Genomic DNA, 72,089 nt, shown 5'->3' on the forward strand with positions numbered 1-72,089 from the left:
CAAGAAAAGTACAAACAAAATTATCATTAACACTGGCACAAAAATATTTAACAAAATACCAGCTAATTAAATCCAACAATACTTAAAAAATTATACCATATTTAAAGTATGGCTTCTCCCAGGAATGTAAGATTTAATACACATGAGAAATCAATACATATAATTTACAAAGAAATCGATATGTATAATTCAATACATATAATTCAAGAAAATGAAGAAGAAATTTGATCACTCTGTAGAAGCAAAGAAAACATATGCCAAAATTCCATGTCCATTTACGATAAGAAAAAAAAACCCTTTTAACAAACTTTGCAAAGAAGATATCTTCCTCAAACTGACAGAGTCTCTACCATGGAACCTATAGCTAAAACCACTTTATGATGAACACAAACACTTCGCTCCTAAAAGACTGAACAAGTAAGAGTGTCATATTTACTACTTCTGCTCAACATTGTAATGGAGATCCAGATGAATGCAATAAGACAAAAAAAAGCATGCAGATTAGGAATAAATAACATTGTATTTATTTATATGTGGCATAATCAGAATTATGTATGCCAAAAATCCTATGAAATGTACAAAAAAATTACCAGAACTAATAAGTGAGTTTAGCATAGTTATGGTCACGGTATACCAGCTTCACATATAAAAGTCAATTGTATCTCTCTATAAAAGTAATGATTAATGAAAAAAGTAAAATACAGTGTTTGCAGTAGCATCAAAAATCAAGAAATATTTAGGAATAATTTAAATAAAATACTAAACAGATAACTGCAAACATTGCTAAGACAAATTAAAGCAAACTTATCTAAATAAATGAGATATGTTGTGTGCATTTGATTGGAAGGTGTATTATTGAGATGTCCGTTATCTCCAAACCGATATTTAGATTTGAAATAATTCCATTGAATATCCAGCAGGGTTTTTTGAGAAATTTGGCAAACTGATTATCAAACGTATATGGAGAACTCAAAGAACCAAAGTCAAAAATATTTAGAAACAAAAGTATGCATTTATATCACTTACACTAGCTGATCTCAAGATATACTATAAAGATTCAGTAGTCAAGATAGGGTTATATTGTCACAATGATACACATAAGATCAATGGAACAAAACAGAAGCCAGAAATATACCTTCATACATATGGTCAAGTGATATTTGACAAAGTGTCATGGTAATTCCATGGGGACATGATACTTTTCATCAAATGGTAGAACAACCAGGTATCTATATGGCAAAAAATGAACCTTGACAATTACCTCTGACCATACACAAAGCATCTCAAAATAGTATTTTATATTTGCAAATACTAGCCTTTATTCTATTAAAGGCAGATATTCATTGTTCCAGTGAAGATCGTTCTGCTTCTTAGTGAACAGTGAATTTCCTATACCCAGAGACAAATAGACCAGAAAACAATTTTAAAAAGCCAACATGACATTACAGAGATTACACTAAAATTGCAACTGCAAGTTTGTGGGAAATTGTACTGTTCAAGCAGAAAATCATAGTTTGGGGCATTATGTCTACTGATTAAGACAAAGTCTAAAAATGTTTCATGAAACTATGCATAATAAGTTAATCCTAATGTATCTTTTACTCAGTTACACTCTATTGTCACTGGTGCCTTTTATTTAAATTAATAAACTTTATTTTTTAAAACAATTTTAGATTTACAGAAAAATTGAGCAGTCAGTACAAAGATCTCCCATATAGTCCCCTCCCTCCAGTAATTCCCCCACATTAACATGTTATATTAATATATTTGTTACAATTAATAAACCAATATTGGTAAATCATTTTTAACTAAAGTGCAGTATTACTATGGGTTTGACATATGTATATCATCAGTCATCTATCATTACAGTATCAGAAGGAACAATTTTACCAGTCATACTGGATTAGAAGAATAATAATAGGTTCACCACTTTAAAAATCCCCTGTGCTTTTCTTACTCGCCCCTCTCTCTTTTAACTACCATCCCCCTACCCACAACCACTGATCTTTCCAGTCTCTATAGCTTTGCCTTTTCCAAAATACTATAGTAGAAATCATATAGTACATAACCTGACTTCTTTTACATAACAACATACATTTAAGATTTCTCCTTGTCGTTTTTGTTCTTTGACAGCTCATTTTTTCTATCACTAAATAATATTCCATTGCATGGGTATACCATAGTCTGTTTATCCATTCACCTATTGAAGGACATCTTGATTGTTTTCAGATTTTTATTCTTATAAATTAATCTGCTCTAAGAAATCATGTGTAGATTTTTGTATGGTTATGTTTTCAACTCAATTGGGTAAACACCTTGGAAAATGGTTGCTGGAACATATTACAAAACCATGTTTAGCTGTGTAAGAAACTGCTAAAAGGAATTCCAAAAGGACCATTTTACATTCCCACTGGCCATTGCTCAAGCATTTGTGAGTGCCCTTGCTGCATGACACCCATAGTAGCATTTTGTATTACTGGTTTTGGGGATTTTAGTCAATAGGTATGTAATAATATCTTATTGTTTGATGTTGCAATTATATAACGTCCTATGATGCCGAACATCTTTTCATATGTTTCTTTACCATGTAGATGTTTTTCTGGGGGAGGTGTTTGCTCAGATCCTTTGTCCATTTTTTAATTGGGTCATTTATTTTCTTTTTGTTTCAAGAGGTTTTCGGTACATTTTATATACAGCTTCTTAATCAGACATATGTTGAAAATACTTTCTCCCAGTCTGATTTGTTTTTCACAATCCTAACAGTGTCTTTTTAGAGAAGTTTTTAATTTCAATGGAGTCCAACTTACCAATTTTTTTCTTTACTAAATGGTACTTTTGGTGTTGTATCAAAAAAGACATCACCAAACCCATCATCTAGATTTTCTCCTGTGGCATCTTCTAGAAGTGTCGTTGTTTTGTGTTTTGCATTTTTTGTCTGTGATTCATTTGGACTTAATTTTTGTGAAATATATGATGTCTGTGTCTAGATATTTTGCATATAAATATCCAGTTGTTCCACACCATTTGTGAAAATGACTCTCCTTTCTCCAGTGAAATGCCTTTTCTCTTTTGTCAAAGATCCATTGATTATATTTGTATTGGTCTATCTGGGGGCTCTCTATTCCATTAATCTACTTGTCTTTTCTTTTGCCAATATGTTGACTTGTCGACTGCAGCTTTATATAAGTTTTGAAGTTGGATGGCGTTTGTCTTCCGACTTTGTTTTTCTCTTTAATACAGTGTTGACTATTCTGGCTATTTTCCCTTTCAATATAAACCTTAGAATTAGTTTGTCAATATACACAAAAAAACTGGCTGGGATTTTAACTTAGATTGTGTTGAATCTGTAGACGAACTTGGGAAGAACGGAAATCTTGATAATACTTAGTCTATCCATGAAAATAAAATTTCTCAATTTATTTAGATCTTCTTGGATGTCCTTCATCAGAACTTTATAGTTTTCCTCATGCAGATCCTGTGAATATTTTGTTGCAGTTATGCTTAATATTTTATATTTTGCTTATTAATGCAAATAGCTTTTTTTAATTTTAATTATGGATACATAATTGTTGTACATATTTATAGGAAACATATGATGTTGTCACACAGGCATACAATGTGTAATAATCAAATCAGAGTAATTGGAATATCCATCACTTCAAGCCTTTATCATTTCCTCGTATTGGAACATTTCAATTCCACTCTTTTAGTTACTTTAAGATATACAATAAATTATTGTTAACTACAGCCATCCTATTATGCTACCAAATACTATAACATTCTAATCGTTTTTGAATGAAATTCCAATTGTTTCTGGTTGGTATATAGGAAAATGATTGACTTCTGAATATTACTCTTATATCTTGCCACTTTTCTATAACTTTTTTTCATTCTAGGATTTCTTCCTAGGGCTTCTACTGCAATGTTGAATTGAAATCCTTCAAACAGTCATCACCTTGGCTTGTTTTTGATCTCAGAGGAAAAGCATTCAGTCTTTCACCATTTGGTGTGATGTTAGATGTGCATTGTTCATATATGGTCTTCATTATGTTGAAATAGTTTTATTTTATTCTTATTTTAGGGTTTCTTATCATGAAAGGGGGTTGAATTTTGCAAAATGCCTTTCTTCATTAATCAAGATGATTATCTGTATTTTGTCCCTTCATTCTCTTTATGTGATGTAATAAATTGATTAATTTGTATATGTTAAACCATTCTAACATTCCATGAATAAATCCCACTTAGTTGTGGTATATAATTTCTTTAATGGACTGTGTAATTCAGTTTGCTACTTTTTTTTTTTTAAGGGTTTTTGGATCAATACTCATAAGGGATACTGGTCTATAGTTTTTTGCAGTGTCCTTTTCTGACTTTGGCATCAAGACAACGATGGCCTCACAGAATGAATGAGTTAGGAAATGTTCTCTCCTTTTCATTTTTTTAAAGGATTTTAGGATGGATTGACATTAATTCTTATTTAAATGTTTGGTAGAATACATTAGTGAGGGTATCTGGTTATGGGCTTTTTTTGGGGGGTAAGTTTTAGAACACTGATTTAATCTTACTACTACATTTATAAATATAGGTCTATTCAGATTTTCTATTGCCCCATGAGTCAGTGTAGGTTGTATGTTCTTCAGAATGTGTCTATTTTCATCTAGGCTATCCAATTTGTTGATATACTCTTATAGTAATATAAGAGAGTAAAGTATGCATTACTATATATACATATATATGTACATATACATATACATACATACATATATGTGTATGTATGTGTATATATGAGAGAGAGAAAGTAATATAGCTCTCTCCTGGGGTAATCTTTAATCTTTTTTTAAAATTTCTGTAAAATTGGTAGTGATGTCACAACTTCAGTTTCTGAATTTAGTAATTTGAGTCCTCTCAGCTTTTTTTTCTACTCAGCCTGAGTTTGTCAATTTTGGTGATTTTTTCAAAGAATCAATTCTTATTTTCATTGATTTTCTTTATTATTGCATATTCTCTATGTCATTCATTTCTTTTCTAAGCTATATTTCCTTCTGTCTCCTAGCTTTGGGTTTAATTTTTTAAATAGTTTCTAGAAGCATAAAGTCAGATTGTTAATTTCAGGTGTTTTTTTCTCTTTTAATATAATATAATGTATAGCTATAAATTTTTCTCTAAGCATTTCAGTGCTACACGCCATATGTATTGGTATATTGTATTCACATCTTCATTTGACCAAAGATATTTTTGAATTTCTCTTAGGATTTCTTATGTGACCAATTGGTTATTGAAGACTATGTTGTTCAATTTCCACATATTTGTGTATTTTCCAATAGGCCTACTGCTGTTAATTTATAGTTTTATTTCCTGTGGTCAAAAAGAGACAGTTTGTATGATTCAATCTTTTAAAATGTATTAAGACTTGGGTTTTGGCCTAAAAAATGGTCTCTCCTGGAGAACAATCCATGTGCGTTTGGAGAAATACAATATATCCTGTTATAACTCGGCAAAGCATTCCTTATATTCTATTAAATCTTATTGGTATATAATGTAAGTTAAGTCTTTTACTGCTTTATTGATACTCTGTCTTGTTCTATTCATTATTGAACATGTGATATTGATGTTTCCTACTCTTATTGTAGATCTATCTATTTCTTTCTTCATTTCAGTCAACATTTGCTTCATGTATCTATGACCTCATATTTAGTGCATATACAATAGTCCCTTCTTATCTGCAGAAAATAAGTTTCAAGACTCCCAGTGGATGCCTGAAACCGATGGATAGTGCTGAATTCCACATTTAATATTGTTTTCAATGTGATAACTGAGACAGCTATGTTTCAAGACTACCAGTGGATGTCTGAAACCCATGGATAGTGCTGAATTCCATACTTAATATTTTTTTCAATCTGATAACTGAGACAGCCACTAAGTGACTAATGGGAAGATAGCATATACAACATGGAAACAGTAGAAAAAAGTGATGAGTCACACACCAGGAAGGACACAACAGGACAGAGTGAGATTTCATCACACTACCTAGAATGGCACACAATATAAAACTTATGAATTGCTTATTTCTGGAATTTTTAATTTAATAATTTTGGACAATGGTTGACTGTGTGTAACTGAGACCATGAAAAGCAAAACCATAGGCAAGACAGGAACACTCTCTGTTTATATTTGTTGTATCTTCTTGATGAATTGACCTTTTAATCAATACAGAACATTCTTTGTTTCTCATGACAGTTTCTACTTAAAGTTTATTTTGTGTCATATCAGTATAGCCACCATTGCTCTCTTTTGGTTACTATTTGCATAAAATACCTTTTATCTTTACTTTTACTTTTAACCTACAAATGTTTGAATGTTCTTAGATCCAAATTGAATCTCTTGTAGACAGCATATAATTCGATTTTTTTTTAAAAAAACCTATTATAGCAATCTATAATATTTGTGTATGAGTGTATTAGTCAGGATTCTCCAAAGAAATTGAATTAATAGGATACAAACACACACACACACACATACACACACAGAGATTGAGAGAGAGAGAGAGACTTATGAAAATTGACTCACAATGTTGTGGAGGTTGAGAAGTCCCAGGATGTACTGTTGGCAAACTGGGAAATCAAGCAAGTTAGTGGTATGATTCAGTTCAAGTCTGAAAGCCTAAGAAGCAGGAGAAACCAACTGTATAAGTCCTGGAGTCTGAGGCCCAAGAACCAGGAACTCCAATGTCCAAGGGTAGGAGAAGATATATGGCCTTGCTCAAGAAGATAGAATTCACCCTTCTTCTACTCTTTTGTTCTATTTGAACCTTCAAAAGATTGAACTGACATTACCCACATTGGTGAGGTCAGATATTCTTTACTCAGTCTACTGATTCAAATGCCAATCTCTTCCAGAAACATTAATACAGACATGACCAGAAATTATGTTTCACCAGCTGTCTAAGCATGTCTTAGCCTCATCAAGTGTACACATAAAATTAACCATCATAAGGGGTTTAATGTCTTTGAACTTATTTACTGACAGGGAAGAACCTACTTTTGTCAATTTGTTGTTTTCTGTGTCTTATAGTTTTACGTCTCTCATTGCTTTAATTACTACTATCCTTTGTGTTCAGTTCATTTTTTCTAGTGACACATTTTTCTTTCTCATTTTCATTTGTGTATATTCCATATATATTTTCTATGTGGTTACCATGGGGACTACATGTAACATCTTAGAGTTATAACAATCTATTTTAATTGATAGCAACATAAATTCAATGGCATACAAAAACTGCACAACTTTAAGCTTCATCTCCCCTTTATGTTTTTGATATCCCAAATTACATATTTATAAATAATCTACACATAAACATAAATATGATTATTTTTATGCATTTGTTTTTTAAAATCCTGTAGAAGAATAAAAAGCAGAGCTAAAAACCAAAATCACAACAATACTAGTTTTTATATTTGTTCGTATATATTGCTTCACCAGAGAATTTTAGATTTTTATATGGCTTTGAGCTACTGTCTAGCATCCATTTATATGAACTAAAATGGCTGCATTTAGCATTTATTGCAATCCAGTCCTGATGGTAGTGACTCCCTCAACTTTTGTTTTTCTTGAGTCTCTTAATTTCTCCCTCATTTAAAATGAGGAATATTTTAAAGAAACATTTTGTTATCAGATATAGAATTCTCAGTTGACAAAGTTTTTTTGTGTGTGTCTTCTTTCAGCCCTTTAAATATATCATTCTACTGTCTCCTGTCCCCTAAGGTTTCTCCTAAGAAATCTACTGATGATTTTACAGAGGATCCTATGAACATGATGAGTCATTTTTGTTTTGTCACTTTCAAGATTTTCTGTTGTTTAATTTCAGCAATTACATTATGTTTCATAATATGTTTCATAATATGCTTCATCATGGATCTCATTGGGTTTACTCTACTTACACTTCATTGAATTACTTGACATTGTATATTCATGCTCTTTCTCCAATTTCAGAAGTTTTCTACTTTTTTCCTTCAAGTAGTCTCTCTGTCTTGTTCTCTTTATCTTCTTCTGAGACTCCTATAATACATATATTGGTCCATTTGTTGGTGTCTTATAATTTCATTAGGTTCTTTTTCACTTTGTTTCTTTTTTCTCCTCACACTCAATTTCAAATGAACTGTTTTTACGTTTGCTAACTCCTTATTCTGCCTGTCTGAGTCTGCTGTTGAACCTCCACTAATGACTTTTTCAATTTGTTTATTACACTTTTCAGCTTCAGAATTTCTCTTTAGTGCCTTTTTAATATTTATTTTTGTTTATTATTATTATTATTATTTGAGACAGGGTCTTATTCTGTAATCCAGGCTGGAGTGCAGTGGCAAAATCTCCGCTCACTGCAACCTCCGACTCCTAGGTTCAAGTGATTTTCCCATCTCAGCTTCCCAAATAGCTGGCACTAAAGGCTTGCACCAACATGCCGAGCTAATTTTTGTATTTTTAGTAGACATGGGGTTTCACCATGTTGGCCAGGCTGGCCTTGAACTCCTGACCTCAAGTGATCTGCCCACCTCAGCCTCTCAAAGTGCTGGGATTACAGGCTTAAGTTACCATACTTAGCCTGATTTCTTTCTATAATTTCTATCACTTTATTAATATTCTAATTTTGTTCATATATAATTTTTTATTTCCTTTGGTTCTCTGTCCATTGTCGATGTTTTCCTTTTGGTTTTGAACAATTTTGCAGAGATGTTTTAAAGTTTTTCTCTAGAATGTCCAACGCTTTGGTTTCTTTAGAATTAGTTTCAGGAGATTTATTTCTGTTCCATTGAATAGACAATCTTTTCCTTTTTCTTTGTATGTCTTGTGATCTTTGTTGAAAATCAGACATTGCAAAAAAGTATTTTATCAATCTTTTCAGACTGTCAGGAAAGACCTTTACTAATTAGCAGGAAATGTTCTGAGGCTTGACATCTCCGCAGAATAAAGTCTTAAAGGTCTTCTCAGTCCTTTTCTGAGCATATGTATTCTCTGGGCTTGCATGTGTGATTTCTAAAATTTATTCCAGTATAGGTCTAGTGTGGTGGCTCACACCCCTGCAATCCCAGCACTTTGGGAAGCTGAGGTGGGAGGACTGCTTGAGCCCAGGAGTTGGAGACCAGCCTGGGCAACATAGTGAAACCCTATCTCTACAAAAAAATTAAAAAGCTAGCCAGGTGTGCTGGTGTATGCCTATAGTCCCAGCTCCTTGGGAGTTGAGGCAGAAAAATTGCTTGAGCCCAAAAGTTTGAAGCTGCAGTGAGCCATGATTAGGCCACTGCACTCTGTTCTGGGTGACAGAGCGAGACCCTATCTCCAAAAAAAAAAAAAAAAAAAAAAAGTGCTCCAATATATGGCATAAATTAAATATCTTAATTTTCCAAAGAGTCTCACTCCTTGTCTATATTGGGTCTGTAAACATGCTATTGTATCCCTCTACAAGAAAATCTTGTCCCAGGCATCTGTGGGTCTGTACACCTCCCGAAGTTTTCAAAAGCTACTTTGCATGACTTTTCCCAGCCTGAGACCCAAGATATGCAGCTTTTCCCCAAATGAGTTAAGGGAGGGAGGAAAAATAGAGACTCATCTTTCAGGTATTCCCTAGAAAGATTTCAACAGCGCAAATAAAGTCTTCTTTGCTCTCTCCAATTTGGAGGAGGGAATTGGAAGCTGGACAGCTATTTCTCCCACAGGGCCAGGGTAGATCTTGTGCAGTGGAAGTAGCTAGTAAAAACGCCACAGAATTTTCTATCATTCTAAATGTCATTTTTTCTTAATTGGACATTTGATTGGTTGATTTAAACCTCTGACTTTTTCAGCATTCCTACAACATTATTTAAGTCAGTTTTAGTTGTTTTGTTTTGTTTGTTCTAATGTTTTTATGAGGGAACAAGGTGCCTGGGGCTTACTATTAATAGTTCATTATCTTGCTGATGTCAATCCAGAAAATACATAGGCATCTTTTTATTATTATTATTATTATACTTTAAGTTCTAGGGTACATGTGCATAACGTGCAGGTTTGTTACATATGTATACTTGTGCCATGTTGGTGTGCTGCACCCATCAACTCGTCAACACCAATCAATTCATCATTTATATCAGGTATAACTCCCAATGCAATCCCTCCCCCCCCATGATAGGCCCCGGTGTGTGATGTTCCCCTTCCCGAGTCCAGGTGATCTCATTGTTCAGTTCCCACCTATGAGTGAGAACATGCGGTGTTTGGTTTTCTGTTCTTGTGATAGTTTGCTAAGAATGATGGTTTTCAGCTGCATCCATGTCCCTACAAAGGATGCAAACTCATCCTTTTTTATGGCTGCAGAGTATTCCATGGTGTATATGTGCCACATTTTCTTAATCCAGTCTGTCACTGATGGACATTTGGGTTGATTCCAAGTCTTTGCTATTGTGAATAGTGCCACAATAAACATACGTGTGCATGTGTCTTTATAGCAGCATGATTTATAATCCTTTGGGTATATACCCAGTAGTGGGATCGCTGGGTTGTAAAGGACCTCTTCAAGGAGAACTACAAACCACTGCTCAGCGAAATAAAAGAGGACACAAACAAATGGAAGAACATACCATGCTCATGGATAGGAAGAATCAATATCGTGAAAATGGCCATACTGCCCAAGGTTATTTACAGATTCAATGCCATCCCCATCAAGCTACCAATGAGTTTCTTCACAGAATTGGAAAAAACTGCTTTAAAGTTCATATGGAACCAAAAAAGAGCCCGCATTGCCAAGACAATCCTAAGTCAAAATAACAAAGCTGGAGGTGTCACGCTACCTGACTTCAAACTATACTACAAGGCTACAGTAACCAAAACAGCATGGTACTGGTACAAAAACAGAGATATAGACCAATGGAACAGAACAGAGTCCTCAGAAATAATACCACACATCTACAGCCATCTGATCTTTGACAAACCTGAGAGAAACAAGAAATGGGGAAAGGATTCCCTATTTAATAAATGGTGCTGGGAAAATTGGCTAGCCATAAGTAGAAAGCTGAAACTGGATCCTTTCCTTACTCCTTATATGAAAATTAATTCAAGATGGATTAGAGACTTAAATGTTAGACCTAACACCATAAAAATCCCAGAAGAAACCTAGGTAATGCCATTCAGGACATAGGCATGGGCAAGGACTTCGTGTCTAAAACACCAAAAGCAACGGCAACACAAGCCAAAATTGACTAATGGGATCTCATTAAACTAAAGAGCTTCTGCACAGCAAAAGAAACTACCATCAGAGTGAACAGGCAACCTACAGAATGGGAGAAAATTTTTGCAATCTATTCATCTGACAAAGGGCTGATATCCAGAACCTACAAAGAACCCAAACAAATTTACAAGAAAAAAACAAACAACCCCATCAAAAAGTGGGCAAAGGCTATGAACAGACATTTCTCAAAAGAAGACATTCATACAGCCAACAGACACATGAAAAAATGCTCATCATCACTGGCCATCAGAGAAATGCAAATCAAAACCACAATGAGATACCATCTCACACCAGTTAGAATGGCAATCATTAAAAAGTCAGGAAACAACAGGTGCTGGAGAGGATGTGGAGAAATAGGAACACTATTACACTGTTGGTGGGATTGTAAACTAGTTCAACCATTATGGAAAAGAGTATGGCGATTCCTCAAGGATCTAGAACTACATAGGCATCTTTTAGCCTTTCTTTCCTCTTTTATGTAAGACCACAAGGCTAAAAGATGTTGGAGTTATGTAATTGCCTTTCTTCCAAGTCAGATAAGGCTTAGATAACTTACTTTCGCATGGAGGGCAGGCTGTTGTTAAGACTATCCTAGCAATATCTCAAAATACTAAGTTTTCCCCTAGAGTTATTTAAAAACGGTTATTCATTCCCTATCTCTGGCTGAAACAGAAGGGTATTTGTCTCATTTCTTCATCTTAAAAACTGGGTGGTACGATTAGAGGGAAAATCCAGAAAAGTGTGAGACTTCCCCTTAAAGACTGTGTTTCCAGATATTTTTAACTTTTCATCTAGTCCATGTTCGGTCTCCATTAATCTGACAATTACTGTTTAATTGTTCAATGGATTCTGTTCTGGGTAAGTTTATCCTGGGTCTGATATTACCTATTGTTAACCATGTCTCTACACTACAGAATGGTGGTTTGCTCTGTGACATTAATTCTCTGTTGAATCTAAAGAAGATTATTCATGTTCTGTTTGTTATGTTTTTCTTTTCTTGTAAAGATGGGAGTGGTGGCTTTCAAACTCTGTGAATGCTGCAGCTGAAACTGACAATCTTCTTTTTTTGAATACAGCCAGGGCCTTTTTCTGTATCCACATGCTACCTGCTTTCTTGGATTCATTTTATGTTTGGTAGACATGCCTCCTCAAATTATTAGAGATATTTGAATGATAAGCATTGTGGTTAAGTTTATATTAAAAAATAGAAAACATCTCAAATCATGCTTTAAGTCTTAGAAAAGTACAATATCACAATCTGGCAAATATTGTACTAAAAGAAAACAATATATTGGTTTCATCTAGGAGCATTAGTGAAAACCATACATAATCCTGGCTAACATGGTGAAACCCCATCTCTACTAAAAAATACAAAAAACTAGCCGGGTGAGGTGGTGGGCACTTGTAGTCCCAGCTACTTGGGAGGCTGAGGCAGAAGAATGGCATAAACCCGGGAGGCAGAGCTTGCAGTGAGCTGAGATCCGGCCACTGCACTCCAGCCTGGGCGACAGAGCGAGACTCTGTCTCAAAAAAAAAAAAAAAAAAAAGAAAGAAAGAAAGAAAACCATACATAAACACAGTAAAAAAAAAAAAAAAAAAAATGCTAAACAAAGAATAAAATGCCTTGCAAAAACAGGATTTGTTTCAGAAATGCAAATGTGAGAACATATTTAGAACTTAATACATGCTATGTTACTAAACAAAAGAAAGACATCTAACATTTTCTTTTAAGAGTACTTTAATAAAATCTAGCATTGATTACTGATTTGACTAAATACAGAATAAAACTGTTTGTAATTAAAACTATTCATGCAAAACCAATAGAATATATCAATTTCAATGAAAAACATTAATCTAAAAGCAGTGAGCATAGATCCTATTATTATTTTTAAACAACATTATAATGGCATGTTTATCAAATGCAAAACTGAAGAATAATAAATAGTATACATTATAAAAGAACATAAAAGTATCTTCAAATTAGCTACATTAAGTCCATGAGAATAATTAAAGAATATATTAATGTTGATCAGAATATAGTAAGTTATCTGTTTTGAAAAGCCATTTAAAAAAGTAATATCTTGTCTGGGCGTGGTGGCTCACACCTGTAATCCCAGTACTTTGGGAGGCCGAGGCGAGCAGATCACATGAGGTCGGGAGTTCGAGACCAGCCTGACTAACATGAAGAAACTTCGTCTCAATTAAAAATCCAAAGTTAACCGTGCATGGTGGCGCATGCTTGTAATCCCAGCTACTCGGGAGGCTGAGGCAGGAGAGTCACTTATAACCCGGCAGGCAGAGGTTGTAGTGAGCTGAGATTGCACCATTGTACTCCAGCATGGGCAACAAGAGCAAAACTCTGCCCCCCATGTCCCAAAAAAGTAATATCCTTTCTATACAGCAACAGTAAAAAATGAAAATTGATGTATTAGAAAAAACTATGATTCAAATACCAATAAGAACTTCAAAATACACAGGACTAAAATTAATCAAAAATAGTCAAAACAATATGAAGCAAAAAATAAGTGATTGTTTATAGCCATAAAATAATCCTAAACAGCAGTTTTAATATTGTAGAAATGTAATTACTTTTCAAATTTTTTAATAAATTAAATGATCTTTTGGTCAAAATCTCAATGAGATTATATAGAGGAAAATTCAGCAAATTCAATTTCAAGTTAATTTATAAAAAACAAATTCATGTATAAGAATAGCAAAGAATATTGAAAAAGAATGTGTGACGTGACCAATAAAGTAATAAAAACCCATACAGTAGTTGAGAGTCAAATAGCTTAGATCCATAGACATGCAGTTCAGTAAAAGAAAAAACTAGAATGAGTCTATCTATGTGTCTACCTAGCTAGCTACTCTCTATCAGAATAATCTTATAAAACATAAGCTGACTTTTCAACCCATGAGGAAAGAATAACTATTCAAAGTAAATGAATAATTGCTTATCTAAGCAAAAACGTCCATCTACACACACACACACATATCTAATTTCCTTCTATATGCCGTCAAAACTTATGTAGATGAAATAAAGTTTGAAAGGTAAAACATAAAACCATATAGATTTTAAGTTACAGGAAAATTTTGGGAGACATAAGCTGTCTCTTTGGATGTTAACAAAACAAAACGTTGAGAAAAAAATCATATTTCATTAAACATAATTATAGACCTACTGAGATTATTGACATTTGCCTTGCAGTACTATTGTGAAAAGATTTAATGTAAAATTCAATATAGAATCTAAAGAATTATTTTAAAAATATTTATTACTTCTTCTTCATATATCACTTCTGCTTTTTTGTGATATACCCAGGAGGTAATTTTTCCCTAATAAGATAATTCTTGCTACAGTAATGGAAGTCAAACAAACAAAACCTATTATGGCTACTGACTTGGCAAGATCCCTGCACCAAAAACACAAGACTTCCTCCTATATTATCAACTTCTACTGATTTTTTGATCTCCAAAACTTTTGCTTATTACTTAATATTTGCCTTGATGAATTCCTGCACAAAATTTATTCTATTTCTATAGATGGTATACAGATGTTTAATGTTCATTTGAACACAGAAACCAAGTTCTCCGTTTTCTGAAGTCCATTTTTATTTGTATTTATATAGCTGATTTTCCTTACCTAATTTCTTTTCTTTTCTTCTCCCACCCCCCTGCCTAGAAAAACTCATGGGAATAGCACCCCCAATATACCTTGAGGTTTGACCGTTTGTTTGTCACCACAACACCTGGGCTGGCTGTTTACACACCGTCCTTTCTACTGCCTGAATACTGTTGACATTGCTCCCTAGTTCTCTAGCATGGAACACTGATCTGAAGATTTCTTAACCCAACCTCATGTTTCTTCTTATGGTTGGTTTGCTTTTGTTATCCAGATGGCTAAAAATCTCTCTTTTTTACCTTTAAGCCAAACGAGCTTACAAAGGTACGTCTCACTAGCTATTGCATAGATGAATCATTCCTGGACTTGGCGTTCCTTCTCATTGTGCAGATTCCATTCCTTCTGAATTTCAGGAAGAATGCCTTCTGAAATGAGGCAGCAATGGGATAGGTTACTAGTGGAGACTGAAGCCAGGAGGCCTGACTTTGACATACAGCACCATCATCTCCTAGTTGTGTGTTTTTTAGACATTAAATAAAGTCTTATGTTCTTCAAGTCCTTCGTGTGCAAAATGGAAATGAACATTACAATAGTACCTATTAGGTTATTGGGAGGATCAAATAAATGAATACATATAAAGTGATCAACACACTGTGTCTGAAAAATAAGAGTTGTAGAATACTCTTTATTTGTTGAGTTGTTTCAAAGATGGCCATGCAATTCTTTCCATCTTGCATGCCTGTTTACAATGCAACTCTGCCACTCCTTCAATCAAGAGGTGGTGTCCATTTCTTCTCTTCTTCCATATCGTCTAACCTTTGTGCCTAGCTTTGACCAAATAAAGTAGTGGTAAGAAAAACTTAAACTGAACTATTTCACTGTTAGCAGTCTGAATTAGAATTACCATGAGTTGTTTAAAAATACTGTAATGAGTTAGGCTGGGAGCAGTGACTCACATCTCTAATCCCAGCACTTTAGGAGGCTGAGGAGGGCAGATCACGAGGTCAGGAGATCAAGACCATCCTGGCTAACATGGTGAAACCCCATATCTACTGAAAATTAAAAAAATTAGCCTGGCGTGGTGGCGGGGGGCCTGTAGACCCAGCTACTCCGGAGGCTGAGGCAGGAGAATGGCGGGAACCCGGGAGGCGGAATTGCAGTGAGCTGAGATCCTGCCACTGCACTCCAGCCCGGGTAAAGAGCGAGACTCCCTCTCAAAAAAAAAAAAAAAAAAAAAAAAAAAATTCTTTCCAAGGGACAATAATCCCAGATTGAAACTGAAAATGCAGGAAGGAATGAAAGGCAATAGAAAAGATAAAGATAAATAAATGCTGTTTTATGAAGCAATTTTAGAAAAGTCTTATGAAGATTAAAATATATGTAAAATTAAAGTGTGTGACAACAGTAAGACAAAAGTCAGGTAAACTTAAAATAAAATTTTAAAGTATTAGTGGTGTGGGAGGTGTTAAAAGTAATTGCATATTAGACTTTATTAAAGAAATAATTTATGATTTAACAGTGTAACTATGCAGAGATTTTCGTATGATTGTAACTAATGAATTGATACAGGGAGCAACGAAATACTAAACCATTTAGTTCAAAGTAAGGCAAGTAGAAAGACTTAAAGAACCTTAGTCAAAGTATAGGGAAAGAGTAAATTATTGAAATAATCTCAGGTTTACTGGTAATTCTATGAAATGTAAATGCACAAAATTTTAATTTCTTTATAATTGTTGTGTGATATATGCTATAGAATTGTTAAGTGTTTGGAAATTCTTTTGTTGATTAATATTTAAATGGTCTATATGTTTTTCCTATTAAAACAAATATGTAACTTTTTTTAAAAAAGAGAATATGACAGAACTTAATACTAGACTTCAGCCTTAAGCATGTTTTCACTCTATTTAAATCTGATCGCCAAATTATTTAATTACGAGAAATCAAGTGAAGAGAGAGGTCACAAAGAAGCCATCAAGAACAAACATGTGTAAATTAGACCACTTTGGATGCTTCATTCCCCTTTGAACTTTCGCAGCTGATATCATGCAGCAGAGAGCTCATAATCAGTGAGTCCTGCCCGATCAACTGTCCTGCAGAAACCCAAGCAATCAAATGATCCTATTTTTAAGTCCTTTGAGGGTAATTTGCAATGCAGGGTATTTTAGTTATATTTGTCTTAATCTTTATGTTTTACTCTTTAGCTTTGGGGTTATTAGCTTCTATTTCTTGCACTTCTAATTTTATGCATTACTTCTTTTTACTTATCACTTATTTTCTTACATCTGCAATGCACCTTTTTCATGTAATTTTGTGTTAATGGACATTATATCATAGCATCTAAAAGCACATACTCCTGGGCCAGAGTGCTTACATTTGAATTCCAGCTCTAACACTTACTCATTGTAAGGCTTTGTGTATCATGCTCAAGCTCTTTGTGACTCAGTTTTCTAATCTGTAAGATGGGAATGAAACCTACCTTATAGGGATGCTGTGAAGATAAAGTATAATAAGTGACTATATCTAAGCTGACTTAAAACACACACACACACACAACAATCATTGTATTAACTATTATGTCATCTCATTTTATCATTTTACAGAAAATACCTTCTATTTCAGTTGAAAATACCTGCTACTGAAGTTTTACCTCAGTATAAAACACTCAGAAGAACGTTTGCTAACTCTTTAGACTGTACTTTATTGTAGGCTAAAGGCTTCATGGTTTTGACACCCTCTTCTGTTATCACTGCCCCACTCAGCCATATCATATTGCTCCTGTTTCTGTGATTCTTTATTTCTTCTTACCTAAAATGGGTAGATTTGTCCAGATTTTGTATCTCTTCTTATATAATTCAGATTTATTTTATTTATTACATTCATAATTTACATGACCTTTGCCTTCTCTGGGTTACTAATTTAATACTTGAGCATTGCAGTCTCTTCTGTAGTATGTGGGACAAATAAGGGATTAAGGAAAGTTAAAAACTCAGCTGGCACCTTGGGCATTGTTCGTGGGAATACCAGATATCTGTCATCTTTTCTGATCATTTAGATAACCTCTAACATTTGCTTCAGCTGTCATCATTTCTGCCCTTGGGAGAGAAAACCCACTCCCTCTCCTTTGCCTGCCATAATCACCACCAAAGCTGAGACTGACTTGGAGCTTAGGTCTTCACTGGAGACATTCAGATTCTTTTATTGACATCTATCTTCATGCTTTTCTTCCCATCAGTAGTTCAAACTAATCCCCCATGCTCTGTATGACAGAAAGGAAGGGAATAATGTTTTCCTCTCTTGAGATTTAAGGATATTAGAATTTACAGGATTTTGCAACTCATCAAAACAGATGCAGAATATAATGTCATGACTAAATATAGCACATTGTTGCCCTGAAATTATCTTTATCTCCTTGGTTACCTTTTTTGAAATGTATGATATAAGATAATATCTTACTTCTAGCTTGGTTGCTGCTCTTTCTTGTGTTTGTTTATTGGTTGTGTGTAGGTTTGTTTGTAATGGTAGGGGTGAGGTTATCTCACTCCTCTCAGCTCATTACACATTTTTGAAGAAAGAAGAGACCCAAATTTTGTACACTATTTGTTCTTAGAAATTACGACTCCCTTTTGAATACAATAAACTCAGACAAAATTCTAAGGAGACTTCAAAACGGGTTGCCGCTTGTAATAAAAAAATGATTATTTCATATAGACAGCTCTGCACTTGGGTAATTGCTTTGAACTAATTAGGAAACAAATTGTACAAAAGTCTACAATACGTTTCTAAGTAAATCTACTACACTGACCATAAATTCATTCTTATATATGTTTGACCTGAATCATCTCAACTGCTCTTCACGTTAGGCCTCAAAAAACTCTGCTTGACACATTATAGTATCAATATTTTCCTAACATCTACACCATATTTGAGAATATCACATTCATATCCCTTGGCATTGGGATCACAGTATCTATCATCACATTAATCTTTTATCAGTTTGGAACCTGATGTTTATCTCTCAGAAGATCCTTGGGGTTAGTAAGTGCTTCACTATTTCTGAAACCTTTTTCTCATGATAATTCAAAAGCATAAACTTTATTAGCTAAAAAGAGAAGAAAATGAGATAATTGCTATACTTATATTTGTATAATGATTTATCATTATATTTGTTTGTAAGGTAACTCCTTTTAGAGTTTAATTAATCCCACTTAGTGTTTAAGTATCCTATATATCTGCCAACAGGAGTTCAATTTCTAGTTGCTGTTTATTAGCAAGATAATTGGGTTTATTACTTAAGCATGGTAGCTTCCTGGCACTCAGCCCAGATAGGATATTTTATATGTATCATATCCAGAAAAAAAATACATTTCCTTAAAAGCAGATGTTTAAACAATATTAAAAGCTTAGAATTTTTCAAACTACCATAATACACCATATTGGAGTTAAAATAACATAGCAATCAAATAAACTGTAACATTTTCTCCTAGATCACTAAGTTAATAATTATCACTTTCTCAAGGAGTTTTTTTTTTTTTTTTTTTTCCTGGAGTTTTCGCTCTTGTTGCCCAGGCTGGAGTGCAATGGCACTATCTCGGCTCACCACAACCTCCTCCTCCCAGGTTCAAGCAATTCTCCTGTCTCAACCTCCTGAGTAGGGGGGCTCACAAGCATGCACCACCACACCTGGCTAATTTTGTATTTTTAGTAGAGACAGAGTTTCTCCATGTTGGTCAGGCTTGTCTTGAACTCCCGATCTCAGGTGATCCACCCGCCTCGGCCTCCCAAAGTGTTGGAATTACAGGCGTGAGCCACCATGCCTGGCCTCTTAAAGAGTTTTTGAGTTTTATTTAGATACACAGACACAAAAATATTTCTAAAGGTATTTTACATTTCAATACCTTTAGTTGAAATTTAGTTGATTAAACTATTTTTTGCCTGCTTATCATTTTTTTCCCGAAAAATAATAATCAACCTTGGTAAAAGTTTTCTTGCTAATGACTTGCCAAGTTTCCAGTTTCTAATATAAATTTATTTTGAGATACACAGGCTATCAGAATACCAAAAGAAAGAAAGAAAAAATGCCACTGAATTTTGGGAAGGAATTATGTCAAAATTTAACTCTAAGAATTAAAAATGGAGGTCTGATAGATTCGCTGTATCATTTGTTTTTTGCAACCTTTATTTCAGCAACTTGAGGACAAGTTGGGTTTTGAGATAATTTCAAGTAAAATTTTTGCTAAAAAAATTTCAAAGTTATAGTAGGTGAACAAGAGACTTGAATATATATTACTGTGGTCTATGAAAATCAGAACAATCATATTAATTTCAAGTAATCCAGGGGAAAAGAACTTCATAAAGATTGGGTTGGGCCTAGACTAATTTGGCAAAGAAAAGCGTCACTCTCCACAGAGATATAATCCCTAGGATCTATCAAAGACAAAATCTTCACTTTCCTAACCCCAATAATCACTTCCTATTAAACCATCAGCTTTCTAGAAAATGGGAAAATATTATTCATTATGATTTCCCCAGCATTGAGCAAAATATCAGTCCTGGAAGAGACTTACCCAATGACTGCTGGATGGAGAGACGAACAAAAGGAGGAGAGGTTGATAAGCAGCAGTGTTACGTTAAGTAATTTTATGTAGTGTGTTATCTGACTTACTGTAGAATTCTGATCACCAAAATGTATGTCATTTTTACCATGTAAAATGAAATTATATAGTACTCTGTGAATTACTTAAGCTACAAACTCTCAAAGCAAAGGAATACTTTTTAAAAAGACATATTTTAAGTCCTATGAGGTCTCAAATCACAATAGTATATATTCTCAAAAGCATCTGGCAATGTATTAATAATTTTTTATTTTTTAACATCTCATTTTAGAAACCATTTTACTGTTGATGAGATGGAAATACAGCTTAGGAAAAAAGCTATTTATCTGGTCTTTTAAAATCCACTTGCCCTTAAAGTGTGATGATTCTTGTGGCTATTGTGCTATATTTATATGTACCAAGAAACAGGCTTCAAGAGGAAAAGAAAATATATCTCTCTGTTCTCTCCTCTTATCTTCTTTTTCTTAGTTACCTCAGAAGCACACAAGATAAATATACCATAGGAGGTTAGAAAAAAAAGTCTCTCTAGGCCTTCGAAAACACTTCATCAAAATGAAATAGAATTTCTCTTATCCAGTATGAATTTCTTCTCTTCTTTGGCTTCAATTTTATTTTTGTGTGTCCTCATTTCTGCCTTTTTCCCAACTACCCAAAATATCAGTAAGAGTCTGTATGACACCTATAGTTTAAAAATTCAAATGGGAAATTTTTCTCAAAGCACTATTTTAGGCTTTATGTCTCTGGATTTCTGTCACATATTCATAGATGCATAACACATATGGTGATCTTTGATTATATGTAACAATATGTTACTGTAAGCTGCATAGACTTGCAGAAAACAGATAGGTTGAATATCAAAGAAGGAAACAGAATTAAGAGGCTCAGCCTTGATTGTGAAGGATGAATATGCATCAGGATAAAACTTTTCTATAAAAATGAAACGTTTGAACACAAGAACTAAATCTGAAGTTGGCTGGATATACGGATGGCATAGAATGTTAATAAACACTTGCTCTTACATGCTTCTGTGCTCTAGGTTTGGTTGGTCCCTTACTGGCTTCCATAATCTTGTTTATTTATGGTACACCCATATGTAATGCCTTTACTGGAAAAAGTCTTGGTGGCATGTGGTCGCTCAGTCTGTGCAGCCAGATACACCACTGGTAATTTATTTTTGCTAAATTGTTTCCCTCATCACCTGTGGCCAATCCATTGTTAAGTCCTCTCTCTCAAGGGGAAAAGATCTCAGCATAACAAGGTGTCAGGCTTAGCAACCTCTGACAGATAATCTTATACAAGGGATAGTCCTAGCGATTTGGACTGACCAATAAGAATGGAAGTAGTTCCGCAAGAAATCATTGAATTTAAATGTACCGGGTTCTGACACCACTCACTGGGATTGTGGCTAAGTCTCTGTGCTTCTCTTTGCTTATCTGATCGTGACAAAATTGAATAAGAAAATACACAAAAGTTAATGTAATAAAAACTCAAAAACTTAGTAATGGTTTTCAGCAACATTGAGGAGTAGTGTTTATGCTGCTTACATTATGAAGTTTAAATAGCTACTCTCAAGGATTCTAACAGATCAGGAACAAAGAAATAATTCAAGGCCAGAGAATCCTTTTCTTTTCCTTTTTTTTCTCTCTCTTTTTTTTTTTTTTTTTTTTTTGATACAAAGTCTCCCTCTGTTGCCCAGGCTGGAGTGCAGTGGCGTGATCAGCGGTGTGATCTCAGCTCATTGTAACCTACACCCCCACTTGGGTTCAAGCATTTCTCCTGCCTCAGCCTCCTGATTAGCTGAGATTACAGGTACATACCACTGCACCTGGCTAATTTTTTATTTTTAGTGGAGACGGAATTTCACCATGTTGGCCAGGCTGGTCTCAAACTCCTGACCTCAGGTGATCTGCCCGCCTCGGCCTCCCAAAGTTCTGGGATTACAAGTGTGAGCCACTGCGCTGGGCCAGATAAACCTTTTCATTGAAAGAGAAAATTTACCATGTGAAATAAAGAGAATGGACTCTGTGCTCCAACATTTAAATATAGTCATTTGTTACCTGGTTTTATTCCCCCAAATTCCAGTTCTGAAAGCCTGTCAGCTAGAGAATAATCTTCCCAGAAACCTGATAATGAGAAGCAATGGCCAAAATGAGTATGGAAAATACAGCTAGTCTAGCACAGGAAGTCATTTTTCCCAGTTGTGTTTAGATAGTTCAATAAATGGCCTGTAACATCATTGTGATTTTTATAACAAATAACATATGGTAACATAATCCACCAGTGTTATCCTGCCACAGAATAACTTATATGTACCATAACACCAGTTTGTAGGGGAAATAAAGTTGTCAAGTGGTATATGGAGCGAATTCTTTACATTATACTGTAACCATCTTCCTTGCATTATAACTGTTATTTTCATAAATGTGATCAATTGCAATAATAAACTTGGGGGACAACTGTAGTGCCTCCTGACAAACTTTCTTTTTCTTGACTGCCATTCCATATTCTTATTTCTGCGTTGATCTGGTGTTTAGCTTGTTGACATTCCATGCAGTATTTGGTAACAAATACGATACTTAAGCTTCTAAATGTTAGAAAATGAGGCTACATCAGATTGCTTAAAATCTAAAGAGCTGGTTTTAATGTAAGAATGGCTTACTGTAGCTGAGAAGATATTCTAGGCTCTTTATTTAAGCCCTGAAGATTCAGGGTCAGGCAATATTGCTGCTCTTTAACTTGCATTTCTTCCTCTAGCAGCAAAAGTACTGGAGAATCATCACCTGGCTTTTCACCCAGTTGACATAAAGAATCTTTACTGAGGGTAGACTGGGTGGGATAGAGAGAGAGTTTTGTATGCTAAAATGACAATTCCTTAGTAATTCAAATAGATCCTAAAGATTGTAAAAAGCATGAGTTTACAAAACAAAAATACATGTTCTAGGACAAAGTACAGCTGACATAACAAATGTAGTTAATATTCTATATTTCCATTGATAGGTGGGGAGTGGATCAAAATTAAGAATATCATTGAAAAGTGACAATGATTTTCATGATTATAAATTCTGCACTGAATTAGTTTTGGCCAAAACAAATTGCCAATTACTTTTAGCAGTATCTGGTTATAATATGTGCGTTATAATCCAAAAGTCAATAAAAGTATTTTTTTTTTTTTTATTATTATACTTTAAGTTCTAGGGTACATGTGCATAACGTGCAGGTTACATATGTATACATGTGCCATGTTGGTGTGCTGCACCCATCAACTCGTCAGCACCCATCAATTCATCATTTATATCAGGTATAACTCCCCAATGCAATCCCTCCCCCCTCCCCCCTCCCCATGATAGGCCCCAGTGTGTGATGTTCCCCTTCCTGAGTCCAAGTGAGCTCATTGTTCAGTTCCCACCTATAAGTGAGAACATGCGGTGTTTGGTTTTCTGTTCTTGTGATAGTTTGCTAAGAATGATGGTTTCCAGCTGCATCCATGTCCCTACAAAGGACGCAAACTCATCCTTTTTTATGGCTGCATAGTATTCCATGGTGTATATGTGCCACATTTTCTTAATCCAGTCTGTCACTGATGGACATTTGGGTTGATTCCAAGTCTTTGCTATTGTGAATAGTGCCGCAATAAACATACATGTGCATGTGTCTTTGTAGTAGCATAATTTATAATCCTTTGGGTATATACCCAGTAGTGGGATGGCTGGGTCATATGGTACATCTAGTTCTAGATCAAAAGAAGACATTCATACAGCTAACAGACACATGAAAAAATGCTCATCATCACTGGCCATCAGAGAAATGCAAATCAAAACCACAATGAGATACCATCTCACACCAGTTAGAATGGCAATCATTAAAAAATCAGGAAACAATAGGTGTTGGAGAGGATGTGGAGAAATAGGAACACTTTTACACTGTTGGTGGGATTGTAAACTAGTTCAACCATTATGGAAAACAGTATGGCGATTCCTCAAGGATCTAGAACTAGAATAAAAGTATTTAAGAGTCATGTTAACTCAAAAACAATAAAGGAATATGGCAAAGTGGGTGATCGTGTTGCTTAAACATTACCATATTTAAACATGAGTCCACAATATACTACAATATGATAAATCAGCATTAGCACACATCACTAGTATATCTGCTCAATGTACATATAATGCCATTCTTTATTCCTGTTCCATAATTCTCGTGCCCCTCATTGCGGAGGTAAGTTGATCCCTTAATTGTAAATCAGTTTTAACTTAGGCTCTGGAATGCATGGTGTCCTTAGCCATATATAACTTGAGGATTCTCAGGACAACACTTTAGGGACTCATCCTCAAGTTAAATTTGTTCCAACTTTATATCCAATATTGAAAACAACTTGTATGTTCTATTTCTATGAACTTGTCCCCACCTCACACTGCAGTTTTATTTTTTTTTAAGCTGTGAAATATTTTGAGTAGGAGTATAATACTCTTTTAATGCTTTAGAAAGATGTCGATAAAGGAATATGTAAAATGAATTGATAGTGAGAAAACAGAGGCAGAGAGACCATTGGAAAGGACTTATACAAAAAATGTAGGGTATAAATCAGGATCAATGTTGCAAGGCAGAGATCGGGGAGGTAGGTCAGAGAGATGCTGGGTTTGAAAGATGATGGATATAAATTGAGCTATTGTTCAGAAGGGAGTAAGAGAGATATTTCTAACTTGCTAATAATAAACGCATGGCAACACCTTTGCTAGAAAAGGGGAATACAAGATAAAACATACTTTTATGCCAAGGTTAATATTTCTGATTCAGTCACCTTAAACTTCAGGGTTTAAATGCATTTAGAATAATTTCTCAAGGAAGTAAATATGAGGGTCTACATTTGGAGATGCAAATCAATAAAGGTGAATGAAAGGAAGTCACTTAATTGGACATTAGGAAACAACAGTCATTCTAAAAGAGTAGTTGGGTCAAACCCAAATTGGAAAAGGTTAAGAAAGAAATGAAATATAAGACAGGAGAAGAAGTCAGTCCTTTGACAATTTAGCAACAAATGATTAAGTATTCACACATACCTAGAACTAGTATTGTTTTAGGTTCTATTTAAAGAGAACAAAGAATAAATTTCTTGAGTTATTATGATCATGAATTGATTCACTATCATCCACAACACTTTCATTTAACTACTATACTTCAGTCATGATTCTAGATGTTGTAGATTCAAAGTTGAATAGGAATATGTTCCAATATGGATATTACCATCTTCTGCAAAATGGCAGTCAAGCTAAGATATTTTCCTACATAATTGAGAGAGAATAAGTATCAATTAAAGATGGGATGTTGTTTGGCTAAATTGCTCACATTGGTTTCTGTATTTATCAAGTTCTTCACATAATTATTTTACCTTTGATATGGTTTGGCAATGTCCCTACCCAAATCTCATCTTGAATTGTAGCTCCCATAATTCCCACATGTTGTGGAAGGGACCTGGTAGGAGGCAATTGAATCATGGGTGCACATCTGTCGTGTGCTGTTCTTGTGGTAGTGAATAAGTCTTATAAAATCCAATGGTTTTATAAAGGGGAGTTCCCCTGCACTCACGCTCTCTCTTGCCTGCCACCATGTAAGACATGACTTTCCTCCTCCTTGCCTTCTGCCATGATTTTGAGGCCTTCCCAACCATGTGAAACTGTGAGTCAATTAAACCTTTTCTTTTACAAATTACCCAGTCTCAGTTATGTCTTTATTAGTAGCATGAGAACAAATACAATACTCAACTTTACTTTGCTTGTGATAGACACAGTCAATAACTTGGTAGCAGGGCCTATAGCCAAAGCTTTGAAGAGAATGGTGCTGATTGATAAAAAGTGCTAACATATGTGAAAGTGCCTTGTAAACTGTAACATACTATATAAACAGAATTGCTATCTTTCTCTTAGAAAATAATTTATTCAACCAAACAAGACTACCACTAAAAACATAATTTTATCTCATTTAGCTTCACGAATCATGCCGCTATAAAAAAATTTTTTTCCTAGCTTTCTTGGTGGGCATGTAACACAAACCTGTAAAACCATACATTACCTACTATGTTTAATTTTATATGTCAACTTCTCAGGGCCATGATGTGCACAAATATTTGGGCAAACATCATTCTGGGTGTTTCTGTGAGGGCATTCGTAGATGAGGGTAACATTTAAATTGGTCACCGAATAAATCAGGTTGCCTTCCATAAAGTGAGTGGCCTCATCCAATCAGTTGAAGGCCTAAATAGAACAAATGACCAGCCTCCCCTGTGCAAAAGAGAATTCTCCAGCAGATAGCCTCCAGATTCAAGCTGTAGCATTGTCCATCCTAGGCCTCGAGCCTAACAGCCTTCACATTAGAGCTGCAGTACTGCCTCTCCTGGGTCTCTAGCCTTCCAGTGTACTCTGCAGATTTTTAACTTGCTAGCTTTCAGAATCTGCCTAAACCAACTCCTTATAGTATCTTTATATATGCATATATATGTATACACACACACATGAACACACACACTTATTATATTGATTCTATTTCTTTAAAGAACTCTGACCGATGATAGCAACTCATCCGAACAAATCTGACGTGTAGACACTTGCCAAAGTAATAAAAACAATAATTTTTAAAAATTCAGTGTGAAAAGTTAATGAATATTATTTCAGAGCAAATTTTTTTAAAAAGCTATTAAAACACATACAATAACAGCACTATGATGAGAAGTCTATTTTTCAATCAATGTTTTAAAAATCCATTTTCAGTCCAACAAAGCCAAATCTGTTTTTTTTTTTTTTTTTAGTTTTTAGAGTTTTCCAAAGGCAATTTATTTTAAGTTTTATACCCAGTAGCAGTTTAAATTTTAGTGACATCTGAAAAATGGCTTATAGAATTAAAAAAAAATAGGTACAATGCACAAATATAAAAAGGAAGCATTGGTATTTTATTCTTGTCTCAATGCCTATCTCCTTTTTGGCCACTGGACTTAAGTTTTCTTCCCAGGCTATGTCAACAGAAAATGTACCATTTTTGCTCCTTGAAAAATGCCAAAAAATATGCCAAATATAAATGGATGCAAAATTTAAAAAAAAAACATTTTATTTGAAATAACTGTTGTATACACCATAAAGCACTAAGTTATTGTTCAAACAGATCATTAGTATGATTCACTAATGTGATTCTTTAATATTTGCTTTATTTCACTTTCTTTTTCATAGGTATAAAACTATGAATGGCAAGTTACAGCTTAGAAGAATTTTCATATATTTATTTCATTTCTTTGGCATAAATTCCAAATAGGAATTTATTTTCCTAGTCACCACACACAGTCATGCCTTGCTTAATGATGGGGATATGTTCTCGGAAATGCATTTTTAGGCAGTTTTATCATTGTGTGAACATCATAGAAGGTGCTCATACAAACCTAAAGTGCATAGCCTAATCCACCTCTGCTGTACGGTACAGCCTGTTATTCCTAGGCTACAAACTGGTACGGCATGTGACTGCACTGAGTATGTTAGAAAACTGGATCATGGTGGTAAGTATTTGTTTATGTAAATATACCTACACATAGAAAAGGTACTGTAAAGATACGGTACGAAAGATTGAAAAATGGGATGCATGTATAGGGCACTTATCATGAATGAAACTTGCAGGACCTGAATTTGCTCTGGGTGAGTCAGTGAGTGGTGAGTGAATATGAAGGACTGGGACATTACTGTATACCACTGTAGACTTTATAAATACTGTACACTTAAGTCTACACTAAGTTTATTAAAAATATATTTTTTTCCTTAATAATAAATTTTAGCTCACTGTAATTTTTCTTTATACACTTTTTAAGTTTTTGATACTTTTGTTTAAAACATAAACACAGCTGTACACAAATATTTCTTCTTTCTTTATATTCTTTTTTTTTTTTTTTTTTTTGAGGCAGAGTTTCACTCTCATTGCCCAGGCTGAAGTGCAATGGTGCAATCTTGGCTCAGTGCAACCTCCGCCTCCCAGGTTCAAGTGATTCTCCTACCTCAGCCTCTCGAGTAGCTGGGATTACAGGCATGTGCCACCACGCCCAGCTAATTTCTGTATTTTTATTAGAGATGGGTTTCACCATGTTGGCCAGGATGGTCTCTATCTCTTGACCTTGTTATCCACCCACCTCAGCCTCCCAAAGTGCTGGGATTACAGGCATGAACAACTGCACCTAGCCTGTATTCTTATTCTACAAGCTTTCCTCTGTTAATTATTTTTTACTTTTTAAACTTTGTTAAAAATGGAGACACAAACAGATGCATGACCCTAGGCCTACAAAGGGTCAGGATCATCAATATCATCGTCTTCCACCTCCACATCTTGTCCCACTGAAAATTCTTCAGAGGCACTAGCATGCATGGAGCTATCATCTCCTATAATAATATCTTCTGGAATACCACCTGAGAGACCTGCCTGAAACTGTCTTATAGTATACTTTTTTTTTTTTTTTTAACAAGTGGAAGAACACTCTAAAATAATGATAGAAAGTATGGTATAGTAAATACATAAACCAGTAACATAGTCATTTAGTTTATTATCTTTGAATATTATGTACTATACATGATTATATGGGCTACAGTTTTATATAACCGAAAGCACAGTGGGTTTGTTTATGCCAACATCACTGCAAACACAAGAGCAATATGTTGCACTATGACACAAGGACATGAGGTAGTAAGAAATTCTCAGCTCCCTTATAGTATCATGAAACCACCATTGTATATGTCGTCTGTCATTGAGTGAAACATCGTTATGTGGTGCATAGCTGTAGTTATGTGGACATCATGATTCAGATATTCAATGCCAAATGTCAAATATCATCCTTTTTTTGTCACTATTGGCATTCTGGCCTCAACCCAAATTAGCTGAGCTCTTGCTTCATGCAAGGTATCACAATGAAGTTTAAGAGTACGAAGTAGCATCATTGTTCATAGCTTGCAGGATATATAATAAAGTGAGGAAAGTAATCCCTCTGTGAAGATAAAATAATTAATAATTTAAAAATGAAAAACACAATGTTTTAATAACACCTCTCAACACCTTCCTTCATCAGTGATGTGATTTTCTTCCTTAAAGTTCTGATATCACATTTATCCCACGAATAGGAAGGAAAATATCACCTATGAAGATGTCGGGTAGAGCCTCAGAGGGAATGATGAGAGAGACTGACAGAAGACAGAGGTGGGGAATGTTCAAAAACGAGCATTCCAGCTTTGTCTCTCAGTTTCAAACATTAGAAATGGAGGATATTAAAAACTTCAGATAGGGTGTCAAAGATGACAGAAAAGGAGATCCCCAGGAAGTACCCCAAATTTTGCTTTAGATCTGTAGTTATGAGGATTGATTATGAATTTTGGAAGCAAGTGACAACCCAATGACCCCAGAGACACAAATATATAGACAGAAATACACATATCTACAGTTGACCCCTGAACAATGCAGGGGCTAGGGACTCTGAATCCATGTGCAGTAGAAAATTTGTGTATAAAATTTTGACTACCCACAAACTTAACCACTAATAGCTTCCTTTCGACCAGAGAAGCCTTACTGATAACATAAACCATTGATTAATACACATTTTGTATGTTGTATGTATTATATATTGTATTCTTACAATACTGTTAGCTATAGAAAAGGAAATATTATTTTAAAAATCATGAAGAAGAGAAAATTATTTACTACGCATTGAGTGGAAGTGTATCATCATAAAGATCTTCATCCTCATCATCCTCACATCGAGGAGCTGAGCGGGGGAAGGAAGAGGAAGAGCTGTTCTTGCCATCTCAGGGTGGCAAAAGTGGAAGAGGTGGAGGAGATAGAAAGGGAGGCAGGAGAGCCAGGCACACTTAGTGTAACTGGGATTGAAAAAAATCCACATGTAAGTGTTCTTACATGGTTCAAACCTGTGTTGTTCAAGGGTCAGCTGTATATATATACATAAAAATACACGAATATCACAAATAAGTGTATCATAGGTGATTATTTAAAATGACTATTATACATTGGTGCTTCCCAGATGATAACCAGTGACTAGAGCTGGTTTATGATAAAGTTCTCACTGGTCTATAGCAGAATGACAAAAATAAGAACAATGTAGTTAAGTTTTCATAAAGTTAAATTTATTTCATGCTTTCCATGATAATTATGAGGCTGTAAATGCAGGTTATAAAATGACAGCATTATTAGATGATTGGTTCATCAGAAATTATATTTAAAAGAATGTTAGCAACATGAAGTAACCTTCATATTTTTATGTATGTGTGAGAGGGGTCTGCTTTTGGCAAACTGTGTTTGTCTGTTAAATCACAAGCTCAGGGAACCAGTGATTTTTACAGAACTGTTGCTCTGGGTTGAATAACATTCTCTCCACCAACCTAAAACATATATGTTGGAAGCTCTAATACCCACTGTCTTAGCATGTAGCTGTATTTGGAGGCAGCTCCTTTAAAGAGGTAATGAGGTTAAAATGAGGCCATTAGTGTGGGCCCTAATCCAACCTCACTGGGTCCTTATAAGAAGACATTAGGACACAGAGAGAGACACCTGGGGTGCATATGCACACAGGGACTACCTTGTGAAGAAGCAGCAAGAGGGATGCCATCTGCAAGCCAAAGAGAGACACCTAGAAGGAAACCAGCACTGCCAGCTCTTTGATCTTGGATGTCTCACTTCCAGGACTGTGAGAATATAAATTTATGATGTTGAAGCCGCCAGTCCATGGTATTTTGTTACGGCAACCCATGAAAACCAACACAAGTGTCATACTTATTAGGAGGAAGCAGTTGTTTAAATCTGGGGTCAGAGGCTGCCTCAAGGAACAGGTAGGTGGTAAGATAGACCGGATTTATGCGGAAACTAGGAGGAGGGCATTCTAGGAGAGAAGACTGCTGGTAAAAAACATGCAAGAGCTAGTCCATGTAGCATCTTAAAATAGGGAAGAATAGCTTAACTTGAGTAAACTTTGTAATGAGAGTTCAAGTTGGTGAAAAGGAGGTTCAAGTTAATTCAAAAAATTTTGAATGTCATGCATCAAGAATTAAATGGTTAGCTTGTGTTAGGCAGCTCCACTGTATACAAATGAGGAGGAAACAGACACTAAGAAAATAAAGGCATTGACTACAAAACACTGTTTTGAAAAGTTTAATAATTAAATGCCACGAAACATGACAGAATGTCAAGGCGTTGACAAAATGTAGAAACCATTACCAAAGAAAGAGTTCGTCACTCAGAATTTGAAACCAAAAAGGCTAATTTACTGCTGAAACAAAGGTGAACTATGGTGACCAGGAACGATCTCATTTGGTAGAGCACACTGATGATCTACTATGGAATTTGGTAGAAGAATTTGTTTGCAGTTGGGTTGCTCACAGATGTGAAGGTGTGGAGGAAAATGCATGTTGACTTTAGTAGTGTGTTTTCTGCTGTTGCCTGATGGGCATGATCGATTGAACAAGTTTCACTTGTTTGCTTGGCAGTTTGCTTGTCACTGCAGCTATAGAAACATCAGTCATGCCCAAATTGTTTGCGGGCTTCCTTATTTTCAACATGAAGTAATAGCCAAGACTTCATGTCTTTCTTCTAAACGTTGCTTAGTTCAGTCATTCCTCTTCCTACCATCGTTAGATCTTGCTGAGAGCTCATCTTTGCTAGATCATGCTGAGAGCTTATCTGCTTGTTACGTACTTCCCCAGAGCTTTCACACCACGTTATTCTCTAGGTCATCCTCAGATTAATTGTGCTAAAGTAAGTATTCAATAACATCACTGTCCTTCCCAACCAACTCTAATAATTCACGACCCTCTACAACCTAAAATTTGTCCTTCTTGCATCTGTACTTTTTATGATGCAGTCCAACTTGCAATCTAGGATTAGCTTCCTCTATTGCCGACCTCATACACTGAACTTTACTAGGACATTTTTATCACTGTGCCCTGATATGATACATTTTAAATCCTAACTTTAAGTTTGTGTTTACCGTTTCTTAAAACAATTTACAATGGCATCCATTTTAAGAGATTTTCAAGAATAAAAGCTACAGAATATCACACAGATTTATGATAATGACTACATACACACACGACACACACTCATACTGCCACACACACTCACTCTATTAAAGTTTATCTTCAAATGCAAGGATCAGACAGTTATCAGTTACCTTAACTTGATATTGTTTTCAATAGGTAGTGCTTTAACTTAAATTATTTAGGAAATCATCTCAAATTACTATAATACTTTAAATTCTCCTTAGAGATACAGTCAACAAAAATAAACTGACCTTCTGAAATCAGAATTCAGTAAAAGGTAAATCATTTAAAAATAACTCAAAAAGGCACTGATCTTTTCCCCAACTCCCCACCCCCAGTCAGTAGAGTAGTTTAGGTCAGAGATGGATCATCTTATCTCAATGGATTCATAGGCAAACAAATGGCTCTGAGTTTTGTCTCTCTTTCTTCATGCTCCATTAAAAAGCAACAAAAAATACATTTTCATTTTTCTGTTCATTAAAGAAGAATGAGTGTGGTAGAAAATGAAATTTAGCTTATTTGGACTGTGCTCAATTTAACAAGATTGACCTTTTCCATTCATTTTGATATGGTTTTTGGTTTTAAATGGACAAACAGACTTATTTTCAGGAAGTATTGTAATTGTTTCTCATCTCATAAACAGTAAATCTTACGCAGATGAACTGCAGAACTGTCACCTTCACAGATGTCTTATCACCTCGAAGTTACCAACATTAAATCTTAATTTTAATTAAAAATATAAAAATCAGCACAGATATTTATATAACTTAAGCTTAATGGCAAAGACTGATTCTAGCTTAATTATGTTTGAATTGCAGGAAGGTCCAGGTGATATGGCTCCCATGAGTGGAGGAACACCAGGGTTCTTGGTCCTTATGCCAGTTTAGGTAAAAGGACACGGACACACATGGAGTGGTTTTAAGGAGTGGAGAGCTTAATAGGCAAGAAGGGGCAAGAAGGGACAAGACAGAAGAGAGAAGGAAGAAAGAAGCAGCTCCCCTGTACAGACACAGAGGGAAGGGGGCTCCGAATCTGAAAGATGAGGTCCCCACCTGCCACGGACATCAGCCAGGTATATAGGCATAGGCTGGAGGAAGCGGTGTTTGATTTGCATAGGGCTCAGGGGATTGGTTTGACTAGGCATGTCATTCATGTAGCCCGTGAAAGAGCTGGCCCTCCTACCCTACTCTTTTAATATGCACATGTGGGGGCCATGATGTTCTACACACGTGGGTATATGTGGGGGTGGCCATGTTGCCAGGAACATGCGGGGCAAGGGCAAAAAGGCCTCCTAATTGCCATGTTGGGTGGACCCAGTTTCTAATGGCCAGTATTTGCATTTCACAGGTTGCCTGCCTGGCTCTAAGAGCCTGGGCTTTACAAGAAACATTTCTGGAGATGCTTTAAAAAACAAAGGCTTCCCAAGGACCACTTTCCTCTCTAGTTGCCTAAAATAATTTCTTAGTAACTCCTACCACACAGGTTGGTAAAAACATGTTTACCATACATATCATAGATGAGAGCTATTACAAGCTTTATCATCTGGATAGGCCTCACGAAGCAACCAATATTCAAAATATTTTCATGAAGTGTCCACTATACAGCATTTACTGCATAACTGATTGTGACAAAACTAAACAATAAAATAATTTTGTAAAATTAATTTATCTTTTGGTTGGAAAATAGTCACATGAAAAACAAGCAGTTGGATTAAATTAGAAAGTACAAGATAATGGAGGCAATAAATACACTGAAAGGTTCAGAATATAGAAAGTCACAGAGTTGGACAAACCCAAAGATAAGATTCCAGAAACAAATAAGCCAGTTTGACAAAGTTGGGAAAACCCAAGGATAAGATTCAAGAAACAAATAAACCAGTTTGACAAAAGCGGAAGATGTATTAGAACAAAATAAATGGTTAATTATTGTGACCAGATATTAAGGGGTTTGAGGAATCATTGCATAGAATTTGAACTTTGTCCTATATAACACAAGAAACAAGCCAATGTCCTCTGTGAAGAAAACTCAAATAATTTAAGTCATATATAATTCATTAAGACTTCATTACTCAAGCTTAAAACTATTTTCTTTTTCTTTCTTTATTTTTATTTTTTTAAGACAGGGTCTCAGTCTGTCACCCAGATTGGAGTGCAGTGGCGTGATCTTGACTCACCGCAACCTCCACCTCCCAGGCTCAAGCACTTCTCCTGCCTCAGCCTACTGAGTAACTGAGATTACAGACGCATGCCACCATGCCCAGCTAATTTTTGTATTTTCAGTAGAGATGGGATTTCACCATGTTGGCTACGCTGGTCTTAAACTCCAGACCTCAAATGATCCACCTGCCTTGGCCTCCCAAAGTGCTGGAAGTACAGTCGTGAGCCACCACATGCAGCCCAGAACTATTTTTAAATACAGTGAGAAATTTAGAACATTCCCAGGATTCAGCTAAATCCTTAGTATGCTAACAGGTTTTATACCACATTTCTTGTGTTTTTGTTTTACTGGCATTTAAAGACAATGAATTCGAAAAGAAAAATAACTTATCTGAGCTTACAAATTAATATGTCCATTAATCTCTTTTAAACTTCTGTCTTATTCTTTATATCCACAGTGTAATAGCAGCTAGGCCTGGAAGGCAATCACTTAATCCATTCAACCAATACTTGAGTGCCAGGTATTCTCCTAGTCTGGTGATAAAACAGTGAAAAAAGGCCAAAGAAAAATAAATAAACAAACAACAACAGCAACAACAACAATACAGCAAAACAGAAACTGTTCTGTCCTCAAGGATTTCCATCCTAGAAGATGATCATTAATCAATCATCTTAAGAGTTAATTAACTGGTGATATAAATGCATAATTGTTATGAATGCTGTGAGAAAGAGATAAAATCATGTAGTTCAGGAATTGACCTAATCAAGAAACCCTTTTTTAGGGGAATGAGATGCTTATGAGGAGAAGTTAAAAATAAGAAACAATTAACTAGGTGCGAGGAGAGGTGAGAAATTTTCAGAGAAAGATAGCAACATGTGCATAGTTCCTGAGAAAGGAGTCATGGTATCACATCACAAAACTGTCCCTATGTTTGGATGTGATTGACAAGCATCTGCACACTTTCTTCAGACTAAATCAGGTCACCCAAATATTTATGTAAATAAAGTTTTATTGAAACACAGCCACACCCTTTCATTTTCATGTTTTCCATGGCTGCTTCACCCACTAATGAGGTCACGTTGGGTAATTGTAAGAGAGACTGTGTAGCTCACAGAGACTAAAATATTTGCCATCTGGTCCATTGCCAATCTCTATTATAAGACTCTTAATCAGGTATGCAAAACTTTGGCCAATCGGGGGAAAATTTCATCAAGGTTCTTGTGACTAAATGTATAACTTCATTCCAAAAGTATTATAATGTTTAGAAATAAAATCATAAGCAGTTTCCCAAAATATAAATTATATTAAAATCTATCCTACCTAAAGTAAAGACAGGGGTTCCAGCCCTCTCTACCTGAATATTGAACCAATCCTACAAGGCAAAACACATATTTCAGAAAACACTGCTGGAGACTATAAAATTAAGAAAGTATCCTACATTTTCAAAGCAACCATAGTCATCTGTTTTTCTCTAAAATGTTTAAAATAAATTCTCTCATGAAGAAAAAAATGAATTAATAAAATAATGCTCACATATATACTCTACAAATAAATTCAACACTTAACATTTTGCCATATTTTGATATGTCACATTACATATTGTGACTGTGTGTTAGCAAACTTTTGTTTTATAGAATTTATGCAAGCTGCACATATTATAATACTTCATCCATAATTTCTTTAGGATGCCTCCCTTACAAAGGTATTGTCCTACATAATCATAATGTCACTATCATATCACAAATAAAACAGTAATTTTTTAAATACAGCCAACATTCAATTTTAACCCATTTGTCTTTGGACAACTATAAAAATCATTCATTGAATTAAATTATTTCCCTTTGGTCTTTATCATCCTGTTACAGTTATCCATTTATTTTCTCATTATATTGACTTTCAGTACAGATCAAAACAGTTATTTTATAGAACATCTTACATCCAGAATTGTCTCATTGTGTCTGTCTTTTAGAGTTTTCATTCTTTCTTGCATTTCCTGGAAGTTTGATTGTAACACACTGAATAAACACTAGCACATGTATCTAAAGTGATACTTTTTGGAAAAAGAAAAAGAAAAACGGGAGAGAGACAAGAAAAGAAAAAGAAAACCCAAAAGACAGAAACTTAAATCTCCTTGGAGACAATGTTATATTAATTTTTACCTTGAATATTTTTAATCAAATGGAAACAAGTATTGTCTGCTTTTTTAGAAGAAGCTATATTTTACCCTTAGTTAATGAAGTGAAGTGCTTCTTTATAGGAAATTCAGTCAATAATGTAGGACAGATAGTATTAAAAGTCACCATTTTACAATACTCAAGAAATGATTGATTGAGCAAAGGACAACCAAAAGATTCTAAAACTATTAGATGTCAGTGAAACAAGAGAGTTCCCTTGACATTTTCATGAGACTTGTGACAGAGGTGGCTTGTTTACTCAGCTGCTGCTCTCAACCCCTTATGAGAGGGAACACGCAAGCAGATGGGTGCGGGAACCAGAGCAAAAGAACACTGGAACTGCCAGCCACTTCTCTCTGGTGGCAGTGTCCAAGTGTGTTACAATGATCTTTTAGCTCCACCTTCTGGAAGGTGGTACCTGTGACCCCCCGAGTGCATGTTACCAGTTCAGTGGTCCTTTTGCCTTATCGCATGGGGTGGCTGCCCTCTGTCAGTGAGGGCAAAGGGTCAGCGTGACAGCCTTTTTGGGTTCCCACACCCAGGGGATCCCAAATTCTTGTCCAATGCCCAAGAGGAATGAGGTCACATGGATTTGAAGGATGGTGAATGTGGAGATTTTATTAAGAGGTGAAAGTGGCACTCAGTGGGATGGAGCGGGAAGGTGGTATTTCCCTGGAGTTTGACCAAACTCCTCTCCATGCTTCTCTTCTTGACGTTCAGACACTTCTCTCTTTGTCCTTCTCTGGCCACACCACTCTCCTCTTCTGCCAGTGGAGCCGGGGGTTTTTATGGGCACAGGATAGGGCATGTGGTAGGCCAAAAGGCAACATTCAGGTGAGAAAACAGGGATATGAAGTTTTCATTTGGGGCTGTCGATCCGGTCCACAGAACCCGCCCTTTTCTACTCAGTATTGCCCTGCCTCTTGTCCATATCATAAGGTTGTTGCAGAGCCAGTTCCTAGGCCAAGACCAAAGAAATACCTCCATCCCCTTCCAGAGTATTTATTCATTGCAAGGGAAAAAATACAGCCTTAGACTAGAAAAAAATCTGTTGGCATCACTTTAATTTATGAAAATTAGCATCTCTGACTGATTTTATGGCCTCCTGATATTGTGCAGTGTAAAATACACAGAATCACCTATGGAAAATTTTTGGCAAACATTTTTGTATATGGCTATTCAAAAGAAGCTCATAAAAACAACCAGATGAAAATAGTTTTTTAAGTTTTATATACACTTGAAATGATGATTAATCATTCTGATACTGAATGTGACTATTCTTTTCACAACTGACCTGGAAATTAACTAAGAATGTCCCATAGTCTAGAGAAAAGAACAGTGAACTATATGTAAGGAGTCTTATTTCCATGTTCAAGCCATTTTTAACTAAAAAATCCTGGTGACCTTCAGCACCGCCGTTCTTTCTCAGGGCTGCCATTTCTCCGCTTGCAAAAGCAATTCTGAGCAACGTTTCTCTTACCTCATGCATTAAAGTTCTATAGACTTATATCTCAGGAAATAGTCTTGAATACACAGTTTAATGTAGTGGTTAAGAGCAGAGACTTCTGAATGCAACACCCAAGCTTAGCCACTGCCATACTTCTCTACATCTCAGGCCATGAACCCATAAAATAGAGGTATCACAATCACTTTACCTGCTTCATAGTGTTATCGCAAGACTTGATTCAGATAATGCATATAAAATGCTTAGAAAAACAACTACTGCATAGGAAGCATTCCCAACTCTGTTTCCTGAATAGTTAATTTTTCCTTTTTCTTTTTACTGTAGAGATGGGGTTTGTAATGTTCCCCAAACTAGTCTCAAACTCCTGGACTCAAGCAATCTGCCTTCCTCAGCATCCCAAAGTGCTGGGATTCCAGGCATGTGCCACCTTGCCCAGCTTCAGTGATATACTTCATATAGTAGAAATCAATTGCTGGAGTATCTAGCAAAGCTTTCAACAGGACAGACTTGGACATCACTGCTTTCATCCTTTACCCTTTACCATGTTTTCCGTCCAGAACACAAACACAGTGCCAGGAAGTACAGCAGCCATCTTGCGAATGTGAAGTCAAAAGCCAAGGTCTTTTGAATGGGAGAGGAGATGGAAGAGCTGGGTCACTAATAGGCCCATTGAACACCTACAGTAGTCATACTATATGCCTGATTTCTCATTATATGAAAATACAAGTCCTAAAGTGTTTAAATCATGATTAATTTGGTTTTCCATTGTTTGCAATTGAAGCAATCCCAAATGATATACTTATTCTATTTCATTTAATGTCATAAAAACACTAAGAGGGAGGCAAGATTATTACTGCTGTCTGACACTTGTAGTAAATACATTCTCTAAAAGCCTTGTTTTGAAATGAACTGTAAAGATTGAGCCTATCTACACATTTCATTAAGATTTAAAACTTTATTTTGCTGTTAGGTTCAAAGATAATTATCTTGCATTCCAATTTGTATACACTTCAACAGAAACTATACCAGCAGCAAATTGAGGTGTGTTAATACAAATGACTTACCTTCAAAGCCATTACAACCACCAATTACTTATTAGATGTTTAAAAGACTATGAGAAAGGTCTGCTGAATTAATGGGAGGATTTGCAGAAACATAAATAAGAGTTTACTGTGGCTTATGAATTGTGAAGACTTTAAGAACTGTCTAGAAGATTCATCCCATCATGACAAAAGCAATTCATAATTGTTCAGGCAATTTAATAAGCCAAAGAAAACGTTGACAGTGTGATAGATACTAAAATATATTTATCATTCAGTCCTGGAATATGGAGTCCACTCTTGGGTATGTTTTGGATAGCTGACTCTATCTTATGCTAAATAAATATGCTAGCATTTCTCATCTTTTTATGCTGTTAAGTAAACATAATAAAAATGCCAGTTGAAACTCAGTTTTGAGTAAAATTCAAACTTACTCCCACTGCAGAAGATGCCAAAAGGAATGTAAAGGCAATTTCTAAAGCTTGAAGCCTTTTGTTGCAGTTTGCTGAGTTTCAAGAGTATTTGCTTTTAGCTTTTTCTTCACCCTCCCAACCTATAAATTTTTCTCTGCTTGTTTTCCTTAAAGTTTCTTTCCTCAATATCCTACACCAAACCACACACTTAAATATAGTCACAGAAATCCTTCCCCTGGTCAACTCACTTTCAAGACCGATAAATAATAGAATCACCATCTAAAAATCATTTGCAAAGCTCTTTTGATATTAAAATTTCAGCAGTGTCCTAAGTCTGTACACGGTAAGGTTTAGGAAAAATTGTTTTCATTCTAAGGCATCTCAGAAGCCCTAGAAAGCCAATAAGTAGTTTGAATACAAAATTCTCAATTATGATAGCTTTTTCACAAAGTGTTCTGTCAACTCTTTCCACAAACAACCGAAGTAGAATTTTTTTTTTTTTTTTTTAGGTGGAATCTTGCTCTGTTGCCAGGCTGGAGTGCAGTGCTGCGATCTTGGCTCACTGCAACCTCTGCCTCCCAGATTCAACAATTCTCCTGCCTCAGCCTCCCAAGTAACTGGGACTACAGGTGCACACCGCCATGCCCAGTTAATTTTTGTATTTTTAGTAGAGATGGGGTTTCACCAGGTTGGCCAGGATGGTGTCAATCTTTTGACCTTGTGGTCCACCCACCTTGGCCTTCCAAAGGGCTGGAATTACAGGTGTAAGCCACTGTGCCCTGCCTTCCGAAGTAGAATTTTTATATTCAGCTATACACTTTTAAGTCGTATGGCATTCAGAAGATACAGAGGATGAAAAGAGAATGTTCCAAAATGTAAAAGCATAATGTAAAAATAGATTTTTTGACTAATTCAACCCAAAGCTATTCAATTATCAATAATAAACAATTTTTAAAATTTGTCTGTGTCCTTGGAAGTATGCAGAACAGTTCGTTCCTGACAATAGCATGGCAAGGTATGTACAAAGAGGTACTACAAGTGTATACACTGTCTATTCTTCTGGCACAATCTTTCGTTCACTACATCCTAGTAACATTGGGGTACAATATTTGGAATAACAAAATAAACTTCCCTTCTCTATAATCTACCCCCTTGATCCTGAGGAATATGTTCGCAGCAGAAACTTGGCACATTTGTGCTTTCCCAAGGACTGCTCCAAATGCGTATACATACATACATGCAAGCCTGAGTCCTGGAACTAACTGGATTCTATGATAAGCAAAGAAAACCATAAGCTCTGAGTCCACCAAATCCACCATCTTTTCCTTATCAAGTCTTTAGCTAGAACTAAGATGAAATCTCTGCCCTCCCGAAATTCAAATTCTAGTGGAGAATATATTAAACAACTAAATCAAGGAAACAAATACATGATTTAATTTTAAACAGTACTAATTTCTATCAAAAATATTAAGAATACCAATGAGGTTGGGATACCATATTAAGAAGTAAATTCATTGAAGTCTGTATTTAAGAGAGCCAGAATTGAATATGTATCTAAATTGTGTGTGTTGGGGGAGGTAGGATATTCCAACACATGCACCTGGCTACTTCAAAAGCTCCAAGGTGAGAACGAAACTAATAGAATTTAGAAACAGAAACAAGACCATTGTGGCTGGAAAAGAAGATCCAGCAGGAAAACAAGTGGTAAGAGATAGACCAGGACTGGCTTCCACCAGGCTTTATAGACTATGAAGATGTGAGAGATTACTGGAGAATCTCACATAGGGCAGAAATTAGATCTTACTTGTATTTTAAAAAACCTTTTCCCTGCTGTATAGGGATGCAATTATGGGGCTAACTTACAGGGTTACACTGAAGAGTTCACATATGTAAAGGATTAGACCAGTGTGTAGTATATGGTAGGAACTCAGTTAATATTAGTGCATTATTATTTATTTGTTATGATGATATAAGACCACAATATATTCCAAATCTATAGAGAGTGACCAAAATTTTAGAATGTCATAAAAGAGAGACACACACATTTATAGAATATACAAAACTGAAGAACTACCATGAAGGATTAGAAAAAATCATGCAATTGTCATTTCTTCTTTCAGGCACAAGTGCTAATAATTTTTCTTCTGATTTTTTTTTTTTCTGTGCAATCATATCTCTATAACTGAGCTCTTGCTGTGTACACACTGCAGTATGCTGTTAGGCTTTTACAGATTAATTAAACTAGGTTAAGTTTTAGGAGTTTCTAACTGCTCACTCAATCACTTTCCAGAAACAAGGTACTATACGAAATCAATAGCATTGCCTTCACATATTTGTTTAACTGTTGCACATGTCATACTTTGAGTGTGCATGTCTTCTCATGGAAGCCCCAGCTAAACTCTCTGATGTGTGTAGGGCAAACTAGAATTTTTATTACAATTTAACAGTTGGGTAAACATACTTTAGGAGGTAATTGGAGGAGCTGTACCTCAAATAACACGTGGGAAACTGGCATCTAAACCTCAGCTCTTTTTGTTTCTGGCCGACTGACTTTCTTACCGGTCCCACCATCATCTCCTTCCTCAGCTCATCATCACATCCTTTCTACTCAACTCACTATGGAGCAGCAGTGTTGGTATCGCCTTGCAGCTTGCCTGAAATATGGACTCTCCAGGCCGCTATCAGATCCACTAATGATGATTCCTCTAGGCATTAAAGTTTGAGAAGCTTGAAAAGCACACCTCCAATCTCTTATAGAAAGAGGTAGCATGATCAAGATAACTAATGTGGACTGGGAACAGTAGCTCATCTCTATAATCCTAGCACTTTGGGAGGCTGAGGCAGGAGTATCATTTGAGCCCAGAAGTTCGAGATGAACCAGGGTACATAGCCAGAATTCATCTCTATTAAAAAAAAAAAAAATTATCCAGGCATGGTTGCAAGTCCCTGTTGTCCCAGCTACTTGAGAGGCTGAGGTGGGAGGATAGCTTAAGCCTGGGAGGTTGAGGCTGCAGTGAGCTGTGATAATGCTACTTTACTCCAGCCTGGACAACAGAGTGAGATCCTATCTCATAAAAGAAATAAAAGGGATAAATAACTTGATGACCATGCCCAACCTCATCTGCAAGCTAAACACAAGGACTTACTAGCTTCATACAGAAGACAAGAAAAATAGTAATTTGGGGCTATAAATGTCTTACTGACTATATATTTTTTTTTTTTTTGGTCTACTAAAGTACAGATTAAAGGCATTTATTCACTTAGCTGGAAACCATCAACTAAAGTGACCTGCATAACTTGCATTTAAAAATAATTCTTGCCTATAGGTAACTAGGTTATGTACAAAAATGATATTCATGAATAAATATTTATCTCATCATTGATTATTTTAGCAAAAATCTGTTAAAACTCTAACTGTGGGATTGCTGGCAAGATGGCCAGTAGGAACAGCTCCCATCTGCAGCTCCCAGCAAGATCGACACAGAAGCTGGGTGAATTCTGCATTTCCAAATGAGGTACCCAGTTCATCTCATTGGAACTGTCTGGACAATGGGTGCAGCCCAAGAAGGGCAAGCTGAAGCAGGGCGGGGCGTCGCCTCACACAGGAAGCACAAGGGGTCGGGAAACTCCCTCTCCCAGCCAAGGGAAGCCATTAGGGACTGTACCGTGCACTCCAGTCCAGATACTGTACTTTTCCCACAGTCTTTGCAACCGGCAAACCAGGAGATTTCCTCTGGAGCCTATGCCACCAGAGCTCTGGGATTCCAGCACAAAATTGGGTGGCCAATTGGGCAGATACTGAGGTAGCCACAGGAGTTTCTTTTCATACCCCAGTGGTGCCTGGAATGCCAGTGAGACAGAACCATTCACTCCCTTGGAAAGGGGGCTGAAGCCAGGAAGCCAAGTAGTCTGATTTGGTGGGTCCCACCCCCATGGAGTCCGGCAAGCTAAGATCCACTGGCTTGAAATTCTTGCTGCCATTGCAGCAGTCTGAGCTCGACCTGAGACACTCAAGCTTGATGCAGGCAGAGGCATCCACCATTGCTGAGGCTTGAGTAGGCAGTTGTACCTTCACAGTGTAAACAAAGCTGCAGGAAGTTTGAACTGGGTGGAGCCCACCCTAGCTCAGCAAGGCTGCTGTGGCCAGATTGTCTCTCTAGATTCCCTTCTATCTGGACAGGGCATCTCTAAAACAAAGGCAGCAGCCCCAGTCAGGGACTTATAGATAAAACCCCCACCTCCCAGGACACAGCACCTGAGGAAGGAGTGACTGTGGGTACAGCTTTAGCAGACTTAAACATCCCTGCCTGGCAGCTCTGAAGAGAGCAGCACATCTCCCAGCACAGCATTCAAGCTCTGATAAAGGACACACTGCCTCCTCAAGTGAGTTCCTGATCCCTGTATATTCTGGCTGGGAGACACCTCAGAGCAGGGGCTGACAGACACCTCATACAGGAGAGCTCTACCTGGCATCTGGAAGGTGACCTTCTGGGACAAAGATTCCAGAGGAAGGAACAGGTAGCAATCTTTGCTGTTCTGCAGCCTCTGCCGATGATACCCAGGAAAACAGGGTCTGGAGTGGACCTCCATCAAACTCCAGCAGACCTGCAGCAGAGGGGCCTGACTGTTAGAAGGAAAACTAACAAACAGAAAGGAATAGTATCAACACCAACAAAAAGGACATCCACTCAGAGACCCCATCCGAAGGTCACCGACTTCAAAGACCAAAGGTAGATAAATCCACAAAGATGGGGAGAAACCAGCACAAAAAGGCTAAAAATTCCAAAACCCAGAAGGCCTCTTCTCCTCCAAAGGATCACAACTCCTCGCCAGCAAGGGAACAAAACGACGGTGAATGAGTTTGATGAATTGACAGAAGTAGGCTTCAGAAGGTGGGTAATAACAAACTCCTCCGAGCTAAAGGAGCATGTTCTAACCCAATGCAAGGAAGCTAAGAACCTTGAAAAAAGATTAGATGAACTGCTAACCAGAATAACCAGTTTAGAGAAAAACATAAATGACCCGATGGAGCCGGAAAACACAGCAAAAGAACTGTGTGAAGCATAGACAAATATCAACAGCCAAATTGATCAAACAGAGGAAAAGATATCAGAGACTGAAGATCAACTCAATGAAATAAAGAGAGAAGACAAGATCAGAGAAAAAAAGAGTGAAATGAACAAAGCCTCCAAGAAATATGGGACTAGGTGAAAAGACCAAATCTACATTTGATTGGTGTATCTGAAAGTGATGTGGAGAATGGATCCAAGTTGGAAAACACTCTTCAGGATATTATCCAGGAGAACTTCCCCAACATAGCAAGGCAAGCTAACATTCAAATTCAGCAAATAGAGAGAACACTACAAAGTTACTCCTTGAGAAGAACAACCCCAATACACATAATCACCAGATTCACCAAGCTTGAAATGAAGGAAAAAATGTTAAGGGCAGCCAGAGAGAAAGGTCAGGTTACCCTCAAAGGTAAGCCCATAAGTCTAATAGCAGATCTCTCTGCAGAAACCCTGCAAGCCAGAAGAGAGTGGGGGCCAATATGAAACATTCTTAAAGAAAAGAATTTTCAACCCAGAATTTCATATCCAGCCAAAATAAGGTTCATAAGTGAAGAAGAAATAAAATCCTTTACAGACAGGCAAATGCTGAGAGATTTTGCCATCACCAGGCCTGCCTTACAAGAGCTCCTGAAGGAAGCACTAAACAAAGGAACAACTTGTACCAGCCACTGCAAAAACATACCAAATTGTAAAGACTGTCACCACTATGAAGAAACTGCATAAACTAAAGGGCAAAATTACCAGCTAGCATCATAACGGCAGGATCAAACTAACACATATCAATATAAATCTTAAATGTAAATGGACTAAGTGCCCCAATTAAGAGACTCAGACTGGCAAATTGGATAAAGAGTCAAGATACATCGGTGGGCTGTATTCTGGAGACCCATCCCACATGCAAAGACACACATAGGCTCAAAATAAAAGGATGGAGGACTATTTACCAAGCAAATGGAAAGCAAAAAATAGCAGGGGTTGCAGTTCTAGTACCTGATAAAACAGACTTTAAACCAACAAAGAGCAAAAGAGACAAAGAAGGCCATTACATAATGGTAAGGGGATCAATGCAATAAGAAGAGCTAACTCTAGTAAATACATATCCACCTAATACAGGAGCACCCAGATTCATAAAGGAGGTTCTTGGAGACCTACAAATAGACCCCCACACAATAATAGTGGGAGACTTTAACACCCCACTGTCAATATTAGACAGATCAATGAGACAGAAAATTGACAAGAATATTCAGGACTTGAATTCAACTCTGGACCAAGTGGAACTAATTGATATCTAAAGAACTCTCCAGCCCAAATCAACAGAATATGCATTCTTCTCAGCACCACATCGCACCTATTGTAAAACTGACCACATAATTGAAAGTAAAACACTTGTCAGCAAATACAAAAGAATGGATATCATAACAAACAGTCTCTCAGACCATAGCGCAATCAAATTAGAACTCAGGATGAACAAACTCACTCCAAACTGCACAACTGCATGGATACTGAACAACCTGCTCCTGAATGACTACTGGGTGAACAACAAAATGAAGGCAAAAATAAAGATGTTCTTTCAAACCAATGAGAACAAAGACACAACGTTACAGAATCTCTGGGACATATTTAAACCAATGTGCAGAGGGAAATTTAGAGAACTAAATACCCATAAGAGAAAGCAAGATTCATCTAAAATCAACACCCTAACATCAGAATTAAAAGAACTAGAGAAGCAAGAGCAAACAAATTCAAAAGCTAGCAGAAGACAAGAAATAACTAAGATCAGAGCAGAACTGAAGGAGATAGACACACAAAAACCCTTCAAAAAAAATCAATGAATCCAGGAGCTGGTTTTTTGAAGAGATAAACAAAATAAATAGACCACTAGCCAGACTAACAAAGAAGAAAAGAGGGAAGAATAAGATAGAGGCAATAAAAAATGATAAAGGCGATTTCACCACCAATCCCACAGAAATACAAACTACCATCAGAGAATACTATAAACACCTCTATGCAAATAAACTCGAAAATCAAGAAGAAATGGAAAAATTCCTGGACACATACACCTTCCCAAGACCAAACCAGGAAGAAGTGGAATCCCTGAATAGACAAATAACAGGTTCTGAAATTGAGGCAATAATTAATAGCCTACCAACCAAAAAAGTCCAGGACCAGTCAGATTCACAGCTGAATTCTACCAGAGGTACAAAGAGGAACTGGTACCATTTCTTCTGAAACTATTCCAAAAAAAGAAAAAGACGGAATCCTCTCTAACACATTTTATGAGGCCAGCACCATCCTGATATGAAAACCTGGCAAAGGCACAACAGATAAAGAAAATTTCAGGCCAATATCCCTGATGAACATCGATGCAAAAATCCTCAATAAAATACTGGCAAACCAAATCCAGGAGCACATCAAAAAGCTTATCCACTACGATCGAATTGGCTTCAATTCTGAGATGCAAGGCTGGTTCAACATATGCAAATCAATGAACACAATCCATCACATAAACAGAACCAATGATAAAAACCACCTGATTATCTCAATAGACACAGAAAAGGCCTTCTACAAAATTCAACAACCCCTCATGCTAAAAACTCTCAATAAACTAGGCATTGATGGAATGCCTCAAATATAAATAATAAGAGCTCATAAATAATAAGACATGTTTATGACAAACCCACAGGCAATATCATACTGAATGGGCAAAAACTGGAAGCATTCCCTTTGAAAAGGGATGCCCTCTCTCACCAATCCTATTCAACATAGTACTGGAAGTTCTGGCTAGGGCAATCAGGCAAGAGAAAGAAATAAGGGATATTCAATTAGGAAAAGAGGAAGTCAAATTGTCTGTGTTTGCAGATGACATGACTGTATATTTAGAAAACCCCATAGTCTCAGCCCAAAATCTCCTTAAACTGATAAGCAACTTCAGCAGTCTCAGGATACAAAATCAATGTGCAAAATCACAAGCATTCCTGTACACCAATAGCAGATAATCAGAGAGCCAAATCATGAGTGAACTTCCGATCACAATTGCTACAAACATAATAAAATACCTAGGAATACAGCTTACAAGGAATGTGAAGGAACTCTTCAAGGAGAACTACAAATCTCTGCTCAAGGAAATAAGAGAGGACACAAACAAATGGAAAAACATTCCATGCTCATGGATAGGAAGAATCAATATGGTGAAAATGGCTATAGTGTCCAAAGTAATTTATAGATTCAATGCTAGCCCCAACAAGCTACCAATGACTTTCCTCACAGAATCAGAAAAAAACTACTTTAAACTTCATATGGAACCAAAAAGAGCCCACATCGCCAAGACAATCATAAGCAGAAAGAACAAAGCTGCAAGCGTCACACTATCTGTCTTCAAACTATACTACAAGGCTACAGTAACAAAAACAGCATGGTACTGGTACCAAAACAGATATATAGACCAATGGAACAGAACAGAGACCTCAGAAATAATGTCACAAATCTACAACCATCTGATCTTTGACAAACCTGATAAAAACAAGCAATGGCAAAGGATTTCATATTTAATAAATAGTGTTGGGAAAACTGGCTAGCCATATGTAGAAAGCTGAAACCGGATCCCTTCCTTACAAAAATTAACTCAAGAGGGATTAAAGATGTAAATGTAAGACCTAAAGCCATAAAAACCCTAGCAGAAAACCTAGGCAGTTCCATTAGGGACATAGGGATGAGCAAAGACTTCATGACTGAAACACCAAAAGCAATGGCAACAAAAGACAAATGGGATCTAATTAAACTAAAGAGCTTCTGCACAGCAAAAGAAACTATCATCAGAGCGAACAGGCAACCTACAGAATGGGAGAAAATTTTTGCAATCTACCCATCTGACAAAGGGCTAATATCCAGAATCTACAAAGAACTTAAACAAATTTACAAGAAAAAAACTAACAAACCTATCAAAAAGTGGGCAAAGAATATGAACAGACACTTCTCAAAAGAAGACATTTATGCAGACAACAGACATATGAAAAAAAGCTCATCATCACTGGTCATTAGAGAAATGCAAATCAAAACCACAATGAGATACCATCTCATGCCAGTTAAAATGGCAATCATTAAAAGTCAGGAAACAACAGGTGCTGGAGAGGTTATGGAGAAATAGGAACGCTTTTACACTGTTGGTGGCGGTGTAAATTAGTTCAACCATTGTGGAAGACACTGTGGCGATTCCTCAAGGATCTAGAACTAGAAATACCATTTGACCCACCCATCCCATTACTGGGTATATACACAAAGGATTATAAATCATTCTACTATAAAGACACATGCACATGTATGTTTATTGTGGCACTATTCACAATAGCAAAGACTTGGGACCAACCCAAATACCCATCAATGATGGACTGGACAAAGAAAATGTCACACATATATACCATAGAATACTATGCAGCCATAGAAAAGGATGAGTTTGTGTCCTTTGCAGGGACATGGATGATGTTGGAAACCATTATTCTCAGCAAACTAACACAAGAACAGAAAACTAAACACCACATATTCTCACTGATAAGTGGGAGTTGAACAATGAGAACACATGGACACAGGGAGCTAATGTAGATGATGGGTTGATGGGTGCAGCAAACCACTATGGCACATGTATACCTATGTAACAAACCTGCACATTCTGTCCATGTACCCCAGAACTTAAAGTATAATAAAAAATTTTTAAAATATGTAAATAAACAAATAAAAAGGAGGTAAGAAATATTTTAAAAACTCTAAATCTGGTCACACAAAATATGGGATATTTGTATAATGGCAAATAATGCAGTCATTTAAAAGGATGTAATATTATGGAATACCCTCCTTGGTGTTGCTAAGTGAAGAAAAGCAAGATGCTTTGTGTGTGTGTTTGAAAACTTATTTAAAGACATAAATATGACCATAAAGATATGGAATATTTCTTGAAGCATACACAAGATACTAGCAATGTGGACAGGGGGAGGAGACCTACGTTTCACTGTATATGTTTTTTATATATTTCAAACACTGTATAATGTGCATATATTACTATTCTATAATATCAAATAAACACCTACAGAAATATTTTTTAATTTTTTTTTTATTTTAAAAGACAAAGTCTTGCTATGTTTCCTGAACTAGAGTGCAGTCACCACTGGATTCACAGGAATGATCACAGCTTACTACAGACCCAGACTCCTGGGCTCAAGTGATCCTCCTGCCTCAGCAGTCCCCAGTCCTGTGGCTGAGACTACAGGTGCAAACCATCATGCCCAGGGTAGAAATCATTTTTATTCAGGATAAGGAAAGTGGGGGAGACTAATTTAATGATCATGTGTAATGACAAATGTTAACCTTCACAGGACATCAAAGCAGAGAAGAGTAAAAACAAGCAATTTAACAACTTGTCTCCATTTATTAAATAGTTGAGTCACTGTAGTTGATTTTTTTTTTTTTAATTTTCAAGTCTCAGTACTACTTTTTAGAGGAGAGCAAACTCTCCCTCCTCTCTACTACCTTATAATATTGTGAGGATGAATTAAGGAAGTAGATGGGAAAATTCATTACAAACTGGGATATGCTATACAAAATTAAGTCTGTATTATTGAGCCTGGATGTTTAATACTTTGATATTCTCTAAATGGAACCACATCAAATATTAACTACACTCTTTATTATTCCTCTTCAGTACAACCTACATTTCAGTAATGAGTTTTCCTGAATCACAAATCTTAATATGAATCTGTCTAAAAAATTCCAGGGACATTTTAGATTCATTTGACTTTACAGCTCAACAGTACTCTTGCATAACAACAAAAAAAATGAGCTTTTCTTTCATTTAAATTTTGTAAAACACTCTGTGTGTTCCAGTTTAACTGGCATATTTTCTTTTTCCTTGAATAGTATCTTCAGTTTTCTGACTCCAAGTTGTTAGAAATTGGTTGTGGCAAGAATAGAAAAAAATCTGTTCGTTCTTATATGCCAAATCTAAAGTGCACAGACTTTGAGGGTGAGGATGAGGAGGTGATTATGGTGATGATGATGTGATACTACAAAGTATTTCCTTACACATGCCAGGATAAGTGGCAAGTAAACCTGACCTGAGATACCTTTAAATGCCTCCATTTCTTCCCTACTCTAGTGACACCAGGGAGTCTATCAACATCAAAAGAGGATAGGTTTTATACTGTCTTTCTAGACTGTCTGTTTCCCTTTCTCTGATGGTAGAAAACCTTTAAGGACTATTTTAAATGCAACTTCTTTCTAGAAACCATTTCCAGTGACCTCAATCCCATGTGATTTAGACTTTCTCTGAATCACTATTGTATACTCTACCTGTCTTCTAATGTAGTCTGTGTTATAATGCACTGAGTTATATTTGATTCCCTCCTAGAGTGTATGCTCTGTGAGGACAAGTTTGTATGTTGTTCATCTTTACATCCTCAAAAGCATTCTATACTGAGTAGACATTCAACAAAATGTTAATTCATCAAATCATACAGGAAATAAAAATCCTCTCCGTTCAAATCTACTTCTATCGATGTGCTAAAAGAAAATTCAGTCTCTAAGTGAAAAACAACCAACTACAGAAGAAAAAATGTCAGATCAACAGAGGCACTGCTTTCATAAAGACCTTCTCTGCACACGGAATTTATTTTCTGTAGCTGCCCTTTTAGTGAATTTTGTCAAAAAAAAAAAAAAAGAAGAAGCACTGATTGTATAAACCAAGGCAAATTATTTTCTAAACCTTGCAATACATACAAATTAGCAGGTTATTTTCAAATAGCTAGCTTGCTTGGGTTCTTATTTACACTTGTTTAAAAGTTCATCTTCCTGTATATGTGCATTTATTGAAAAATAAAATGCTCAAACAATTTCAGACAAACATAGACTAGTGATTTTTCTTTCAAATTTGAATCCCACTAGAATGGGAAAAATTCAGTGACATTAATAACTAATGACTCAATCAAAAAATGATTTAAGGCAAATTAACAAAGATGAAAGTCAAATTTAGACTCGCTTAGTCTGTCTAGAGAAGTTGAAGAATAAAAGCCAGTAAGTGCTGAAATTCTGAAATCTATTATACATTTAACTCATAATCTCTAGCTTTATTTTCAAAATCATTTCAGAGAATTACGTTAAAGTGCACCAAAACTTATAGACAGTTTTTCTACCATAAAGACTGAGTCAATATTCATCAAGCCTCCATATTGAGCAACTCTAAAGAGGTATCTGTTGTATACCTGACTCTCAGGTATACCCGGTGAGTCACTAAATAGAATGCAGTGATTTCGGTCTAATCATGAGTCGCTAAATAGAATTTATAAAGATGAATGGAGAACTGAAAAGATGAACTCCAGCAAGCAGCTCCTACCATCTTACTTGGCTATGATTTTACTTCAAGCCTTAACTTTAACCTTTACTTTGCCAAACCTCATTCCTTCTGTGCTTATCTTCACCATCCTTTTAACTTGCCTGAGGGATTTATCTCCTTCATTACTAAATAAGAATTGTTAAAACAACAACAACAACTCTAAGTAACTCCAGCAGCCAAAGCAATTTACTGTTAGGAGAAGGTGGAACTAGCTTCCAAGCACTCTGGCTTTCTAGGAGGCAGAAACAGATGATTTTTCCAGGATGAGACTGATTTGATGAATGACTCCATCCCTTTTTTGCCTTGCTGTCACTGATGCTCAAGAGTTGGGTTTATGAGAAAGAGTACTTAAGTGGTCTAGCTTGTTGTCATATGCCCCTTCCTCATCAGAGAGGTCAAGGCAGCTTGATTGATGAAATTGATACAGTTAATAAAATTGTATCCCATCCATAACAGGGCCATAGGAGGTTCCCATTTGGAGGTGTGGGAAGGGAGGAGCCAGATGTTTACTTTCTCTCTGACCCAAGCCCTTCACCATTTATTTAAAATGTGGAGTCCTAACTAGGGAAAAGGAGTCAAGTTCATGGGAGCAAAGAGAAAGCAAAGAGAAAACGCATATGAGCTGACTCTGCCTTTCTTCATGGTCCAAGACATGTAGCCCTCTTGCATCCAACCTGTCACCAGACACCTGCAAGCTGGCTCACTGCAACCTTGGCATTATCGATACGGCACCAAGCCCTCTTCAACAGACAACATACACGCTATTCTGTAAAACCTCCAGCAAGTCTTTGTTTCCTTACAGTCAGCCTCTCTTCTGCTGATCCTGCCCGTTGAGAGAAGGCAATGTATTTTTTCTACTTTCTTTAATAAATATGCCTTTCTCTGCCTACAGTTGTCTTGATAAATTATTTTACCCCTGTGACACCGGCCCAAATAGTCGTCGCTCCCCCTTGACATAAAACTTCTTTTAATAGCCATGAAAAGCTCAAATTTGCAATAAAAGAAATCTTTGCGCTTAAAGAAAAAAACTGCAGAGTTTCAGGTCTCCCTGCCTATGCTCATGTGACTCCCTCTGACTGGAACACTATTAATCTTCGCTGGGTGAAATTCCAGTCCTTCTTCCAAACCCATTTCAAATAGTACCTCGTCTGTAATGATTTTCCTGACCTTAAATCCATGAGGAATTAATCAATCCTGCTCCTGTATTTCCAAAGTGCATTCCCCATAACCCTATGGACTTGCCCCAGTGTTAACAGTTAATTATTTAAGTGCTGCTCTTTGTGATGGGATCCTGAAGGCACTGAAGGTAGGGATCTGGTTTCAGGAACACCTCCAATCCTATGCTCCAACCTGACCAGCAAGTCCTCCACAAATGTCCTTTGAAGATGTTAATAAAATTTTTAGGGTGGTAAACTGAAAAGTTCCTTCCAGATATTCTCTGATTCTATTCTGTATATATGCTGGATATAATTACAAAATAAGCATAATTTTAAAACCCCACTTACGAACCATAGGTCGTTTTGAGAGTTTGGTTGAGTTACTTTAACAGTTCTACATGGTGTCTATTATGACAGTTATTTTAAAAGGAACCAAAAATAATGTATCAAGAACTCTATTCTAGGCTAGACTTTACAAAGAAGAAATTCAATAAACACTGTTTATACCTCCTACAAACTTAATATCTAACATGAATAATGACGACAAAGAGAGGCAATCTGCAAAGGAAGAACATGTAATAATTTTTAAATTATTATATACTAATGGACACTTAAAAATAATTACATATTTATTTATTTATTTTGTTATTTTTGAGATGGAGTTTCACTCTTGTTGCCCTGGCTGGGGTGCAACATTGCAATCTCAGCTCACTGCAGTCTCCACTTCCTGGGTTCAAGCGATTCTCCTGGCTCAGCCTCCTGAGTAGCTGAAATTACAGATGTCTGCCACCATGCCCGACTAACTTTTTGTATTTTTAATAGAGACAGGGTTTCACCATAATAGCCAGGCTGGTCTTGTACTCCTGGTGATCCACCCACCTCGGCCTCCCAAAGTGCTAGGATTACAGTTGTGAGCCACTGTGCCTGGTCATGTTTATTTTTATTTTTAGTTATTAAAATAATTTTTAAATTATTATGTACATACTAATGGACACACAATAATTTTTTAAAATGAGGAAGTGAAGTAAATTACTTGTATTTCCAAGAAGTAATATATGAACATCCATGAGTACAGGATAAAAAATATTAATTTAAAAGATGAATTTCTATCAAATAAAGTAATGCAAATATCCACTTTCCTGTCTGTTTAAGATAAACTAGAAAGTGTTTACTTCTTCAGAATTCTTACCAATGCAAATTACCCCATATATTTGGTTCTTAAATTTTTCCATTCTTTAAAAAAATTATTTAACATTTATTCAGCCTGATTTATCTCCCCAATGACATTTTAAACTCTGAAGACAAGAGATATCTTTTTACTTCCTTGATATGCTGGAAAATGTACCACATAGTTCCATAAACTTAAAATGCTCATTAAATGCGTTGTGAGGAAACCACTTTCACTGTCTTTTTATTTCCCAAGTTTTAGGGAACAAGTTAGTAAAAACTTTTGATTAAAGTCTTCAGGTTCTTGTATTTAGCTTTGACTCTATGTTAAGGTCGACTTTTTCCTCACTCTGAGGAAGATATAAAGTTATTAATTTTTACATTAATATGGAAAGCATACTTGGGTAAAATAATCAATCTCCTAAAGAAATCTAATTAACAGTATGAATGTTCTAAATGGATATAAATCCAGAGGTCCTCTAAAGAAGACAGGGTTACCACTGTCTTATTTCCTCAGCATTAACATTATGAATGAACATTATGAATATTATCATCAATGCTCACTTTGAACATCAACACCAAGTATTCTGCATTGCACTAAAAATCCTGTTTTTGGAGGACACTCACTTTAAATTATCTTCAAGGCACGCTACTAAAAAAAAGTAATAATAAAATACAATTTAAATAGTGGTAACAGAATCGGCAAAGCCAATAGGATTACTGAAAAGATGATCTTGGGAGACCATCTTTCTAGCTCATTTCAGCTTAGTAGCAGACTAGACTTTGAATGGTTCTTGTATGTTCCAGCAATTCTGCCAACAAACATTGAAAGAGAAAAAAAATTTTTCTCCTGACAAGCACAGACTTTAGACACTACATTCTTACTTGTACATGTATGGTTTAAATTAACTGCAGTTACTCATGATCTATTCAATCTCTTAACTCTCAAATGAACCTGTGATGTTTGGGTATGAATCACTTTCATACCTGCTTTGAAGGGGCCAGAAATTCAATTAGTCATTGGTTTTATTTCATTTCAGTCAGACAGTACTAGTACTATACTTGAGTTACAATAATTTCCTCTTAGCGCTGAGAAGAAATTTGTGTTTAGTATTCGCACAAGCTGTCAAGAATTAAATAAATCCAATAGAGATAAATAGGGGGTGCATATTAATTTAATTCTAGAGAAGGGAATAAAAGTTTTGTGGCCAAAGCAAATTCAAAAAGTTAAGCACACTTTTCTATGTTACCTGAGTCTCAAGACATCACAGGCAATAATTTTTTTCTCTTACTGTTTAGATATTTGCTAGCTCTGTTGAGAACCTGTTAGATGAAAAACAACATATTAAGCATTAAGTCCAGATCAGGAAGGATTGTAGAAGATATGAAATGCATGCGAGATTTCTGACTTTCAGTTTATTCACAAAATCAGGGCCATGGAAATGGTCAAAAATTTCATGAAAACATTTACAAGGCTTGTAATAATAAGTTCTTTATTAAGACATTTAACAAATCCTGGTAAATTATTTTTTCACATTGTGCTTTACTTAGTATTTTTATGTACATACTCTCATTTGAACCTCAAGAAAGCATGTGTATGTGTCATTACTTCCATTCACGGCCGGCTTCCTGGGCAAGTTACCTATGCAGTGGCTCAGAGCTACCTAGGCAGTGGCTCAGAGTCCAAGCTCAGAAGGGCCCCAGGCTTGCATTAATGCTCTGATGTTGATGTCTTAGACTTTGTAATACTGTTTGAATAAAGGGCCCCACATTTTCATTTTGCACTGAACCTTATAAATTAGGTGCCTGCTGTCAATTGCAAGCAGAATCACCTACCTAATTTTCAGGGTTTAGTGCAAAATGAAACTATAGGGCCCTTTATTCAAAGGACCAGAAGGAGAGGATCATATTCAAACTCATGGAATCAATTAATTGAACTGTCTAGAGAAGAAAAAAAAAGATAGGTATTACTGGGTCTTGAATAACACTGTGGAAATAGAGGTAATTTGGGTGACAAAGGGGAGGGGAACAGACTAATTCCAGGTAGAGAAGCCTATGCTTTGTATCTGTAAGGGTACTAACTTTATAGAAGGGAACTAGAGTCCATCCACAGTCAGGTCTATCTGTACCTGACAAAATCCTGACAAAAATCTCTCACGGAAATTTTAAAAGAAAAAGCATGAATTGGAACTAAGTCGGTCGCACCACGATAAGAGACCCATAGCCAATCAGATGCCATATCCTATTGTTAACAGCCAGCCCTCATTTGATTCACAGGCTCAGGGGCTGTGTCCTCAGTTTAGGGAAACTGTCTCTGTTGTTTCTGACACTGTTGAAACCAAGATACTCTGTGTATTTACAAGGACCATGCACAACACATGGTCCTTGAAATCTGGCCTTCCAGAGTATCCAGGCTCTCTCCCAACTATCATTCCTTATTGCATTCTTCCATTCATCTGTTTCTTTGGGTCACATATCGTTTGGAATTGAAATGCTCTAGATTAGGGGCTAGCAAACTATGGTTCAAGGGTGAGATCCAGTCCAGGACCTGTTCTTGTATAGTCCTCAAGGTAAGAATAGTGTTGATATCTTTAAAGTGTTGCAAACAAAACAATATAAACAGTAAAAAAAGAATATGCAACAGAGAGAATGCTGCCAATATGTGTGGCCTGCAAATACTAAAATAGTAACTATCTTGACTTTTATAAAAAATGTTTGACCATGGTCTAAGTAAACTCAATCATTTTCAGACATGTCATATTTCTTCAGAGTCTTTTTCTGACCAAGAATAGTTATTGGGGGACCTTAAAGTTAGCATTATTAAAATTTTAAGAGCTAGACTCACCATTAACAGGGCATGGTAGGCCTTAAAAACTCTGACAGGTTGGTTGCTTTGGTTTTGGATGGCACAGACTACATTAACCTCACCACAGAGCAAGTTTCAATTCAAACTTGCACTCCTCTGTAACCTTGATTCAACCTTGGCAGACTCTGTCGAGTGTTAGTCTCAATTGGAGCCAACTGTAAACAAAAGACTTGGTAGAACCCTCTGACTTAGTCCTATCTTCTCCCTTCTTCCTCTTTCTCTCTACAGGCAGTCTATTCTTGATGACCAAAAATAAGCACATTTTCTCATCACCCATCACTGTTTTTTTTTCTTTTTCTTTTGTTTTTTTTTTTTTTTTTTTTTTTTTGAGATGGAGTCTCGTTCTGTCAACCAGGCTGCAGTGCAGTGGCACGATCTTGGCTCATTGCAATCTCCGCCTTCTAGGTTCAAGTGATCCTCCTGCCTCAGCCTTCCATGTAGCTGAGATTACAGGTGCACACCACCACACCTGGCTAATTTTTGTATTTTTAGTAGAAACGGGGTTTCACCATGTTGGCGAGGCTGATCTCCAACTCCTGACCTCAGGTGATCCACCCACCTCGGCCTCTTAAAGTGATGGGATTACAGACGTGAGCCAATGCACCTGGCCCACTCACCACTTCTATAGAGCTTTTGCTATAGGGTGTAAGTCTTCACCACACTGTGAGCCTTCGAGAAATGCAATCAGTGGAATTCCATGGCCCACACCCTAGATTCTGAGTCAGTGTTGGTGAATACAGTACAAACTTCCATGCTGGCAGCTGCAGTTCCTTTTTGCGCTTACCTGCTTAGTGACAATTTTTTTCCCAGGTGCAGAAGAAACTCATCAAACTCCTTATCCTGGCCATCAGCAAAACTTCTGCAGCTGCTTTTGTCGCTAACGGATGGGTTCTCAGCTATGGGTTGTTCTGTGTCCGCAGCCAAACCATCTTGGCCTGCCCCAACATTTTGGTGTAGAATATTAGAAAAATTGGCCCACAACATTGCAGCTAAAAAACACTAGCTGGAAACATGCCTATTTTCATTAGAGAATAGACTTTCACTCCAGTGCAAATAGATTTTTAAAATGATTTACTTCAATAAAAACCTGCATTCATTTTTTTCTGTCCTATTACTTTTTAAGGTATAGATAGAAAAGCAAAGTAGAGATGTGGGCAATTTAGATTTGGATAGATAATGTAATTGAAAAGAGTCACAAAGGGAAATATGAACTATTAAGTACAATGCTCTTAATATATTTTCTTTGTCCTTTTAAACTTGACTGAACCAAATGTTCCTTCTTTCTCTTTCTTTTTTCCGGACACTTAGGATGTTTTGTGCAAGAATAATTTGCTGAGAGATAAACTTGTATTAGTTCTTCCACTTTTCGTTTCCCTCACTGCAAAGTAGAAGACATGTCTTAATCACAAATGTTTATACAGTAGAAAACAGAAGCCACTTACAGCTAACATCTTTTTCCAGTCTTTTATAAAAACTTTAAAACAATTATGTTAGTGAGTGCCTTCAAGGGCAAGAAGAGAAAAGAAGTTTTCCAAAGGCTAAAGACATTAAAGGTTGTGGAAGTAAGAAAATAAGCCAGAGAGAATGGGATCCTTTAGACCTTGATATCAATATTTCAGGGAGTAGGTAAGAGCTGACTGAAAGGAGATGGTTTTCTGGTGTTTCTAAGGAGGTGGGAGTCTAGGTACCAAGATTTTTATTTTCCTAGTAATTGTCTTTTCTCCAAACGGAGCATCAAAGCAGCAAAGCATGTCCAAAGGTATCATGGAGACTGGTACAAAGGGCATCTCTATCAATGCTGTGTACGGATCATCAATGACCAATGATCTTATGGATGGGCTGAATTCCCTAAGCCTGAAGAATCTCTAGGAATGTTGTACAACTGTGGACAAAACAACCCCAATAATGGTTTGTATCACTTTTTCTGCCAGCTGATAGTATGGAACCCTCGAGTCAGAATGATTTTGAATTAAAAACAATGAATAAATAGACTTTCTTGAACATCTGACTTTGTAGACTATGTTCTGAGCTGGTCATGACTTTCCATTTACAGATGATCAGAATGAATAATTAAGGCTCTTGGAAGGATAAGGTTAATAACCCTTGTACACAGAAACCTCCTTCATGTTTCCATTGACTTTGGACTTTATTGTCAATGATGGTTCATCTAGAAAGCTGCACTTTGGAGCCTTGTTCTTCCATAACTCTTTCCTGTCAACCTCACAGCATTACTACTCCAGGCTGCAAAATCTTCTACATGAGGGATATATTGGAGAGAAGAGGGAAACAGCCTCCATCTGAATTGATGTTGTAGGTTGTGTAAAGGGAATGGGTTTCCCTTTTTCACACACCAGAATCAAAGAACTTCAGCCTACCTGGTTATAAAGTCTTTGCACTTTTGGTTAGCTGATGCTTCCACCAGCCCATCTAAGGTTTCACTTCATCTAAATGCTGAATACAGAAACAAGCCTTGGCTGGAGAAATCCATCTGAGGTCACCCTGCCTGTCTCCCTGCCTCCAGGCAGATTAGCACCTAGACCTTGCAACTCACAAAAGTACTTTCTATTTTTAAACAGCTCCAAGAAACAGCATTATGTAACTTTACTTTTGTAACCCAGTTTAGTGTTTACCAAGTTGTCCTTATATTTAGAGTTAACAAAATCTAAAATAATAAGAATAATTAGAATAATAAAATTAAGTAAACAAAACAAATTGTTCTAACTTAAGCTCTGTTTTCTTTGTTTTGTACTCTCACTCAAGTAGACAGCATATATTAAAAGTGTCCATTAGTCAACTTTAGACAGTTCATTCATGCATATATTCATTAATTTATTCACATTAACTCTATGTGTTCTAACATAACTTTCTGAAATTTTCTTTTGTATTCATTTTGTTTATTGTTCATTCTGTGTTCTCCTACTCCCATCCCTACCTCCACTGAATGGAAAGTCCCAGAAGACAGGGACATTATCAGCTTAGTTCATGGCTTTGTATCATATTGCCAGTTATCAATAGGGTTATGGCAGGTCTAAGGACCAAATATTTTTAAATGAGAGAAGAAATTGAATGGCAAGTTGATAAATGTTGCAAGCTTGATTAAGCATCTACTTCATACAAAGCATTTTTGGAGTACAAAGATGGGCTGCTGCAGCATCCCTAGGCAGAGGACATGCGCCAAAAGTTAAAGCATAATTTGGTATGTTCTAATAGAGACATATGTAAGGAGTTCACAAAAGATAAAATTGCAATAAAACTGTCTTGTTTAATTAATACTACTTTTCTCATAACATTGCTTTGAAACTCAGTCTCAACTTTTGCTTTGACACTCTGTCCCAATGTTTGTCAGTGAACCTGCCAATATAAGCCCCCAATCTATTAAGGAGCGACATGTTTCGACTTTGGGTACATAATCTGTACACAGAAATCTGGCAAGATTTCTGTGAAGGTTGTTCAGAAAGAAGAGGTTTCAACTGGGGCAGTGTGTACTAAGTCATCATTCCGTTTGAAAAGAGAAATGTAGAGCTTGTCTACCAAATTACCAGGAAACCCACACCCCAGGAATGCCCCATGGGGTTTTTACTTCAAAATGATTCATAACACCTGAAGTATATTTCATAAGTCAGCCAATCCACAACTTAATAAAATGTTTATAAGCTCTATCCAGATCCTATTTAACCTGAAAAAGCTATATACTCCAAAATAATTTAGAACTTAAGTTCCAGGGTGGACTGCTAGTATTTTCTAGAATTGATAATACATGATTTTATAGCAGCTTGTACACTGGATAATATTAGGACACTGATGGGTTAAAAGAGGTTAGCATGTTATGCACACTGCAGCAATCTATGATAGTTGTTGCTTGGTTGGTACGACAGTAGCCCTAGTGAAAACTCACACCAACTTAAGGAAATGTTAAACATTCTCCCCAGGGGTGTATGAATAGACATTCTAAAACATGGAAACTGTCAAGTTGCTTGTTGAGCATTCTGGTCACAGAGAGGCCTGGGCTATAGTCAGCATCCTGTTTACACTAGAAGGATAAATCAATGTGAGTGCATATGCATCCCCCTAGAAAAGCAGAGGAACGGTGAAGGAAGCTAATCGCTTTTAATCTCTCTCTTACAGGAGGTTTTGTTTTAAGTCCCATTCCTTTAAATTATTTTCCTAAAGTAAAACCTTAGAGTAGGCTTCTGATTCTTGCATTTTGAGTGGACCATTTCATTCACCACTTGTTTGAACATGTGCAAATAACAAAATAAGGAGGTATTTGCATTCTGACCCTGGATGTTTTCAAGTGGCCAGGAAAATAAATATCTTGCATGGCACTATGAAAAGTACAGAAAATATCCTTCTGTTTCTTTTGCACTTTATCAATGGCTACTATTTAGCTGTTATGCTATACAGTTATATGGACTTTCTGATAGTTTCTCTTTTTTGATATATGAATTCATGATTCAGATGCATTTAGGGTCACTGCATATCCCATCTCCTGTATCAAATGGTTTTCATGGACCAAGGCTATAAAGAGGAGATTATGTATTTATTTATTTATTTATTTATTTATTTATTTTTGAGGCAGTCTCTCGCTCTGTCGCCCGGACTGGAGTGCAGTGGCCGGATCTCAGCTCACTGCAAGCTCCGCCTCCCTGGTTTACACCATTCTCCTGCCTCAGCCTCCTGAGTAGCTGGGACTACAGGCGCCCGCCACCTTGCCTGGCTAGTTTTTGTATTTTTAGTAGAGACGGGGTTTCACCGTGTTAGCCAGGATGGTCTCGATCTCCTGACCTCGTGATCCACCCGTCTCGGCCTCCCAAAGTGCTGGGATTACAGGCTTGAGCCACCGCGCCCGGCCAAGAGGAGATTTTTTAAAAGCATTTTTTTTTTTTTTTTTTTGGTCAAAAACATTTTCTTCTATTGATTTTTTTTTCCTTGCCCTGGCAAAATAAATTTATTCACATGTTTGGCTTATTTATAGCTTATTAACATGGTGTGCCATATAAAAATGATTTAAGGTTTCCACTTTATTTCAAACATTCTTTAACCCTGTTTCTAAAATATATCTATATGTAGCCCATTTCTTTATTCTAACTTTCCTCTTTTTTGGCCTCACTCCACAAATATCTGGACTCTTCAGGCCTCTTGGGCATTTCTCTTAGGAATCCTTCTGCCCTCTAAATTAAGTCATTATCCAAATTCTTGTCCCTTAACGCCCAAATGCACAACTGACTTCATAAGCATCATCTGTGGTTCTCACCTGGAATTTGTAAATCAGTGGGTTTGAGTAAGAACTTTGGAAACTTAATTGATATAGGTTCTACATGAGATAGAGACAAACACAGCCAAATTGGGAACCACTGCTTTTTTTTTTTTTTTCTTGCAATCTTACTTGTCATCACAGTTTCCTTACAAGTGACTTTCTTATTTTAGATTCCCAAAAGCATGCCTTCAAGCCTGGTTGCTCATCTGAGTTGCAATCTTCATTTCCAAGAGTGTGCTGGACCCATTCATATGACTATGCTACAACCCGTCAAAATAGTATATTATGTATATGTCATATATCAGATACTGTTCTACCCACTTTACACACATCACCTCCTTTAATCACTATAATGACTCCATGAGGTAGATGTCATTAGTTAATCAGGAAACACTAACTCAGAAAGACTGCATGATTCATCCTGCATTATACAATACATGAAGCCGGCTGACATCATGAATTTTTATTTTTCCATTAAGCAACACCATTATCAGATACAAATATGAAACTAATTCTGGGTTTTCCTCTTCTTCAAATTTGGCTCTTTTTCTAAATTCCATTTTTCTGTGCATATTCTTACAAGTTTTACAAGGTATGCTAGAAACACTATTATGGGCTAATAATCATGGTGTTAGCTCATGTAATCCTTCCAATAATATTATGAGTTAATAATATCACAGATGAGAAAATTAGACTCAAAGAGGTTATGTATCTTTCTGATACAATGAGGTAGGCTCTGGTTGGCAGAGCTGGACTTTGCCTGAACTCTCAGCTAGTTTTATTCAATGATAATGTACACATAATAGAAACTAAGGGTTCTTCTAGTTATCCAATACAATAATGAGCAGGACCACAGAATGCAGTGCTGAGGGTACTACTATGGTCTAAATGTTTGTGTCTCTTCAAAATGTATATGTTGAAAACCTAGCCTCCAAGATAATGGTATTGAGATGTGGTAACTTTGGGAGGGTATGGATCATGAGGATAGAGCCCTCATAAATGGGTTAGCCCTAAAAGAGAGGCCTGAGAGGGGTCTTTCCATTCACCAGGCACTGAATCTGCTGGTGCCTTGTTTTGGATTTCTAGCCTCCAAAACTGTGAGAAATAAATTTCTGCTGTTTATAAGCCTCCCATTTATAATATTTTGTTATAAAATCCTGGAAGGGCTAAGAGAGAAAATTGGTACTGAGAATGGCGTGCTGTTGCAGCAAATACCTTAGAATGTAAATGTGGTTTTGGAACTGTGTAATGAGTAGATGCTGAAAGAGTTTTGAGGTGCATGCTAGGAAAACCCTGCATTACCAAGAACAGGCTATTAAAGGCTATTCTGGTGAAAGCTCAGAAGGAGAGGAGGACAGTTGTACAGAAAACTTCTTTTTAGAGATTACCTAGGTAAACAAACAGAATGTTGGTAGAAACACAGACAGTAAAACCATTCTGATGAGGTCTCAGGTAGAAATCAAGAACATGTTATTTTGCAACGGAGGAAACGCCATCCCTGTTATAAAGTGGCAAAAAACATGGCTTGATTGTGTTTATGTTCTAGCGTTTTGGGAAAGGTAGAGCTTTTCAGAGGTGAAACAATATTTAACTGGGGAAATATCTAAGAAAAGCTTTGAAAGTTTGGCTTGGCTCCTTTGGACTGCTCATAGTAAAATGTGAGAAGAGAGAAATGACTTAAAGATGGAATTGTTAATCAGAAGGGAAGTCGAACTTAAAGACTAGGAACATTCTCATTTTATCCATATTGAAAAGAATGACAGCACGTGTTCAAGAAAGAACATAAAGGTTGTGGCCAAACAACCATCTGAGAAGGAGATAATAGGCCATCTAAACAGAAGTAAGTACCTATGGTCCAAGACAATAGAAGATTGACCCATTAAGGAATTCAAAATTCATTAGAGCTGCCCCTCCCATCACAGGTCCAAAGTGCAAGAGTCCCAGTGGGTGAAGGGCCACTGCAGAGAACCCCCATTAGGAAAATACCCAGCAAGAACATGTGGGTGTGGCCACCCCCAAAACCCCAGACCAGCAACACATGTGGTTGTGACCACCACCCAAAACCCCAGACCCCCACTCCAGGCACTAATTGTACGCTCGATACTATGCTCCAAAGTAGGAAATGGAGGAAAGGTCATCCTTGTTATAATGTGGGTAGCACAGTATCTGGCCTGCAATTAGAGCCTGGAGTGATCTTGGGGAATGGCCAGTGCACAGAGTCTTGGGGAGGCGGGGCCATCACAGAGAACCACTTTAAGGGGAGGGCCCAGGCAGAGTTGCCACAGGGGTGGGTCATTCAAAGCCATGGGCGCAGGACCAATGGGACCCCTGGAGGGTCTTGGCTAATCTGTGGGGCCACATTCCCAGTGTGCCCTTCCACATCACTGTATCCGGAAAGTGGCACTGCATGACAAGTGGGCCTAGAGAGTGGAGCATCAAGCCAAAGAAAATTATTCTCTAGCCTTGAAGTTTAATATATTTTATCCCATTAGGTTTTGGACTTGTTTGGGATCTGCCACTCCTTTCTTCTTTCCCATTTGACTCTTTTGGAATAGAAATGTCTGTCCTATGCCTGTTCCATCATTGTATGTTGAAAGCACATAACTTGTCTTGGTTTTATAGGCTCACAGTTGGAGAGCAATTTGCCTTAGAATGTATAGTAACTTGGGTCTCATCCATATCTGACTTAGGTGATATTTATATGAAACATTTATGCTTTAGACCTTTGAGTTGATGTTGGAATGAATTAACGCTTTGGGGGTTATTGGGCTGAATTGAAATAAAATGGAAATATTTTTCATATGAGAATAACATAAATTTAGAAGGAGCGGGCCCAAATGCTATAGTCTGAACGATTATGTCTTCCCAAAATTCCTATGTTGAAATTTTAGCCTCCAAGATGACGGTCATAGCAGGTGAGAGCTTCGGGAGGTATTAAGTCATGAGGGCAGAGCCACTATGAACAAGATTAATGTCCTTTAAAGAAGACACAGAGTGGCCTTGTCCCTTCTACCATATGAAGACACAGCATAAAGACAGCTGTATATGAATCAGGAAGCAGACCCTCACCAGATACCAAATCTACCAGTTGCTTGACCTTGGACTTCACAGCCTCCAGACCTGTGTGCAATAAAATGTTTGTTGTTTATAAGAATGTATATGGGTACGTTCTATGGTATTTTGTTATAACAGCCCAGACAGACTAAAACAGGAACCCTACCTAACTGTGAAGGAAAAGTGTTCAAAATAGCCTAATGCTTTTAAAAAATGAGTCATCCACTTTTTAGGAAATCATGTCACACTGGGGAATTAAAATATAGCATAAAGATCATATATGTTGCAAGTAAAGCTTGGAGTCACAAAGAAAACGAGCACTTAAAGAATTTCTCAGCAAACCAAATTTACTTCTGCAGAAGGGTGCTTCTCACAGGTCTGGCTGCCACAAGAGCACACTGAACAAAGAAGGGAAGGGATTTTTATCCTTAATGCAGGAATGCATTTTTTAAGTTACTGGCAGGAAGGACAATTTTGGCGGGAAGGGCCACTGTGACGGGAGGGGTAATTTACAGAGTGGGTAGCAGATGTGGGCTCTGTAGATAAGAACTGGAGGGAGAGTTGTTTATTGAAACAAAGACATGGAGGCACAGAGAGCAAGGAAGTTTGGCCTTGAAAGCAGAGAACAAAGAACAAGGAAACTAAACAAGCTAAACTTTTGAAGAGGAACTTCTTGTATCTGACACATAGCTTATTAGAACCCAAGAATATGTGATGACTGGGGACTACAAAATGAGCTGGAGAAATTGTTCATGATTAACATTTCCTATTGTAATTATATAAGTAGTGACATAATCATTGCAATTATTTTCCAAATAGAATTATCAAGAATGATACAAAATAAATAGTATTATCATAGCAGCCACTAATAATGACAGTTGGAATATTTTAATGAAGTTCCTGATTCTGTTTGTGTTTGACTAGAAGAAAAAAAATTGATGGAGATTAAGAGGTGATTACAGGTTAGTTAGAAGGTGAATAAATTAGTAATATAAATAATTTGTTCATAATGGTAGACTAAGGCTCATCCACATGTTCACTATGGAAAGAAATCAGGCTATTTTAAAAAGTGTTTTCAAGTACTAATTTTTCAAATGACTTTAAATTCTAAGACATTGGTCAAATTGTCCAATACTTGGAATCTGACATTCCAAGACAAATATTTCTTTATTTTTTAGTTAAAAAATCCCATGTTTACTTTTGTATAAATCTGGAATTATTCCAAAATGTTTTTTTTTTTTAAACAGAAAGTCTCATGTTTGGGACTATTGGTTGATTATCTTCATCTGTAAAAAGACAAGGTGAAATAAGAAGAACCTTTTCTTCATTCTTCCTGTTTTTACATAAATGTTGAAATGGTATATTCCTGGGGAAATAGAATTTTTAAATCTCTGTAAACATAATCATTTAGTTTCACCTTTGATAATATTCTGCAATCTACTGATATTTTAAGCTGGTCAAGGGTTTTGTTGGTCAAGGTCGGAAGGAACTGACTTTGTTTAAAGAATAGGTAGGAGTAAAAGACACATGAAATTCTTCAAAAACAAGGAAAAGAATGTGTATCTGCCATATATATATGTGCAGAATGTTCACTACCATATTAAAATAACCTATGAGAAAAGGAAAAAAAAGAAAATAAACACTAATAGTATTTGTTAATAGGTTGTGCCTTTCGTAAGGATAGAGGCCATGACTTATTTTTCTTTGCATTCTCAGCAGGCAACTCTACTTGGCAAATAAATACTAGATGGCCAAATATAGGTAAAATATTATTTTAAATACTAAGTGTTTTTATATTTTTTACTCAAAATTTATATAGGACATTTTAATATTTAACAAAGAATATTTAAAACACTTATTTTCTATGGGTTTAGTGTTACTAACATCAATCACCCAGTGAGGGGGCTTTGTCAGATAAAGGAGGAACAGAGAGATTTGGTAATTTAGTAAAACCCCACATGTAGTAACCGGAAAAACATGGGATGTCTCCTTTTAAAACTGCACTCTTTGCAAATTTGATTTTCAAGCAATTTTAATAGTTTTTTTTGAAAAGACCCTTTCTCTGTTATCCCTGGCATGCTGGGGTCATATTGCTCAGTCTGAAGATTCCTCTAGTGACATGCAAAGGGGAAAGAAATCCAAGCAAACTGTCATTGCTGGAGCCTTGTTACTGAAATTTCCAGTTGCATACTTCTCTTTGTCTGTCTCTCAGCACAACTTGGATCCTCCAACAACACTTTCTTCTTTACCACTCACCTTTTAATGTGCCTACCAACCCCCATCCTTACACCCAAAAATGGCCTGAACTCATCATTTCCATTCACTAAACAAATACATACCAAAAATGTACTGAGCTCCCCAAATGAATCTTCTTTGGCTAGGACAGAATCAGGATAGGAGCATCATATTTTTCTCTACAGCCAAGGAGAAAGAGTTACTGCATCATCCCAGGCCAGAAGAGAGACAGATAGCCTCTACCCAACAGTACCAAAACCATCCTGCCTGTTCCAAGATTAGACACAAAGGAATATGATAATATAGTTTCTAGTCAATGTGATTCAACCAACCACATTCTGAAACCAAGTCCTGCTCACTTTTCTAATGCTCAAGAACAAAGCCTGCTGAGGTGTATGAAGTAAATATGAGAGCTCCTAAAGGCAGCATCTATCACTTTTTCTTACAAATGAGTTTGCCTGCTCTAGCATCAGTTCAGAATAATGTGCAGTTTGACCCTCAGAAATATTCCACAACAGATGCCAGCATGCCTCTCTTTGAAATAAATGAATCAGGGTCATGGATGTTCCCTTAATTTGTAGTATAAAAGATCTATGAGAAAGTTAGAAATTGGAACTTCCTATAACACATATAGATATCTGCATGCTTTATATGCCAGTGTATCTGTAGAAATTACCTTCCACTCCCAGCATCATAGAGACCTTGTCACAAATGGTATTACTTGACTTTCTCAAGGCAAAATACATCCCTGTTTCCATCTGTTCTGTTACTCTTCCCTCTGACCTGTCCTAAGTTTCTTAAGCTACAATTATCTTCCCTAATTGCCTTGAAAGTAACAGGAGAAAGGTCAATTAGCACTATCTGTACAAGATAGCAAAGTGTTGTTTGGTTTCCATTCTCTGCATCCTCTTTTGATTTTCTAAATTTGTTTTGAGACTTAGCAGAGAACTAACTGATCACCTGGGCGTAATTAGAACAATCTAATCAAATAATGAAGTGATCAGTTTTGTCTTATTTCACAAGGGCCACTTATTAGCTGGGCAAAATATAATTGAGCATATTGCTAAATTTATCTAGCCCCCCCTCCCCCATTTTCTAAGTGTTTCCATTATTGTCATGGCTTGATTGTACTAATCTGAACAATACAAAATATTATCTTCCTATCGAAAACTGGCTTAGCAAGAATTCAAAGCAGGAATTCATAGGGACTCTGCCCACCTGATGCGTGGTACAATAGTTAACCTCCTATGTCTATTAAGGCCATGAATATACGGGAAAGGTGAGTGGGGCTGAAAAAATACACTGGGAGCTGCCAAGTGCTCCTGGATATCAAGAGGAAGTGATGCAGACAGACGTTAATACAAAGTAACATAATCAAATCCAATTTGATGCCAGATACTTCATAGAAAGTATAACAGATAGACCCAGGCCCACAAAGGGGGCCTCAGAAATATTAAGACTTGGGTGGGCTTCTCATATTGAGGTGTGCCACCTTCCAGAATGCAATGAATGTCTGTTGGACTGAATCAAAATTCCTGCACTCAATTATCTTCGGTTTCTATACATCCGGCTTCAAGCATATATCTCCCTACCTTTTATTTGCTTGAGTTTAGTTTTGTTTTTGCGAGTAGAGTTATTAAACCATAGATCAGAAGAATGCCTCTGCCTCAGTGCATGTATATTTGATAGTGTTTTCATGATTTTCTTATTGATATGGTGAGATCTTACAGCATGAAGAATAATGCAGATGGGTAGATGAATTAATGACATGTTGAATGAATTTATTGAAGTGTAGGAGAAGCAAAATTTTACTTCTACCCTCTTAGGGTTTTTGGGTGGGCCTAAGAATGAAACTGACATAATACAGATTAACAGGAAAAAAGCATGCAAATTATATAACATAAGCTTTATGTGACACAGGAGCCCTCATAAGGAAATGAAGACTCAAGGAAGTTGTACAATCTGAATTCTTTTGTATTAGGTTGAACAAAGAGGTAATTGTGGAAAAGTAACTAAATTACGTGACTAGGCTAAAGAAAGATAAGAATTACTTGGGCAAGGTCTGTTTGTACAGAATTCTCCCATCTATGACTCTTTTTTGAAGAATATTTCTTTTCTCCCAGTAGAGGGAGGGCATCTTTCACATGAAAGTTTTTATCTCCTGTTTTCAGATGGAAATAAGAGGGTAGATGAGAATGATTTTATTGCATCTGCTGTTTTTCAAGTGCCTTTAACTCAAATTAATTCTTATGTCAAAGGGGCATAGTGTGTAGGGCGGCATCTTCAGCCATCCTTCAAAATTAATATTGATTACTCAGGTAGGGATAAAGGAGGCTTCTAGGTAACTTTCAGAGCTCTATCATAAGGCCTGTCTTGTTCAATCACCTTTATGCAAAGCTCATCAAATGGGAATATAGCATGGATTGGGAGAGATACAAAGAGATTGGATGCAATAATTCAAAATGCATCGTGTAAGCTGGGATGAATAAAACAAATACAATAACATGACATTTAATTATGAAAAGATAAAAAGGGCAATACATGAAAATTTTGGAAAAGAGTATTCATAATCATAGTAGCTAGTACCAGCTAAGCAATGCAAAGGCAAATGTAAGACAAAGGTATTTGTTCCTGTAACACCATGAGGTCGGTATAGGGTTTATATTTCTACATTTTATGTGTCCTGTGCTAGCTGCAATTCTGTAGAAAATGACATGAAGAAAAATATCTTATTGACAGATGTAGAGTTTATGTGATTGTGTTTCAAATTAAAAACATACTTATCCAGAGCATCTTTATAAAACATTGTAATTGCCTAATCAAATCATTACTTAACCAAAAAAAAAAAAAAAGGCAGTTGTGTTTACTTTCCACTTACTTTAATAAACTTGTTTAGGGCCAGGTGTGGTTGTGGCTCACGCCTGTAACGCCAGGCCTTTGGGAGCTGAGATAGGTACATCATGTGAGCTTAGAAGTTAGAGACCAGCCTGGGCAACATGGCAAAACCCTGTCTCTACAAAAAATAGAAAAATTAACCAGGCCTGCTTGTAGGCCCAGCTACTCAGGAGTCTGAGGTGGGAGATCACCTGAGCCCACGGAGATGGGGGTTGCAGTGAGCCATGACTGCACCACTTAACTCCAGCCTGGGTGAAAGAGTGAGACCCTGACTCAAAAAATATAATAGGCTGGGTGAGGTGGCTCACATCTATAATCCCGGCAGTTTGGGAGGCTGAGGTGACTGGCTCACGAGGTCAAGATATTGAGACCGTCCTGGCCAACATGGTGAAACCCTGTCTCTACTAAAAATACAAAACTTAGCTGGGTGTGGTGTGCACCTGTAGTCCCAGCTGCTCGGGAGGCTGAGGAAGGAGAATCCTTTGAACCTGGGAGGCGGAGGCTGCAGTGAACCAAGATCATGCCACTGCACTTCAGCCTGGCAACAGAGCGAGACTCCATCTCAAAAAATAATAATAATAATAATAAATAATAAAATAAATAAATAAACCTGCTTAGTTCAAAAACATCTGGTATACTAAAAGATATGCCTCATAAAATAAGTTTTTTGATGTTCTAAAGTAAAATAAAAAGTAGTTGACTTGAGGTCAACTTATTTAACAAATATAATTTTATGTAAGATATGTGTGTGTGTGTGTGTTTACCTGAAACTCACTGGTCATTAAGAAATGTGAAATAAAATGTGTTACCTAGAAACCAAGTAATGCTCACTCTTTTGGGGAGAGAAGCATCATTAGTGGATTTTGTTTGGGGAGATATTAATCTCTCTGCTTCTCAGTCACTAGTATAGAAATCACCAGGTGTTTTGAATTCAGTTCACTTTTTTTTATTACAGCTGAAGTGGCCGGGGAGGTTTTCAGATCATCAACAAAACTAGCAAATTTCTTGCTTAAATATCTTTCCCTTTTTTTATTCATAAATGAAATAAATTCCCTAGGGGAAAATACTGGCTCTTCAGTCATAAATCATGTCTTTCTCTTCTAGGAGAAACTCTGTGTGAAGACGTAGCCAAATTTCACTCTGCATCCCCTGTGCTTACCAAGGTGGTGGTGACATTTTCTCCTGGAAAATATTTAAATTGACCTTCACCTAGCCCTTCAAAAT

This window comes from Piliocolobus tephrosceles, chromosome 2 (assembly GCF_002776525.5).
Source record: "Piliocolobus tephrosceles isolate RC106 chromosome 2, ASM277652v3, whole genome shotgun sequence".
Taxonomy (NCBI): Eukaryota; Metazoa; Chordata; class Mammalia; order Primates; family Cercopithecidae; genus Piliocolobus; species Piliocolobus tephrosceles.